The sequence below is a fragment of the Chlamydotis macqueenii genome, chromosome 4 (genome assembly GCF_036417535.1).
Source record: "Chlamydotis macqueenii isolate bChlMac1 chromosome 4, bChlMac1.mat, whole genome shotgun sequence".
Lineage (NCBI taxonomy): Eukaryota > Metazoa > Chordata > Aves > Otidiformes > Otididae > Chlamydotis > Chlamydotis macqueenii.
In genome coordinates, this window is record NC_141559.1 from 50,056,405 (window position 1) to 50,128,493 (window position 72,089).

The 72,089-nt window shown below is 39.6% G+C and overlaps 1 protein-coding gene across 2 annotated transcripts; it reads right to left on the reverse strand.

Moving 5' to 3' along the window:
* Positions 1-2,142: 2,142 nt before the first annotated feature.
* On the reverse strand, positions 2,143-60,695 carry MTNR1A (melatonin receptor 1A). Of its 2 annotated transcripts, none has more exons than XM_086746822.1 (2): positions 60,461-60,695; positions 2,143-3,011 (listed from the first exon to the last, which is right to left on the reverse strand). In XM_086746822.1, exons 1-2 carry the CDS (start codon positions 60,651-60,653, stop codon positions 2,143-2,145), a joined length of 1,062 nt encoding a protein of 353 aa, XP_086602948.1. In that variant the 5' UTR covers positions 60,654-60,695. The 2 variants fall into 2 exon arrangements, with proteins under 2 accessions (XP_086602948.1, XP_086602949.1); XM_086746823.1 differs by lacking the exon at positions 60,461-60,695 and adding an exon at positions 9,734-9,853.
* Between the last annotated feature and the right edge of the window lie 11,394 nt (positions 60,696-72,089).

Here is a 72,089-nt window from a genome sequence, read left to right on the forward strand (position 1 = left end):
ATAAAATTACAGAGTTAAGCATCCTCCAAGGATGAAATCACAGTGAAGAAAGCTGTGATATGCTTTATGCTGTTAGTCATGTTGTATCATATCGCATCATATGATGATACCACAATAGAAGAGAGCTGGTTATTTACACAGTGGTTCTGACTGGCAAATGTAAACAAAGATGAGCCAAGCACCTCGGCAATGCATTGACTTGTTAGTTCGTCTCCAGGGTTTTACAACATTGTTCATTAGTTCTGTTGTCAACTTGACATGAGGCACCTATTTTTAAGGTAAGAAACTGGCCAGTTGATGAAGTGTCAGTAGGATTTTCAAGTAAATATGAATCTGTTCCCTTTTAGTTAATTATTAAGTCAAGAGTACATTAAACTATCATCCAAGAAAGGTGAAATGCTGTTAGATTTGTATGCAGTTTAAGGAATTATGTAACATAGAGTGACAGTTTGTTTTTAAGACATATAAGCTCAAGAAAATCTCCAGTACAGCAAGTAATAACTTAAATGAACTGTTTAGGTAAAGTCCAGGTTTTAATATAGATTAACAGAAGTCTGATGGCTATTCAGAAGCTCTTAGTCCAGTTGAAATGATTGGAATTGGCTTGGAAAAGCTCAAGCGTACTTGAACGGCAGTGTAGGTATTAATACTTGTGCATTAAAAGGTATGATAGCTGGAGTATTGTTCCAGAACTAAATGCTCCTTCTTTTTAAGGTCAATTTGAAGGTGAATCCTATTGTTTGGAATAGCTTTTCTCCATGAGAGGACTTAATTATAAACAGAGATTCATTGTTGGAAGAGACAGCCTGTCTAGCTATTCTTCCTCACTTCACAGCGTGCTTCGCCTCACTGGAGAGGTGCCTGCTATCTGTGGAAAGCCCACGTAGCAGGTCCTGTCCTGAGAGTCACAAGCTCTTCCTTGTACCAGTGTCATAAGTAGTATCTTCTCTTTTCTGTTATTTAAAAATGCCTAATTGTTCTAGGCTATTACACTATGTCCATCATTGTGGTAAACACCTAATTATTATTTTGAAAAGCTTATCTGTGGCAGATTACAAAATGACCTATAGTCACAGGATATTCTCAGGAGATCAAGTTGAGAAAGATGTTAAATTCTCATCCTGTAAATATTTCTCATTTCCCAGGGTTTCATGAGGTTAAGATTCCACTATTCAGACAAAACTGTTATCCTCACCCACTGTCCCTCTTAAATGCATTAATCTTCTCAGAGTGGTTTAGAACATCTGTGCTGTACACAAGTGAGAACAATCTTTCCTTGCTTATGTTTCTAGGAGGTGTTTCTCTAGAAACGCCTCTGGGGCACTTCCTGATTTCGTAAATTACTGTCTCTTCAGAAAGAATGATGGTTTATATTTCTCTTCCCACCCCTCCTACACTTTTTTCATGCCCAAACGGCTTGAGCTGATGAATCATGGGTCTTTTCTTTCTTTCTTTCCTTCTTTATCCTTCTGCCTTTACAGCTTTGAAGATAATCAGTCAGGTATATTTCTCATCCTAAAAGCTATTTTAAAATTGAGGAATCAACTGGGAATGCCATTCCTAGAAGGGCTAGTGAGGTTTTATCTCCAAAAAAATGAGTAATTGTGTCCATGTTAGGAGCAAAGCAATATAGGTAGAGGTACTTATCAAAAATCCTAATGAATTTTCAATTACCTTGATTTCTCACTTTACATTTCCTAATATATTTTGTAATGATTTGATTTCATCTTTTAAAATAAGTTCTCAGAGATTTTAGAATCAGGACCATAACCTGGCCAGAAGAAGCAGGCAGAAAGTGGTAGGAGTAGTTTTGTGATTTCTGTTAATGAGCCAGGCAATGCAGATATTTCTGTTTTAATCTCTTTCTAGTTGTTTATCTGCATTTAAGGAAAAGTATCCATGCATAAATTTGTAATTCCTTCAAGGATATAATTGTGTTTTTATACGAGAGATATATACCATTGTATAATAGGATCTGTATGTCAAGGCTCTGTAACTTGAGTTCCCAAATACCATGCAAGGAATTTGATCAAAGTGCTTTCAGTGTAGAAGATATATTTCACTACAATATTTAACAGTAGGTCTAATAAAACAGATACTTTATTTGGATGCTGTTGAGTGACAATAATAACATTCCCATTTTCAGACAGAGTCCACCTTCACTTGGTTGTTGTTTGTAATCAACGGAGAAGGTTTACTTTTCATCCTGTCCCCTGCATCATTAGAACTATCCTGGAAAAAAGCTTTTGCTGTACAAAGAGTGACAATAATTCTCTTGTATTCTCTTCTGAAGTTCTGGTTCAGGAGTCCATATATGATAGCATTAAGGCAGCTGTTGAAATATGCCATGTAATAACTAGATACAAACAACCACTCCGGAATCCTAGGGATTACAGTGCCTGGGTTGACAGCCACAGCAAGGCCTATGAAGTTCAGAGGAGCCCAGCAAACTGCAAACAGTACAAATACCACAAACATGGTTACAAAGTTTCTGAAGTCATGTGGTTTCAGTCTGGGGTTGTTATCTGGTTTAACCCTTCGCCTTACCTGAATAACAAGGATCCATATTCTCAAGTAACAGAAAGTAACTATGGCTATGGGAAGCAGGAAATGGAAAAACACAACTGCTATTGTATACGCTGAGCTCACAGACTGTGCAAATGTGCACGAGTAAATCCTGGGGTCATACTGTAGTGATCCCACAAACAGGTTGGGCACGATAGCAACAAACGTTAGGACCCAGATAAGAACAACGTAGCACAATGAGTTCTTGTCGCTGTACAGCTTGTCGTACTTGAGACTGTGACAGATATAGCAGTACCGATTGATAGCGATGCCGGTAATATTGAAGATTGATCCAATGACACTTAGGCCCATCAAGAAGCCACTAATCTGGCAGTGAAGGTATCCCAGATTCCATCCGTTGTGAAATACAGACGTGAGGACCAGTGGATATGGGTAGATTGCTACAACCAAGTCTGCAACTGCCAGACTTACAACAAACACATTTCCTGTAAAATAAATATAAAAAGGCAAGTATTAGTTTTCCTTTCACTGTTTTCTGTCACTTCTGCTCTCAATCTATTCATGAGCAGTCTTAGTGGAACACTTGAAATGTAATTTATTCCTGCTTTCTAGATGAAAATTCATTGCCACATATCAGAAATGAGACACTCATTTTTAATCTAAAAATGAAGTAGCTTAACTTAAAGATGCACCTTTTAAAAGAAAACTCCTTTAGAGTTTAATTACTATGACCTTATACTTTTATAATCTCATTAATTTGGAGTCTTCCAATCACACAGACTCAGAATTTATGTTAAATTAAAACATTGATAATTTAAGTCTTGCTTTGGTTTTAAATATAGTCTCTCTTGAAAAATCAGAAGAAATAATATGATTACTAATAAATTTCAAAACATTTACCTTCCATATTTAATTCCCTTTCCCTACATTACCTCTTAACTTTTCCAGTCCTGGAATGAAATGAAAATCTTTTTTTCCATTTCTATTTCAAGCTCACTAATGTGACGTTTAAAGTGCCTCTTTTTAAATCTGCTATCTAGCACTTAACTAAACGATTGCAATTCATATTTCAGAAGTAGCATCTTTGGAATTTTAAGTAAAAATTTCTAAGAGTCTAGCTAAACACAAACTTAGTTGTCTTTCCTAAATTGAGAGTCATTTTTCACTAAAAGCTATGGCACTGGACAGTGACCAAGACAGTTCTCAGAGACTAGTGATGCCACATTTTTCTCTGCCTCCCAACTGGAAAATTAAGCAATGATCCATTCTCTTGGTTCATTTTTTAATTTAAACAAAGGGAGATTCTTTTAGATTGTGCTAATTCTTCATAGAGCTGCTCTCTTTTCCTCAAAGACAATGGAACCTGTCACAACTAAATGTTTCTAATTAATCTTTTGAGCATAGATGATAATTCATTTTTAGTTGCTTAATTGATAACTCATCTGTATGAGTCCCAGTCATTCTAATTTCAAAGAAGAAGGTCACAAGATACATTGGTATAGCTTTTATTCATTTTTTAAAAATAACTACTACATATATTGGCCTAGTCCATATCTACAGAAAGCTGTAAATGTGTATCTATACATACATGTGTGTAGGTATATAAATGCATGTGTATGCATGTATGCATAGATATGCATGTGTCCGAGATTATATTTTGGAATTCTGAGATTATTCACAGAAGATGAAATATGAACTCCTATTGCAACATGTAAGAAAATAGATTTCTAGTTTTAAATGATGAAGAATTTAATTACTAATCCAAAGCAGGCTTGGTGAACTGTTTTACAGGTTTATTTTGAGTAGACAAAATACAAATATATAAAAATAGGTTAAAAGAAAAGGTAAAAGTATCTATGGACCAATAGGGTGTTTTAGCTGCTATAATTCTTGAAACAATACTTTTTTGATATATTAGCTCTGTCCTCGTTCAGCCCCGATCGGGACCAGACTACGCAGACCAGACTACACAGTCTCTCTCTCACTCCCCCCACCCTCCAAGAGAATAGGAGGAGATAACATAAGAAAAATGGCTCGAGGTTTGAGATAAGGACAGGGAGAAAATCCTTAAAGTTACCGTTACGGGCAAAACAGACTCGACTTGGGGAAAACTATTCATTTATTACTAAAACTAGCAGGAGAATGAGACAGGGAACAAGATAACCTCCCCCAATCCCTCCCTCTTCCGAAGCTTAACATTATCTCTACCACCTTCCCCTCCCGAGCGGCACAGGGGGGAAGAGGGAATGGGGGTTGCGGTCAGTTCATCATGCAATGTTTCATGCTGCTGCTTCATCGTCGGGGAAAGAACTCCTTGCATTCCTCCCCTGCTCCAGCATGGGGTCCCTCCCACGGGCTACAGTCCTTCGTGAAACTGATTTGTATGGGTCATCTCTTCCATGGGGTGCAGTCCTTCCAGAACAGCTGCCCCAGCAGGCCCTCCATGGGCCACAGCCACCTTCAGGCCTCCACCTGCCCCAGGGTGGGGTCCTCCACAGGCTGCAGGTGAATCTCTGCCTCTCCGTGGACTTCCATGGGCTGCAGGAGGACAACCTACTCCACCATGGTCATCACCACAGGCTGCAGAGGAATCTTGGCCAGGAGCCGTATTACTCTTCCCCCTCCTTCTTCACCGACCTTGGCATCTGCAGCCATTCCTCACAACAGGCTGGCAGACACCTCTCAGGATCCTTTTTACATCTTATTCACTTCTCATCTCCTCTCCACTTCTTGCAGCCAGGCCGGGCCAAGTAGGGCCCAGTCGGCTGCCCAGCAGGAGGCCAGAGGGTGAGGCCTGCAAGGCCCACAAGGTTTGTGCCTCCCCCTCTCTGCCCCTACTCAGCTGCTTCACATCTCCCTCTTTTTTTTTTTTTTTTTTCCTGTTTTCCCCTTCTTAAATATGTTATCGAAGAGGCATTATCACAGGACATCTGCTACCAGTTGGCTCCGCCTTGGCCAGCAGCAGGTCCGCCTTAGGCCCGGCCGAGTCCACTGAACAAAGGGGAAAAACTTCTAGCAGTTTCCTACGGAAGCTACCACTGTAGCCCCCCCTCACCAACAAAAACCAGAACAATCTCAAACATATTCTCTCACTAATCTTATGCTTTAAATGGCCAGGTAGAAGTACTACATTTGCAAACACGTACGGAGAAGAACAGAAATTATCTTGCTCAGGATGTTACTAATTCTCTTTTGTTTAAATTTTGACACATGTATGAAGTACCATATTTGATATTTGTACTGATGGCAACTGAGACAAATGGCCTCAGTTAAAAGTTTGCTACGCTAGTTTTCATAGATTTTGTATCTGGATTTATAAAATGATGGTGGCTTGTAGTTGTTTCTTCTTTTGCCTGAGAATTCACTGCCAGACTGAAATATGCTTATCCTGAAGGCTTTGGCAGAATTCCAGATCACTTCAGCACAAATAGAAGAGCTCCTTTAAGCAGAAGACAAGGGAAAAAAACATTGCTTTCAGAATTTACCCTTGACACAGTGCCAAATGATACCAGAATGGTTAAAGAGACTATATGTAACTCAGAGATCTGTGTTTTTCTTATGAAGCGAGAAGTGGAAAGTTACTCTTGGCAGGTTTTTTTCCCCACCTAGAATATTGCAGCTTTGATGAAATGGCCCCATCTCAACCTTCTCTCTCTGTCATCCACTGAAACCTCTACTGATGCTTTTCCATTGATATTGCTAATATTATCATTATTTACACAATTGAACCAAAGGGTTCAGTTTATAACAATAAAGTTAGAAGTGTGCAGGAGTTTTCCCTTTGTTGAAAGAAGACAGGTGGTATGATTTTCTCTGAATAGTTTTAGTAACCCTGTGCTTTGGAAACAACAGAATCTAGGAAGAGTAAGCGCTCTGTCTCTGAATTTCCAAATGTGGAGGCCAAATTTCAGGCTTCCACAAACTGATGTGCCATGGTTGTCCCAGATTATCTTCTCAGTGGGCTGCTGTAGAGTGACAAACTGGAAGTCTTGGAAATAAGAGCTGTTTCATATGGAAATTTGAGGCTATCCTGGGACCCTGTCTTTTAAAAAAATCATGAGCTTGGAAATCAAGTCCCAGGCTGGTAGCTCACGGTTAGCATGTCAGCTGGATGACCAAAGCATTGGGCTAGAAACTGTCTGGAAAACAGATACCTGCTTAGACAAAGGAATTTTAACCTGCCTTTTAGGAAGGGTTATCTTCAAACTTGAGTTCAGATACGTTTTCATTGTGAGCACAGAAACTTTGTCGTTAAAATAGAATAGAAAATTCAAGTAAAAATGTATTTGGGATTAGTATGTTTGTTCTATATTTTGAGGTTCATTGTTTCAGACTCAAGTATGATCTAAAATGATGTTGAGCTTTCATAGATGTCCCATCCCTGGAAACATTCAAGGCCAGGTTGGATGGGGCTCTGAGCAACCTGATCTGGTTGGAGATGTCTCTGCTCCTCGCAGGGTGGTTGGACTAGATGACTTTTAGTGGTCCCTTCCCACACAAACTATTCTATGATTCTAATAATATACAATTTAGAAATATGATGCTAGAATTAGGTACCCACCATTAGTGGAAAATATTGATATTTTACGAAATTCTCATCTACTGCATATGGCATATTATGAAATTAAACTCTTATGTTTGTGGAACACTTGGTATTGTAGAAGTGAATACCATAAAAAAAAGATATAGGAAAAATTAATTTTTATCTTCCTTACCTTTTATTTCTTGACTTATATCTAAGTCAAATAAATTTTAATAAATTTAAGCAGATGTTGTGCTATGGATGTATGTGGGAATAAAATCTGCTGGTAACCAACTTTAGCAGGCTATGCTTTAGATGCTGTCTAAAGCAATGTTGCATTAAATATTTTCACCACCCTTACTGAAAAAGACACCTTTCTGCTTAGCAAATACATAACAACATTAGACCTACCTGCTGAATAAAAATCTGCATTGAAGCAACAGAAAACAAACAAGTGTTCTCCGAGACAATTTGACTTTTCCAAGAGTAAAATACAACATAACTTGAGAGTAAAAACTGTGACCCTGACAAATTATTAAAAAAAATACTTATGGGATTAATTGTCATGATGCCAAAATGAATATAAGAGCATCAAATAACATCTACATGACGTAGTTGTATAAGTAGCAACTTGTATTGCATAACATATACAAAATACTATTTGGGTTGTTATTCACTAGACTTATTACTAAGTATGTCCTGAAGTTAATGGGAATTAGAAAGTTTCCAGAAATTTCTAGCAACTTAAATAAGTGCAGAGTATTAATGGACAAAAATTACTGTTAGTTTAAGTGGTGCTGAATGCCTCACATAGACTTAGACTGGACGGCTGAGCACTGCGAGCAGATCAGAAAGGACAAATTCTATCTGCAGTTTTAGAAGAACTGAGGGAGATGTAGTCTACAGAGCTCTTTCCTCAAGCGCTGAGACTGTTATTTTAACTCTTCCAAAATATTTACCCTGGGCAAAAAAAAAATGTATTGTAAAAAAAGGTAAACAGTGTTTTAAAGCATTAGAGACTCCAGCTAGAATTTCATGTACTAAGGAAATTTGAATTAATTTTAGAGATTATTTCATTTTGCTGACAACATTGGTAAGGCTACTATTTCTCCTCCTTTTTTTCCAAGATATTTCTGTACCTTTTAATATTGGTTGCTAGGTCACTATTTCTGTTCACCTATTTGAAATTATTTTCTGTATAAATAATGTATTGGCTTATTACAACAAACACTTAACAGACACCATCGTGTTTTCATAACGTTGCTATTTTTATGCATTAGTGCTTCAGGTTGTACCAAATTTAGCTAAGAGGGATTTAAAGTCTTTATGCTAACTGGAGATGCTTTTGCTTTTAAGGTAAGACTAAACAGTACATGCAGCTCTCAATGAAGTCATCTACGAAGCTTTCGTTTCAGTAGCCATCAACTCAAACCTCTAGCGTTTACTTGTTAAGTATATCTTTAAGGAAAGAGGATAGTGTAAACATTTGCAATGTTGAACCAGTTACAAGATCAAACTTAATTTCTAACTAGCAGGTCCATGCCATTCTTATCTACTGCCTTTTTATCCCCTCTTCGATATTGCCAGATATGCTAACAGTAGTTTCTGATTGTTTCATAACTAGGCTTAATTAACAGGATGCTTTTCTATAAATTTAGATTAGGTTTTCTAGAAGTTGTGATGTATTCAAGTATCATATCGCCAAGACTGTTATGTCCACAGTTTTTATATATTTAATGGTATCAGAGTTTTTATTTACTTTTTAAAGCACTGATTTCTGATCACTCTAATACTTCTATTGATTTTCTTCAGGGATAGCTTACTTTTTTTTTTTTTAGCATTTGGAAATGTCTCTCATTAATCAGCCCTTGCTCAGAAAGTTAATCTAGGGTTTTACACTGCTAGCTGAAAACAAGACTAAGATCAGGTGCATGCCAGTGCATGCCTGCAGCAGTAGAAAATTTAACTGTGATACCTCATCGTTATAACTGAGCACAGCATCATAATGACATATTTACATCTAGCAAAAGTGACAGCATTGATAGATAGCTGGCAAAACACCTGGCTGAGAAAAATAGTAACTCCCCTTCACAACCAAACAGTAGGAGTGAGTAAGTCTCTGATTCTAGAACATAAGACATCACATGAAATAAGGCAATGGGCTAGTCTATGAAAAAAGCAAAATTAGAACGCTAAACATAATATTCAATATGATATGCTTCATTTTGCCACTAAGAGTTGACCTTCTTCCTTAGAAAGGCATTTCGTTAGGCCTCTATTTCTTTCATAACTGTTTCCATGCACAAAATGGTGTCTCAATGACAAATATTAACAATAAATTTGTTTCATACTCCAAAAACATTTTTGCACTCTATGTTGCATTCGCACTGATATTTCACTTTTAAAGCATCACAAATGACTAGAAAATCAAGGAGTGAAAGCTGTTTTTGTGACTATCTAATACAAATTGAATAAAATATCCTTGTTCATGTATCTGGAGACAGAGCTTAGCTCTACAGTCTCTGTAACTCTTCTCACTGCAACCTTAACCAGTCATAATGGTTCAAGAAAAAGATTTTTCCATGATCTTTCTAGGATGAATTTAGTATCAGAAAGTTGCTGTACCTGACAGGTTCAAGGATTCCACAGAGGTCATGTGCAGTAAGAATTATGAAATGAAAATACCTGCAAGTGGGGTCAATGACCACTGTTTCTTAGGCAAAATCCCAAAGCCAAGTAAGGTTACCGAGACAAGCAAGCATGCAGACAGTCCCAGCTTCACTGAAGAAAGACTTGAAAGGTTTAAGAAACTAACAGTCCTTGCAGCTCAGCATCAAAATGGCACAAAACAGCTGAGCAAACATGTAGGAATAAATATTACATAAGCTCCAGTTACTCTTGGGAGCTTCATTCACTTTAGAGATCATAATATCAACTCCCTTAGATCTGAAAAGCCTATTTTTAAACTAAAGGCACTATTTATAAACCTGGCCTGAATCAAGAAGTCCACGTGCACATTAAATTTGAATAGCGTGATGGGCCTGTGGGTTTTGCTTCTCATTAGCAAATTAACCCTGATGCTGCAGGCGGTGAAGCAGGGATATTTGAATTTCTTAAAGCCCACAATTAACCTCTTAGCTTTAAGCACATGTAGGTAAACTTTCCTTTTCCTTTTCCTTTTAAGTAAAAAAAAAAAAGAAAAAAGACCTTGTATTATTTAGCAATTTTCTTAAAACCTTATTCAAATGTACACCTCTCTCACATAATAGAAGGGATTTTCAGACCCTCTGTCATCTAGTTGGGACACTAATGAAACCAGCTGTGTAATTACAGACATGGCAATTGCCTACAGCTGTAATGATGTCAGGCAGGTAGCTTGCTAGCGCTGAGGAGAGATTATTAAATATTTATGGTCTGAACTAATTTATAATCTTACTAAGGTAGAGATTCCGAGTGTCATAGATTAGTTCAAATACTGCAATGGCCTAATTAATCTCAACTTTTAACTGCAGTTGATAGAAATTCAGGGTGCTGAATTTTACAGGTCTGGACAGCTGGAGAGCTACGTAACAGTATACTTGAGAGATATGGAAGAATAGATTTGTTAAGCACCATGTTATCAGAATAATCCATATTGTAATACTTTGTTCCAGTATGCTGCAAGTTAAAGAAAATGTGACATAATCAGCACAACATAAATGAAAGATCATACTGATGCACTCTGAAAATAAAATATTATACTGTATTTAGAGTATAAGAATTATCATACCAAAACTTCCAGTGAAGCTGCAGCAATGATTTAATTTGAAATGCCTATGCCATCTTCTGGCCAAGAAAATTAAATGCATGAAAGAGTAATTGGCAGAAAATGGCAGTGAGGAGTTATATAATGCTCAGAATAAAGGAATGGAGGATTTTGGTGTCGGATCCAAGTTGACTGTAGCCAAACAGTATGTAGATGTGATTAAGTAGTTTTGCAGATATGCCAAATGGCATATGGTTTTCTGTGACCTTATCACCTACCATCTTTTTCTGCAGTCCCATGGCACACGTGTGAGCGAGACAGTTACTGCTCTCCTTCTTACAATCTAAAAATATTTGTCAGTGCTATTTTGGGTGGTTCAGTCATGAGAGGAAAGTGATGTGAGTTTTACTGTCAGGCAGAGAAAGGAATTGAATCCATATGCCAGACGAGTGCTACAGACTTGGGGATGTACCTTGCCCCTGGCAGTTTTGTATGACATGTCAGGGTTGCTTTGAAAATGTCTCTTGTATTGGACCTCTCACATGATAGGAGTGCTTAGTTTGTACTAGGCACTAGATTTAGTAGGTGCATGGGGTATTTAGTATCTCAGTACTGGCAAAACTGAGGTATTTCTGTGTATGCCAAGAAGCGTAATGCTATCCACTGGATGAATTTATGTGACATGAAATATAAAGCACCTGAGAAAAGCAGCAGTAAAGAGAAGGCCTAGACTACCATTGCATATCTAGGCACCTAATGTAGGACTACATAGGAGTTGACTGAAGATCTTCCATGGACCTAAACTTAAAAATCTAGAGGTGATCAGAGTTGGGGTCTTTTTAAAGAATTTTCAAGAACGGCAGTTTTAAAGAAGACTTTAAGTAATAGCAGTCGGAACTACCAGTGAACCTCAAGACACACTCATCTTTCTGTTACATTATGCAGTGCCATTAAATATTTTGCTTTGAAACTCAACACAGTAGGTTCATGTCCAAGACATTTCACTTCAGAAGCAGCAGGAAACTGAACAAGACTTCTGTTCTTTTATGAAAACCTCTAAAATTTTATCAGAGTAATATCTAGCTAACATGTATTTACTTTGGTAACAAGATTGTATTAAACTGGCACCGTCATACAGTTCTGCAGTTTTATAAATACAAAATAATACAGAAACAATAGATGAAAGTGATTCTTGTTAAACAAGTAATCCTGAAATCGAACTTTTCCATTTTTTTTAAACACTTCATTGACAAATTGCCAGTAAAAGCTGATAGAATAAACAGTTTAATTGCTGTTTGACAGAAGTTTGAAGTGCCATATGCATATTTCCTGATACTCAGAATGAATACTGCTGTAATTACGCACCCCTTTGAGTGTGTACATATATGTTTTTTTTCAGCTTTATTGGCGTTTTCCACCAAAATTCGAAGTCATGACAGCTAATCAAGTCAGATGTAATTCTGTTTAAATCATTCTTAACTCAGGCTCTGTTTGTCCATGCAAACAACAGTGAACCAAGATATAACATAAAATATCAAGAAGGCTTGTAATGACATCAAAGTGAATTAACAAATCCTGCTGTCTTGCAGGTGGACGTTAGAAACCAGTGTAGGCAGATGTAGTGGTGTATGTCTCGAGTTCTGTGACCCTGTTTTTGGCTCTGGTATCTGCCCAGACTGTTCTTTCTACAGTTCACTGGGCTGATGTGTTTTCAGGGTCAGCCCCTCTACCATGATGACAATATTTCAGGGATCAAAGAGATTTGCCTGAGTAACTTACCCACTTTTACAGAAGGGAATTATATTACCACTTCTGATTTGATCTTTTCTATCTCTAATTTCTATGATTCATTTGAGAGGGAAAAAATCCTGTGGAACAGCCTGTTTCCAACAAGGTATTGCCTAGAAGTTACAGAACACTAAAGCTGTCATCACAGTTCAGCAAGCTGTAGGAAACCGATTAGAATAACAATACTGCTGATGTCAGAGGATCACGCTACTGAACTGCATCGCAGCAGAATCAGAGTAAGAGTACTTTTTTCCCCCTTCAACTATATTTGCATTAGACACTGGAAATAAATGGAAGGACAAAAATGATACTATCACAGTAATATCACAACTCAGATAACTACAACTAATAATACAGTTCAGAGACTAAAACAAATGAAAGGGGAAAAGCAGGAAAAGGCAGAGGGATGCTTGTGAAATAAAATTATGTGTTGTATTTGAACAAAATCTCATATATCAGTTAGGATCGGTGCCAGAAAATGAGAAGATAAAGCCCATTCTCTTTTGAGTTCTAATATGCATTTTGAGAAAACAAGTAGAACAAAACATGAGAATGAAGGTGCAACCACATAACCAACAGCAGACTTGTGTACTGCATATAATATTGCAAACATGAAATCCCTTTCCTGAATCTCTTCGAAAGTCACAGTTTTATGTAACAGAATTTTGTATCTGAGTTTGTCCATAAAATTATTCATGGGAAGAAAAAGAAGTTAAAATATTTCAAGAGCATAAAATCATCAATTTTTTTTCTGTTATGACTAATAATAGTATAGATGGTCATTCAACCAATCCACATTTAACTACAGAGTTCACAGTAGACAGCAAAGCTAATGGAATTAGTTCTTAAAACAATCTTCCCAGTTCTTTCTCCTAAAATCATCAATGGTAGAATATCTGCCAAGAAACTAGAAAATAGCACTACTGAAAATATCACTCATACATAGTTAAACAGGTGTATTTACTCTCTCTTCTTCTATCCATTCTCTATTTCTCCATTCCTTTTCTTCCTTCCCGTATTTATTCCATCACCACGTGTTTTCTCTCCTTACCCTTTTATAACCCAAAATATTATACATTTCTGACAGAAGCCTTTTTCCTCCCTTCTTTCGCCTCCTTTCCTCTCTTTGTTTGTCCCAGGTTCCTTTAAAAAGGTGAAAAGACACAGAAGACTATAATATTACATTCCCATCTTAGCAGTTTACTCATTTTTAGGGGATATTCCATTGTGTCATTATCAAAAACCCAGCTGCCTCCAGTTCTTCCTTTCGTACTGTGAATTCACTAGAATGACTGCTATTTTAAATGCAATATCAGTGGGGTCTATTGATGAAAGCAACAGATAGTATGACTCTTCTGTAGCATCAGAAATCCATTTAACACTGGAAACGATAAGAAGGACAAAGAAGTGGAACTTGTATACGCATGACAGCAAGGCCAGGGATCTTAAAACCTGTGTTCTCTAATGTTTATCTGATCCTTCTTATGGAAAAAAAAATGGGAAAACAACAACTCTGGATTAAGAGAGTGAAGACCCCATGATGTGTAGTTCCTTTCCTCTATAAAAGGTTTTATAAACCCTGAGAAATTTACTCCAGCTATTGGACCAAAATAGACTGTTCTAGTCCAACACTGGAACACCTACACTATTCTCCAGTGCCTGTGTATATCCACAGCCTGCCAGGAGAATCCCTTTCCTAGCACGTGCCTTCGTAATTTGGTGAGCACCCACAATAACTGCGGGGTCCTGCACCTGCCACACTGAAGTGAAAGTATGGTAAGAAATACAAATTACACCTAAACTGGTTACACTGAGTGTCAATCAAATTCAAAATATGACAAAGCAACAATTTAGGTTTCAGATAACTTTCTTAGAGCATGTCAGTGTGAGAAATCTAGTCAGGATTGCTGCAGCAAGCAATTAAAATGATAGCCCTGACAATTTGAGTGTGTCAAAAGCTTAGAAGCATTAGTATATTTTCCACCTTTGCATTATTTAAAATAGCATGGATTTAGATAGATGATACAGGACAGATTTATAAGAAATTAAGAAAGTAGGTAGCTTATTAATTATTGCCTTGATTCATACAAGTAATTAATTATCACATTTTAACACCTGTACAGTATAGTTGACTCAGAAACAATGGGGTTTTGCATATATTACATGTGCATTTTAAAATAGCTTGCTGATAAAACTTCAGGCTACAGTTGAAATTTTATATTAGTGGAGAAGGAATGAAGACATTGTATTTCAATTTGTATCAAAAAGTTGGGAGAAATATATAATTTCTCTGCATGTAAACTTTTTTCTTTTGTTTTCCTAAGGATCTAATTTCTAGTGCTCTAACAGAACTAAAATGGATTTGGAGAAAATTTTCTCAGTTTTCTAAGGCTATCCCCATTGCTAGTAGCAACCTATAGAGATCTAAGATAAACTTTAACATTTATAACATTTGAATGAACACAAAAATATTTTCATTTATTTTAAGGCTTCTCAGGATTCTTATCTTTGTACAATTTAGTTTCTTCATTACAAAAGCAACTAGCAGTACAGATAAAATAACAGGGACAAATGAACTGTAAAGAATGTATAGAACTTAAAAAAATGTTCTTAAGTCATTATTTCTTTAATTCTTTAGACTAAAAGACATGAGAATTTTTTTTTTCAGAAAACATTCTCTTTTCTATTTAGAAGGCATTCTATTTTTCTACTGTTTAAGCATAAACTTTCTGTTTATCAACAAATGGAGTTGAAGGAAAATGAGGCTGTGGCACTAGCTAATAGGAAAGAAATATATAAATGCTGTTGACTTTTAGTACCTGCATATGTCTTCAGAACTTGTCACTCAGGGTTCTTACCTGTAGCACCAGAAAAATCTGTCCAGTACAAAGAAATAAATTACTGAAACCAATACTTGCTGGCAAAATTATTGGATTTTGTATTATGGTAATTTCAGTACAGTAGCATTTAAAAGTTGTGTTATGATATCTCATCTGAAGTATTTGTACCCATTGATTTTTGTTATGACTCAGAAATATCCTAACTGCTGCACTTGAGAATCCAAACACAATTTGTAAAATCAAGTTCAATACCTCTAGTGTAAAAAATGTGAACTCTTTCTTTGTGTGAAAATAAAATAGATTTGGAAAACTATACCATCAATATAATCTTAGTCTCATAATATTATGTATATAATATTTTGGCTGTTGGAACTCCTTTGCTTTTTTAATGAGTATTTTTTCTCTTATACTCCTTTCTATCTTTGTTTAAATGTTAGAGAGAATCCTACAAAAAAAGCTTTTAAGCAAGCTGAAAAGCTAAATATAGGCAGCTAAAGTTAGTATCCTTTTAAATATTTAGTAAAAACTTTGCCTGTTCTCCCTTTGAACCTTACTCCTGAGTTCTTAATCTTTTTTTAGGTACAGATTTTTAGTGTGCCAACATACTTCATTATGTAACAAAATTTGACAAACCAGAAGTCAACACTTCTGCTTAGGAAACTAAAAATAAAGAAGGCACCCAAAGAAAGGTGGGATAATTATCTCAATTAATATTATAATTTCCAGAATCTGTATGCTGAAAAGATGCCAGAAAGAAAAGGTTCTGTACAGTCAAAGATATGGTGTATTTATACTGTGTTGCAAAACCTGACATGAAGTTTATTATGAAAAGGATTTAGTGGTGAGCAAGTGGTGATGCAGCCTTAGCTTCAGACAGCACTGAACGGTCCCTTTGCTTTTCTTTACTTTGGTCTATTAGTGAATGATCGCCTCATTTTTTAAACATTATCCTTGTAAAATGTTCTACAGGTGCCTGAATGCTACAAGGAGGGGAAAAGTCTTTCACATGTCAGATAAAGCCTCCTAGATTTTCTTACTTTAGTTTCAGAAACACCTGTATTTAGCTTTGTAGGTGAAAAGATTCCTTCAACAGTTTTGAAAGACAGCTTGAGCTCCTCAGAGAGCCACTTCAGCCGTTTCCATGTATAAGCACAAAAATGTCTGCTTTAGCAGATAAGTGTATTTTGTAAAGTAACAGCAGAAGGGCTTCCCCAAAAGATCTGAAAATTCTTCACTCCTTCAAAACATATGTAATCCCAGACTAACAGCCTTCATTTCTGTGAAGTAAAACTGGTCAGTCCATGATACAGAAGGAACTATTTTGGTAATGTGTAAAAAACCTCCTTCAAATTCTTTCATTGAAATTGTGTGTCACTTGCAACCACTGATTGGTAACAGCAGTATTTCCTGTGATTATATTCATTTCCTGATAGACTTGAATTCATATTTTAGGGAAGTCCAAGAGGATTTTTTTAATATAAATTCCAGTATCTGGAATGGGACAGTGTCAGTTCTTTATGATATTTTTAGGTATATTTTATTAACATGGTCAAGCTTCCTGTAAATTTGATGTGGCAGAATGTTAAGCTGGTCAAAGCTTTAAAATAGATCAATTAACCTTCTCCTTACAGTGAGCTCGATGAAGAAAACCATTCAAGACAGAGAAGAACAAAAATAAACCAGTTTCTCCCTGCCTTTTTTGTACTTTCAAGGCAGATCCTTTCTTCCAGGATTTGTTTCAGTCAGTTCAAGGACTTTGATGGTCTCCTGTGGTCCTCTTCTCCTCATTTCTCAGGCCTGATCTGTTTTATATTCTCATCCATCTCAGTCCCTGCTGTAGCTCCAAGCTGTCGTCTTCTTCATGCCTTCCTGTGCCTGGTCTTCCTCTTGGACAGTGCTTACTTTTATTGACCTTGCTCAGCTGCTTCAGAGGGAGAAAGTCATCTCTCCTTTCTTCTGAGGGATCAACCTCACCCAGATATGCCTTTACTCACAGAATGTAGCACAAAGAGTAGGAAAAAAGGAAACGCACACGTTTAGTCAGACTTAAGGGAGAGAAGAATAGCAAACTTTTAATCTTCAAGACAATTCCTGAAAATGTCTCTTTTAAGTCTTAAAAACCTATGCCAAACTGCCAAGTCAAACAAATGAATAAACACATCCAACCTTTTTCTTCCAGGATAAGAAGAAACTTAGTTATATGAGATTTTCAGTAGATTTATAACGGTCAATAAATGTACAAAGCACAGGAGCACGTTCAGCAGTGCTGACTGAGTATCTACCTAAGCTTGGTCACCAAACCTTTCCTCTGATGATTAATTGTCTGAACATCAGGTCAAGACCATATCACTGAGAAGCAAGCATTGCTCAAAATAAGAACTTATTCCACATTGCTGAACATGTCTCTGGAGTGGGAAGAATAGGGGGTAAAATAGACAGTAAAAGTGAGAACACGGCAAAACTTCTTCATATCACTGGAAACTGACGCAAATGAAAAAAAAAACACTGGAAGAGAATGAGAGTCCTAGTGTAGGGAGAAAAGATTTTGCCACAAAGGAGTATTTTCTTCTGGAGCAAATATATTAAATTTAAATTACAGGTGCTAAAGGGGAAAATAATATGGCAGTTTTCCTTAGTGAGTGGTCCCTTTTAGTAAATCTCTACAGACAGACAGGAGCAGCCTCAATGTCACAAGCTCTGGTCCTCATGGGTGACTTCAACCACCTCGATATCTGTGGGAGGGACAACACAGCAGGGCATAAGCAATCCAGGAAGTTTCTTGAATGTGTGGATAATAATTTCCTTCTTCAAGTGGTAGAGAAGCCAACAAGAAGGGGTGTTATGCTGGACCTTGTTCTCACCAACATGGAGGGGCTGTTAGGGCAGAGAGGAGAGCACACAGCAAACTCACTACCTTGGATTTCAGGAGAACAGATTTTAGACTCTTTAGAGACCTGCTGTGCAGAGTACCATGGGATAAAGCCCTGGAGGGAAGAGAGGCTCAGGAAAACTGGTTAATATTCAAGTATCACCTCCTCCAAGCTCAAGAGCGATGCATCCCAACAAAGAGGAAGTCAGGCAAAAATTCCAGGAGGCCTGCATGGGTGAACAAGTATCTCCTGGACAAACTTAAACACAAAAAGGGAGCCTACAGAGGGTAGAAGCAAGGACAGGTACCCTGGGAGGAACACAGAGAAATTGAGCAGCCAAGGATCAGGTTAGGAAACCTAAAGCCCTGATAGAACTAAATCTGACCAGGGATGTCAAGGGCAACAACAAAAAAAAAAGCTTCTATAGGTACGTTGGAGATAAAAGGAAGACCGCGGAAAATGTGAGCCCTCTCCAGAAGGAAATGGGAGGCCTGGTTACCTAGAATATGGAGAAGACTGATGTATTCAACAACTTTCTGCTTCAGTCTTCTCTGGCAAGGGCTTTAGACACACCACTCAAGTCGCAGAAGGTAAAGGCAGGGACCAGAAGAATGAAGAACTGCCCACTGTAGCAGAAGAGCAGGTTTGAGACCATCAAAGGAACCTAAAGGTGCACAAGTCCATGACACCTGATAAGATGCACCTGCGGGTCCCAAGGAAACTGGCAGATGAAATTGCCAAGCCACTGTCCATCGTATTTAAGAAGCATGGCAGTCCAGTGAGGTTCCTACTGACTGGAAAAGGGGCAACATAACCCCCATTTTTAAAAAGGGGAACAAGGAAGACCCAGGGAACTACAGACCAGTCTGTCTCACCTCTGTGCCTGGCAAGATCATGGAGCAGATTCTCCTAGAAACTACACTAAGGCATACAGAATATAAGGAGATGACTGGTGACAGCCAACATGGCTTTACTAAGGGCAAATTGTGCCTGACCAATTTGGTGTCATTCCACAATGGGATGACAGCGTTGGTGGATAAGGGAAGAGCAACAGATGCCATCTACTTGGACTTGTGCAAAGCATTTGACATCCTTGTCTTTGAACTGGAGAGAAATCGATTTGACAGAGGGACCACTCAGTGGATAAGGAATTGGGTGGATGGCCACACTCAGAGAGTTGTGGTCAACGGCTCGATGACCAAGTGGAGACTAGTGACGAGTGGTGTTCCTCAAGGGTTGTTATTGGGACTGGCACTGTTTAACATCTTTGGTGGCTGGTGACAACCAACATGGCTTCACCAAGGGCAGATCCTGCCTGACCAATTTGGTGGCCTTCTATGATGGGGTGACAGCATCAGTGGACAAGGGACGAGCAACGGATATCATCTACCTGGACTTGTGCAAGGCATTTGACACTGTCCCGGACGACATCCTTCTCTCTAAACTAGAGAGGTATGGGTTTGATGGATGGACCACTCGGTGGATAAGGAGTTGGCTGGATGGCTGCACTCAGAGAGTGGTGGTCAATGGCTCAATGTCCAAGTGGAAACCGGTGACGAGAGGTGTTCCTCAGGGGTCCGTGTTGGGCCTAGCCCTGTTCAACATCTTTTTCGGCGACATGGACAGTGGGATAGAGTGCACCCTAAGCAAGTTCACCGATGACACCAAGCTGTGTGGTGCTGTCGACACGATGGAAGGGAGGGATGCCATCCAGAGGGACCTTGACAGGCTGGAGAGGTGGGCCTGTGCCAACCTCATGAAGTTCAACCAGGCCAAGTGCAAGGTCCTGCACCTGGGTCATGGTAATCCTAAGCACAAATATAGGCTGGGCGGAGAATGGATTGAGACCAGCCCTGAGGAGTGGGACTTGGGAGCGCTGGTGGATAAGAATCTCAACATGAGCTGGCAATGCAGCCCAGAAGGCCAACCGCATCCTGGGTTGCATCAAGAGAAGCGTGGCCAGCAGGTCGAGGGAGGTGATTCTCCCCTTCTGCTCTGCCCTGGTGAGACCCCACCTGGAGTACTGTGTCTAGTTCTGGAGCCCCCAACATAAGAAGGACATGGACCTGTTGGAGAGGGTCCAGAGGAGGGCCACAAAGATTATCAGAAGGCTGGAGCACCTCTCCTGTGAGGACAGGCTGAGAGAGTTGGGGCTGTTCAGCCTGGAGAAGAGAAGACTCTGGGGAGACCTTATAGTGACCTTCCAGTACCTAAAGGGGGCTTACAAGAAAACTGAGGAGGGACTTCTGACAAGAGCATGTAGTGATAGGACAAGAGGTAATGGGTTTAAACTGAGAGAGGGTACATTTAGATTAGATATAAGGAAGAAATTCTTCCTTATGAGGGCGATGGGGCACTGGAACAGGTTTCCTAGAGTAGTTGTGGATGCCTCATCCCTGGAAACATTCAAGGCCAGGTTGGACCTGGCTCTGAGCAACCTGATCTAGTTGGAGATGTCCCTGCTCCTTGCAGGGAGGTTGGGCTAGATGACTTTAAATGTCCCTTCCATCTCAAACTATTCTATGAATCTATAATTCTGTTCGGAAAACAAATAAGAAAGTTACTGGCATGCTCGTTGGTCAGTATCTTTACGCAGGCATAACTGAGGTTCAGCTCTTATTAATGAAGCAGCTAATGTGAAGACAGGAATCAGATGTTCACTTCTTACTATTTCCCTCTACCAAAGTTAGGATTTGATTGTATTGCATAGACAAAAGCCAAAACAGAGTCCAATATTTTCTGCCAAGTTGGAGTGGTTGGTTTGGTTTCTTTAATCTGTTCTAGTGCATAAATTTTTATGGAACTAATGCTATAACTCCATGTTCCATACCAAGCTCTTATTTTTCTTTGTATTAGACAAAAAGAAGGAAAAAAATATAGAAAAATGTGAGTACCTTCACATAAATCTCCCAAATTGCTCTAAATAAATTTTTCTTTCATAAAAGTCAGAGAATCTATCCTTTACCACATCTGTATAAGGAAATGTAGCTGATCAGTTATTTACAACCTCAAGTGTGACCAGCACTAAATGGCAGACAGGGGACTGGGTCTTGCCCCTGCTTGATTGTGCAACTTTATAATTCCTTTTTCTCCTATAAAACTATACTTGTGCCTAGCATTTGTTTTCCTTCTTTTCTCAACTTTTTTTTCCCATATTCCTCTTTTCCAATATCTGTGTATTATGTATTTACAATCACTCTGTTAACAAAATCTAAATTCTAAGTGTTACACATGCCATTGTGTCTAACAGGAGAAAGTTAAGAAAAACCACTTTAAAAATGTATTACCATATTTCCATTGCTGTCTTCATAGAGATAAGTAACATTTAACATACAGAAATTAACATTTTTTTGTGACAATGAAGCTGTCCTCCCTGTTCTACCTATATCTGAGTGAGCAAAAATAGGCTAAAATGAACAAGATGCTAATCACCCAAGAAAGATAATATTCTATTATCCTTAAAGGACATAGAAATTATACTTCTGCAGTTTATGATACCAGTCAGGATTGTAATACTAACTAATTGCATGAACATTTGTTCAACATCCAGACTGCTGTTGAGTAATGCTAGAATCCAAGCATTAGAGGCTGTCTTTTCACACTGAACCTGGCTGCTCTTGCTTTTCTTCTGTAGAGAGACTTTCTAAAATGCAGTTCCTTGGGGCAGGAGGGAAGTGGAGCTGGTGTTCCTCCATCTTCCTATCACAAATGCATCCAGGAGCTAAAGCTTAGCATGGTAGTTTAATGTGTTTAACATGCTCACATTGTTTTCTGTGAATATGTACAAGTTTGTAAGATTTTGATCTTACGTATTGCTTGTATCAATGTGCTTTCTAATGAGTTTACAAACAATAATTGATACAGCTGAACAGCTATATTCATATATAGACATGTAACTATGACTATTGAACAAATATGGGCCATACAGGGCTGGAAATCTTAGCTATATGTGGAAAAGAAGCATGGACTGCCATGCATTTCTGGTTACCCAAGTAGGGAAGATTACTAGAAATCACTGCTGCCTCTAGTTCATAACAAAAATTTTAATGTAAATTTGATTATAGTTAGTACAAGATTTAAGATTTAAAAATCATGCTATCAATGAGTTCATATTACAAGTCACCCTCAAAGCAACTTCAGTTACCTGTACAAATATAGAGTATTTGATTTATAGTACTAAATGAGTGCATTAGTATTTTTTAATGTGATAAGCCTATTGCTCATATATAAAATGATTCACTGAGAACACCAGTTACTCTATAGTCATCTTTTAGTGTTCCCTACAGTACCTTGCTCATTGAGGTTATTAATCTTCATAAAAATGAAGAGAGGGAATCCCAGTCCCCAAAAAAGCCAATGATGGAAGCCTAGAGAAATTATCAAGCTACCACGAATACATACTATATTTTATATTTCTTACAGTCACTATTATTGCGCACAATCAAGCCCTTCAAGGCAGACACCTGCAAATTTCCATTAGCACTAATTGCTGCATTTTACTATTTTAGTCACTTCATCCCAAGAAAAAATAAGTAGATTGCGGTGATTTCAAAGCAATGCTTTTCTAGAAGAAAATTCTGAGAAGTAATAGAATTAAAATATCAGCTGTTGATTATTTACAATGTTACTATAGCCAACTGCCTCAAAATTTTTAAAATCAAATTCAGAAAAAGTAGCATGATTATAAAAAACTTTAATGGGGCTTGAATGGTTCTGGTTTTCAAATTTCAACATAGTATCTTTTTAAGTTTCAACATACTAATTCATTGTAATGCACTCTCCAAAATTAACAAATCAGATATAACCTGTTTCCTTGTAAAGTTAACTAATCTGCAAATGGAACTAATTTATTTGCACTCAAGTGTGTTTAAGAACAAGTAAAAGCACCCCAATGGATTCACTCATATGAAGTTGCGAACAAATCTTTGAAGCAAATTCAAGGGTAAAAAAAGCAGATATCCCAACTATTTGGTTTTCCTCACAAAGGTTAAAGAAAATAAAATAGTGATTTTTACAAAAAGCAGAAATATTTGCCTTTCTAAGCTGAACTTTGTATACAGAAGTAAAGTGAAATCCTATGTGGGAAAAACTCACACAGAATACCAGAGAAATAGATGATGGAGATCTGTTCCTCAGTCTGGAAGAGATGTTTCAGAAAAATTGCTGAATAAGTGCTTATTTTAGACTGTCTTTTAGACACTATATACTGTTTGCTGATGGATGATGCTTTGGTTTGCTATACTTGTCAGTGCTTCTGTAGAACTTCAACTTGTTTTCACAGATCATTTTCTGAGCAAAGGGATAATTAAAAAAAAAACTCTTATGATTACTAAGCTGGTTTGAGAGGTTAATTTAAAAAAAAAGTACTATTTAGTACAACCAACTTTGTTTCTTGTAGATTTTGCTAAAAAGTAAGAAAAGCAAAACTATTTTCAAAACAATGGTGACATTCATGAGGACAGAGTTGTAACAAATTCTGGGCTTCCAGTAATCTTAAGAGAGATGAAGCATGGTCATGTCCAGCCTGACTTAAACCATCAGAAGATATTGAAGATATATCACTTCTACAGACAATAAATTAATGGACTGTTTCCAAAATGATGCTGGCTGTTTTTCATTCTCTTGCTTCCTTCTCTGTTCTTTGATTTCTTCTACCCTTCTTCTTCCCTCAGTTTAAGGAATATGTAGTAGAAAACATGTGAGCTCTAGAAGATGAGCTCTGCTTCCACAGCACAAGTGTTATAAGAAATACAAGGAGAAACTTTTTAGCAGGGCCTCTTGTGATAGGACAGGGGGTAATGGTTTTAAAATAGAGGGAGGCAGATTCAGACTGGATATAAGAAAAAAAAGTTTTCACAGTAAGTGTAGTGAAACACTGGAACAGGTTGCCCAGAGAGGTGGTGGATACCCCATCCCTGGAAACCTTCAAGGCCAGGTTGCATGGGACTCTGAGCTACCTGAACTAGATTACATCGCCATCTAGTTGGCGATGTCCTTGCTCCTTGCAGGGGAGTTGGACTAGATGACCTTTAAAGGTCCCTTCCAACCCAAACTATTCTGTGATTCTATGATTCTATGTTCCAAAAACAAAAGGGATGAGGCTTTTGGAGATACCTTAATCACACTAGGACCAACTCTTTTGCTTCCTTTCTTTCTCTTACTGATAAATTGCTGGTGAATGGTATATGGGGAAAGACAGCCTCTGAAGAAAAATGTTTCGTATTCCCTAGTCCAGTAGATATGTGAAAGGAGATCACAATGTCCATCACTGAGTGATTGACAGCTTCTTGTCCTGAAGTTTTTATGTCATGCAGTTAAGAAAACAAATAGGTGCCTTTGCCAATGGCACGTGTCAAGCTAAAGTGAATTTGATTCTATTTCTTATAGAACTGCTGGAAATCTTCAGAAACTATAATGTAAATACTCTGTGCTGGTGACCTTGACATTGTAAACACATGGCAATGTCTTATAGAGGTTATACTAGAATCACTATAAAAATTATTATAATTGTTAAATATTTGAAAGAGTAAAAAAAAAAACCCATATGTTCTCTAGTAGAAGTTTGCCATTAAACCTACTTCCAATGTTTCACATAATTTTTTATACTAACTAGCCATTAATTTAATGTTGGTGCAGTCACAAAGCTGTCAAGCTTGACATCTTCTCTTGTAAAGTTAACTGTTCTGCAAATAGAATTGACTTATTTGCACTCAGTTATGTTTAAGAATGAATACAAGTAACACAGTAGATTCACTAGTCTGAGTCAATCTTCTAGTGATAGCCCTGTATTCTTACTGCACAGACCAGCCATAAAAGAAAATAAAAACTGAAAGAGCCAGTGTTTGTGCTAATACCATTCACGCTACCATCTCTAAAAAGGGCTCCATGTTAGTGAGGAATTGTAACTGCGATGATCATTGCAGGAAGAGTACTGCTATTGATATACATTTACCTTCTGGTACATTCAAGACAGATGATTCTGTTACATGCCATTTCTGTGTCTTTTCTTACAATTATATTGAAGGAAAACTTTCAGGTCCAATCGGGTTTGCTTGAGTTAACATAATCACAGTAACTTTGAGGAAACCATTTAAGTTTGTAGACATTGAGAATAAATCTATTTTGCAGTTTCCCAAACTTAAAGTCACATACATTTGACAATGTGTCCTTACCACGGCCTAAAATCAATCATTACCATTGTCCCATCAACTTTCCAAAAAATAGACAGATGTGTTGTAAATTTATTATATTATATAGTCTATATTATTTCAGCATAATGCCTGGGTGAAAATAGAAACTCTTACTAAAACTGATGTTCATATATTTGACAAGTTTAACTTTTAAATTTTATTTATAAAAAAAACCCCAGTCTAAATATCAAACAGCAGGAGCATTTTTAGATCCGTGCATGTTGCACTTTCAGAAAGTCAAGAGAATATAAACAATCAGTTTAAAACAAAGGTTTTACGGCCTGTTTCTCAGCTGTATTGTTCTTTGTATGTGCAGACACTGGCTGAGAGTGTTCTTTAAACCACCTCATTCACTATGATATAAGATATCCAGATTTCTTGGTCCTTGGCCATTTAGGAACAATATACATAAACAAAAAATAAGTCAAAAATTAAGGATGTGTAATTCTCAATTCATAATGACATATGCTACCTACTGTAGTAAGTATAATGTCAGAGGTTACAGTGTTTCACCACAGGAACAACTTTTTGCTCTATAACCTGAACAGATGTTCATTTTATGAAACACTGAGCTTTTAGAGGTCTGTTTATTTCTGATACTCACAAATCCCATGCTATTGGGAGCTGCAGCAGTTCAACATATATGACATTTCTGGGCAGTCGTTTGAGCTACAGGTCTGCGAAATAAGAAATTTTATTTATTTGCTATGCACATTAAAATACTGTAGTATTTCAGAGAATATTGTAATTCTGTTAAAAGTTGGAATCTTGTTCATTAGCAACATTTGATTTTGGCTCACATCTTACTCTGTATCTTTAAATTAAAATAATTTTTAGAAAGAGAGAGAGAGTTTATATTATAATTTAGGAAAAATCTTCATTTTCTTAGTCATTATTGCTAATCCATAATACTTTTCTTGGTAGATGACTGTGAACTGGAACAAAGAATTATATACTGAAAATAATAAACAGTCCTTATAGTTAGAATCAGAATGACTCAGTGTAACAAGATCTGTGTGGAGGGAAGAGATATACAGTAGAGGTAAGTTGTTCAAGGTCCTCAAAGCATGTCTATTAGCCACAATATGCCTAAATACTTGATACAGACAGGGATCAAGGTAGGAAGAACTTTACTTAAGCTTCTAAACCCTTTCCTTCTCTATTAAGCTAGAAATTGGAGAGATAAAGGCTTTGTTTCAGATCCAGATCCTATCTATATGCAAAACACATCTCTGGAATTAGTCACACCCAAGAGAGACTAACAGAATCTTCAGGATCCTCAGTTAGCTTTAAGTTTTTCTGAGACAAAATGATCAAATCAATCTGAATTTGCATATTTGACAGAAGAATTCTGGCCACTGATTTTTCGAGAGCTAGTAGCATATTGGGAAAAACTCTGCAAAGAGTCAGCTAGAGCCATCATTAGAAATGTATTTTGTTTAACTCATGGATGCCATTAATTCAGTTAATAATTTTGCCAAAAAAAAAAATCCTGTTGCTTCAGGAAGTTTAAATTTACATTTGTAATACGTTTTTTAAAAATCCTAGATAGCTCTCAAGTGTGGATTAAAATACATGGGAAGACCTTATTCTAGGCACTTATTTTCTCATGCAATAAATTACACATAGTATTTACATACCTGCCAAGCTCCACTCATTTCAAGTGAGACTAATAACCAGCATGCTCTCAAAATTCAATGTTCAAAGAAAAGTCAAATATAAAGTAGTGATGACATCTCTAAAAAAACCAACTTGTTGGAAAAACAGATGGGTGTCCAAGTTGAAGTAATGAATCTCTTCTGAGCCAATATTCTGTAAATTCAGCATTTTTAATGTGCATCCATGAATGGGTCCACAAAAATATTTTAATAAAGTAGTCACTTAATGATCGGAACACAGTGCAGATCTCTCTGTTCTCTCCTCATAATGCCTGTGTCTTTAGTTTAAATGCATTTCATCTTCAAAAGATCACAGTCAGGAGAGATGACTTGTGAATATGCAGAAGTAAATAACTGGATGGTTTTGATTTTTGATAAGAGAAATGATATACTGGATACCAGTTAATCAAGTAGTCACTAGTCTTCCCTCTCAAAAAAAAAAAAAAAAAAAAGAGCTTACCTACAAAGTACTATTTTTTTTAAAATAAATTACTATGGAAAACTCTTTAACAGTATTCCAAAACCAATCAAATAGGTGTACAAGCAGCAAATAGGTACACAAGCAGTGTATAGTAGCACTGAATCTTTCCCATTACTTTTAAAACTAGAATATTATGAAAGCTGTGTGTACTATTTAACAGTGGTCGGTGTGCTATTCTAAGGAGTAAGAGAACATGCTTCCTGCACTGTGAACTGCAGTGGAAAGATGGCTATACATCTTCTATAAAATAAATACTCTCCAACCAATAGGAGCTCCTTGCTAGCCAGGACAGAGACATCATTCTGATTCTTACTACTCTGCAGCAAAATGCCTGAAACAGAGTCTGCAGGAAATTTAGCTGCATTTGAAATGCCCCTAACATATGATACAGACCTCCAAAAGGAGTATCCAGCTGTGCTTGAACTATACATAATGTAGGCTTTAATTTTGTACATACAGAAACAACCGTGTGGGCTGGCTACACAACCAACATATATCATTTTTGGAGTGGGTTTAGTAATGATTTGATGGTAGAGGCAACAGTGATAAGAAGTTGCAGAAGATTAAATCATAGCCCCTTTTAACTTTAGTTCAGATTTTGAAAGCTGCAGTTAATGTTTCAATGCACGTTGTCCATCAATTTTAACTGGAATTGGCCACCTAGCAGCTTGAAGTGGCCTTACAAATATTACCCAATTACTATTTTACACCACCAGAAGCTCATGTAAAACTGTCCTAGCTGTTAGACACCATCCCAAGGCTGCTGGGTTAGAATCAAGATGACTGTACAGGAAAGACTAGAGGAAAAAAAATATTTTCCCATCTATATGAAGAAAGCAAAGTAGAAAATTTCTGGAAATTTTTCATGATTTATACATATTGATAGTCTTTGGCTGTATAGACTATGATGAAAAACAAGATGAAGTAAAATTTACTGACAAATATATTTGCTAGCTGAAGGATCAAACTTAGGTTCTAAACATTATGAAATCCTTTTTTTAGATAAGATCTTTAGATACCATAAAGCCTCACGAAGAACACTTTAAAGACAGTCCTGTCTGGATGTCTCCCTTTTCCAATATCTGAAACTTTTCAATCAAATTTGAAAAAGGTTCTCTAGGATACTGTTGCAAAGTTTCTGCATGTTTTGTGAAAAACTGTAGCTGGCTAAAGGAATAGGTAGGCAAGCCAAGGGGCTAAGGTGATGGGAACAGAAGGGACACAGCAATCAACAAAGCAAGAGTTGAAGGGGAATGCCTGTGAGCATAGACTTGTAAAGAAGGAAGTGCCTGCAGAACAGCCTTGTGGGGAAAACTCTGAAGACTGTCCTGGGGAATCGGCACACTTGAGTGCCTCTCTGAAATACCTCTATGCTGATGCACATAGTATGGAGAACAAATGGGAGGAGCTGTAAGTCTGTAGGCAGCTATAGGGCTTATGACCTCACTGGGATAATAGAGACCTGGTGGGATTCCTTACACGGCTGGAGTGCTGCAGTGGAGATATACAGGCTTTGTAGGAAGGGCAGGCTGGGAAAGCAAGGAGAGGGAGTTGCCCTTTACATGACAAAGAGCAGCTGGAATGCATGGAGCCCTGCCTTGGGATGGGTCAGGAGTCAGTTGAGAGCTTATGGGTGAAAATTAGTGGGCAGAGCAACATAGTTTGCTGTTGTAGTCAGTGTCTGCTACAAACCTGATCAGGAAGAAGAAGTAGATGAGGGTTTTTTTCAAACTAGATAAGGCCTTCAAACAACTGAAAGAAACCTCAGGCCTTGGTCCTCACGGAAACCTTCAACCACCCTGATATCTGCCAGAAGGACAATAAAGCAGGGCTCAAGCAATCTGGGTTCCTTGAACGCACTGAAGATAACTTCCTGGCACAGGCAATTGAAGATCCAACAAAGAAAGATGCTATACTGGACCTGATACTTATGAACAAGGAAGAACTTGTCAGGAACTTGAAAGTCAGAGACAGCTTTGGCTGTGGTGACCATGAGATGGTGGAGTTCAGGATCCTAAGAGAGAGAACTGGACAAAAAGGAGAATTACAGTCCTAGATTTCAACCTTTTGAGAGGATATGGCCCTGGAGAGAAGAGTGGTCCAGGAGAGGTGGCTGATATTCAAGGATCACCTCCTCCAAGCTCAAGTAAGGTCTCTCCTGACCAGTAGGAAATCAAGCAATGGTGGCAGCGACCTGCATGGATAAGCAAGGAGCAACTAACTGAACTCAGACATAAAAAAAAAAGTGTACAAGAAGTGGAAGCAGGGACAAGTCACCTAGGAAGAGTACAAATTTCCAGTTCGGTAATGCAGGGATAGGGATAGAAAAGCCAACTGGAGCTAAATCTGTTAAGGAATGTGAAGGGGAACAAGAAATGACTCTTCAAGTACATAAACAGCAAAAGGAAGACTAGGGAAAACATGAGCCTGCTGCTGAATAGGGCAGGGGAACTGGTGGCAAATTAAATGCCAAAGGCCAAAGAGCTCAGTGCCTTCTTTGCCTCCGTCTTTACCAGTAAAACAGGCCTTCAGGAACCAGAGGAACTGTTCAGCCTGGAGAAGAGAAGGCTTAAGGAGGGACTTATCAATGTGTATAAATACCTGATGGGAGAGAATGACAACAAAGGAGCAGGACTCTTCTCAGTGGTGCTCCATGATAGGACAAGAAGCAGTAGGCACATATTTAAATACAAGAAATTCACTCTGAACTTAAGGAAACACTTTCTTACTGTAGAGGTGGCCAACCACTGGCAGAGAGGTTGTGGAGATATTAAAAACTCAAGTAGACACTGTCCTAGGCAACCTACTTTAGATGACCCTGCTTGAGCAGGGTGTCAGACTAGATGATCTCAAGAGGTCCCCTCCAACTTAAACAATTCTGTGATTCTGTTAATTTTTGTTACGTTGTTGCATCAGAAAAGAAAAGAACACTGTAGTAGCAACATGAATAAACTAAGACTATGCCAGATCTTTCATTTATACTTCAGTACTGATTGTCAGCTACTGTACTACTAATTCTCTCAGTAACATTTTGTGCCATTAAGGATTATCTGCAGTACTATGAAACAGGAGGCCTAACCCTGAGTACAGCAGAGTTCAATTTTGTGGAATGCAGGTTAATCTAGATGGAATTGCACTTAATCTTTGTTAGCAGATTAACAAAATATATTTTCCTGTTTCTTCTAGATTACATAGAAATGTCTGTAGAGATTAAGAATTGACAGAGCATAGAGCTCAATAACAAAAGTTTTATTGGTTATCATTTCAACACTGAAAAAAACCCCTATATTTGCAATTGACAAGCTCTTCAGCAAATAGGACACAAAAAATTGGAAGTAACAGAACAAAATGAAGGTTTTCCTGGATATATACAATCTTCCATAGGAAGCTCTCTTTGTTCCCTTACGGGTTAGTGATTTTACAACTTCTATATATAAGGATGCAACTGCAGGAGAAAAATCTAAGTCTTTAATAACACACATATACATAATAATGCTTATGTACATACATATGTAATATTATACAGGTACATAATGCCAAATTGTCTCTGGTATAAATATAGCACAGGAAGTAAAATGTAGGTAGCATGATAGATACCTCTATGAACAGTAGAGAAGTTCAAGTCCATATCAAGTTTATAGCAGAAGCCTGACTTTAATACAAACCAAGTTGAACTCTGTTAATTTTTTTAGGTGCATTTATTTGATCACAACTCATGGTATAGCCAGAATTGTTGAATAATAATGTTAGAAAACAATGTGATAGAATAGCACAAAATTAAACTATTTAACATATTCAGAAATGTCAGTGACAAGTCTCATTCATTACGGGTACATTTTCCTCTTGTTGAGTACACAATAGTCTCATTTATATTAACTAGAGTGATTTATGCCTGTTTAAAACTGAAGATGACATTTAATAACTGCATCAGTAATTGCATGGATTGTGTTCAGATAATCTGACTACTGAATTCTGGAAATCATTGTCTGGAACATTTCAGCCTTGCTAAGTCATCATATTTGCTACAGATTATTTATTAAGCTGTCTAAAACATAACTTCTCCCTTTTATATATCATGCCATTGTAGATATATTACTTTTACATATGTGATGCCTTGATTTATCTAATTAGTTACAAATTTTGATTAATAATCAAGCCCTTACTTTGTGAAAGACACTAGAATTTTATTACTAAGAGAATTGTCAGAAAAATCTCTACAAAGTCATGCTTGTAAAAGGATAAATAAAATTAATAAATCTTCCCAATAATTTAAAGTAGGTGTATAGAATCCTGTCTAAATGCTATATTTGGCTGTCTCTATATAAAATGATCTGCTTCCAGATGACTAAACTAACCGATCTGTTTGTAGTAGCTCTTTTCCTTCATGTTCAGGTAAATTTACACTTTAGAATATAACCTCATCAAGAATCTGGGGACTTCTGAAAATCTTGCCATTCTTTCCTTTTTATATTTATTTATTAAAAAAAAAATGGAGAAGGGTGTCAGTCTTTTGCTTGTTATGACCATTTTTTTCTCCCCTTGCCACCCCCGAATATAGTTGCATACTTGTCTTCTCAGCTACCAAATGAGTATCAATGAAAGTTCATATTATTCTTCACTTGTGAATTCATCTTTTTTTTTTCATCTAGCACAATTGGCACAGCATTATCTCTCACTGTACTGCAGCACTCACACTGGGGTAACCAATTACATCGAGTAATTCTCCTGGACAACACTTCTACTTATCTTTCCTCTCTTTTACTTTGTTGCTTGCATCTATCAATATGAAAAACAGATGAATATGTATCTCTGCCCTACATAGAGTATTCCTACTTCTTTTCCTGAAACTAAGCCACTGAGATTCAGTCAATCTAAGAAAAGACATCAAAGTAAAAAGGTAGCAGATGTCTTCATAGGAGAACTTTGGACTGAGGTTCTAAAATGGGCCTCAGGGATGTGGATGCCCTGATCTCACTCAAGTTCAGCGGGAACCAGAAATCTAGTTTCCTTGGGCTTTGAGAATCTCAATCACATTTTTCAGCAGTAGAAAGAATAGGTTGTATTAAGCAGTCGTAACAGAAACAACAATAAGGACAGTTTATAAAACTGTAGCAATTGTGAGTGAGCAAAGAAATGACTAGCAGCTATGATTAAAACGTTAAGGTTCTGAAAACTCTGGAAATAACTGAACTTTAACTTACAGTACATAGAGGAAGAGAGCAGATAACAGCCCACTCCTTTTAACACTGTCCCATAATGCCATATGCCTTGTAGTATTGGAGACATTCCAACATCTGGGTTAGGATGTTTTTTGGCTTAGTTTGAAGAGTACCCTTGCACACATCTGTTATGCTTCCTGTTACCCATGACTGTTACACACTTCTGCTTTGTGTGCCTGTCTGGGAGAAAACACAATTGAATTTTTGAAAATGTCCAGATTATTTCAAATAAAATTTATTTGGATGTATATTTGGAGATATATATATATATACACACACAAAATACTTAGATTCTGCAAAGGTCTAAGTATGCCAAATTTCCCTTTTTTCTTTTTGTGGAAAAGTAGAACATACAGATTATGGAGTTCAAGAAAAAAGCTGGGAGACTTGCTTGGAGAAAGATGATCACAAACATAAAATAATTATTTGTGCTCATTAAAATTAAGATATATTTCCTAGCAAAGATGAACCACAGTTTCTGTGAATGAACATGCACCTATAAAATGTTCAAGAGAATTCCATCTGTAGACAGAAATGAAATGAACCAGCTATAATTACCTGGACAAAATTGTTACTGTATTTTAATGGATTTTCAGCTTCTGTAAGGATTAAAAAAATCAGATTGTATCACATCTCAATGCCAGCTGACTCCTTAGTAAGGAATACTATTATGAATCCCATGTTCTCTCAGATCTGAGTGCTAATTCAATGACTTAATAAAAAACATTACTACAGTATAATTAATCACTTTCTGCTACAACTAGAAAATCTTTAACAAATGTTATTATAAGCGACTGCATTCTTATTCTGAGAAGTGATGCATAAAATGGAATACATTACAGTTTTGTTTGCATCTTAATAGTCTAAAAACACGGAACATTTTTCCCCTCTAGTGTCTGGTAGTGGAAATTACAACTAGTTGAATGCTTTTTTGAACAATTACAATATTCTAGCTAATTTATAAAGTTTTTTTTTTCAATATTATGAGCATGTTAACATCTTAGTTAGACCTAATGTGTTATTTTGAAATTATTTCCTAGTGAAGAATTAATATTAGACCCAATTCTCATACTGAAATCAAGAATTGTTTTATTGTTGATGTCAATGGACTTTAAACTCTGCTTTAAAATAAGAAACCAGAGAAAATACATATGTTCAGAAATCTCAGATGAGTTAAAGTAACATCATACTGTTGAGTCAGAAGCAGTTATAGCAAATATAGATTTGAACTCATATTGAAAATGTGGATATTCAACTTTTGGAAAAGTTCTGCACCTTCAGATGTATCAACATCATCTGCATTACAAAGCAATGGTGTCTGGGAACAGCCAACATCTGTTGACTTGCAGTGAGACTGAGCTTGCCTGTATAGGATCTGTAATACAGTGGAGCTGTAGATTGATACTGGCACTTACTAGATTAACTAGATTCAAGAAATCAAGAAAAGCAATTCAAAGTGACTGCTATCTTTCATATCCTAGTTCTGTAGAGTCAATAGAAAAAAGCAGGCCTGTAATCAAAGAACTTATAATAGATGTTTTGCATATGGCATTTTCTTGTCTGTGTAGGGTGCTTTGGTCAGAACCATTAATTGCTACTTTGAATGTCACTGTAGTGACCAGATTTTCTCTGAGAGTCTGTTCTCTGAATACCACCAGTAAGTGGTAAATATTATTTAAAATAAATTAAATTAAACAATGGAATGTTTCTAATCTTCTGCACGGAACATACATTCCCACAGAATTTACAATCTATTGTATAATTATATTAAACTAAAAGCCTTTGTGTGTAAATAAGACTTAGCCTTGATTTTGCTTCTTCTTGTCAGAGCTCATGAGAAGACTACGTTGGAAGCCTTTCTGTTGTCACCAGGCATTATTTTAGTGAAATTTGTTATCCCTTTGCACAAATCTTACCTCTGATAACTAAATTTCTGTAACTTTTCTGAATTGGTGTTAATGGCAAATTTTGAATATTGTTTCTCACGTTGGGTTTTTTGGAGTTTGGGGTTTTTTTGGTGGTTTTTTTTTTTTTTTTACTTTTCCTTTTTGGTTAAAGATGCACTTACTATCAAAGACAGCAAGCTCATTCTTGCATACCCAGCCTACTCTCGAGCTGACCTTTCTCAGGAAAGGCAAAAGGAAAAATACACATGTTCATTTGTTCATAGAACATGAGTACACATACACAATTTCTTCCCTCCTCCCATTCTCAGGCTAATGAAGGGCATAAGGTAATAGAGGGGTCTTTTCTGGCTATGCAGTAGTGACCTAAAATCAAGTGCAGGACTTTACACTTCTCCTTGATGGACTTCATGAAGCCCCTGTCAGCCTGCTTCTCTAGCTAAGTTATCAATAAACTTTTTTTTTCTCTTATTACTTCTCTTCTTTCCTGCTTTTAAGCAGAAGAAAAGATCAGAATGAAATATAAGAGATAATCAGCAAAGAAGAAAAAAAAAGTGTTCATACTATTTAAGAAGTAGTAATATTTATTTCATATTACTTGAGAGGAACATTGTCAAAACCAATGATTTATTTTAAAATAGATATTCTGCCATTGGAAATGTTTCTTTATAAAGGAAAATGCTCTGACAAGTCTTTATCCTGGACTCTGAAGTTTGCACACAAGATTCTAGAGGTGAAAATAAGAGTGCCAGCTTCAATTGTTTTCTAGTGAATATTACAAATAAAAAAAAAAAGTAGAGAGAAGCAAATTTTATGGCTTTCCTCACTTTCTGTCACATCTTCATTCTGCTTTATGAAGCAGTATCTTTCCTTTGTCCCTCTGTACCTCTGCTCCAACTTGTATGTCTAACATTCATTGTTCTGGCTTCTGATATCTTCGTAAGAGTGTCCCATATTGCCATATATTTAGTGGGAAAATTGAAACTTCATACCTTTTCAATGAAACCTCTCACCTTGTTCCTTCTATGTTACAGTTAATAGGCCTTCTTCTTACTTTCAGTGATTCAGGCATGCTATATGTTTATAAGAATGAGTAGTTATCCCAGTAACAAAACTGAAAACCAGAAATAGTTACTAGTGGAATGGAGCAAATAGCAGCCAGATGTTTGTTTAATGAAAAAAAAAAAAAAGATGGCTCTCAGAAAAGTGGTAAAAGTGTTCATTATTACCAACCATGTGCATGGCACTCATGAACCTCTGAGACATTATGAAAAACATGATGGAGAATTCTTTTACAGCTGACCAGCTTTCTTGAGGTATTTCCATTGATTTTATAGGGGTCTCTGATACCATACCGCTAACTGAGGTACTTTGGTTGGTACTCTATGGTAGAAGACTTGAGTGACACTCCAAAAAAATGAGCAGCCATATATAAATTGTAGACACAAGAAAATAAGAATACCAAATACTACCCATTCTTGTTTAAGAAGCAGCGATATAACAGTTTGAAATTAACAATAAATGAACGAACGAACAAACAAAACCAGTGAACAGAGTTTGAGGTAAGATTTGTAGACTGTTGTTTAATCTTCCAAACATATTACTCAAATTTCCTAAGTTTGTAGCTGTCACGGATCTGTAGACTTTAAAGTTCCTAGTCCTTTGATGCAACACTGTATTTTCCCTGTTCAGGCAATTGACTAAGTATTTTTGGCCCAAAAAAAAATTTGTGGAGGAGGATATATTCAAGAGAAAGAACTCCTGCATATGACAGATTGTTTTATATGATTGTCCTGTGAAGGCAACAAGAAAAGGTGTACAATTTTTAGAGGCATTTTATAAATAACTTAAATACAATACTGAAGTCCATTATTGTTTAAAATGTTTAGCATTCCGGGATAAGAATGAAATCAAATAACTAGTGTTCAGTTTAAGAGGATGTTGATCATCCTAATGGAGACATTCTTATAAAAATATACCAGGCTTAACAAAAATGAATAAATTGTATTCCAAGAGAAGAAAGTTTCAATGCCCTTTATCAATCTCAGAAAAATATGCTTCATGTACATCAAGTAATTAATGTTTCTTACAGAACTTGCAAAGTGAAAGATGCTGCAACTTATTATTTTTAGTGTCCTTTAATGAAGATTAATGCCCTACAGAGAAATAAGTTCTAAACAGTTTGATGCAACAACATGTAAGATTTTTACTGTGGTATTTACCCACTACCAAAATCACTGCTAACGGATTACTTTCAAAATCTCAAGAAGCAAAAAATCGTACCAACCTTGGGTGAGCTGTTAAAATCTGACATTTGTTGAACCTTTAGCTAAATAGTGCCAAAGGAAGTATAAATCAAATATTTTGCCTAAAATGGCTCTTTAACAAAATCCCTCAGAGTTTGATGTAGATGAATTAACAAGCAATTGGTTGCAGAGGGAGTTCTCTGTAGATGGCAAGCTAATGAATTCTGACAGGTTGAATGGTGCAAAGATAATGGGCTGAGCTCTCCACTGACTGTAAAGCAGAAGTTGATTAAGGTTAAGACTTTAGGAAAACATCCCAACAAAAAACAAAACTGGATCAAAAGGAACGATTTCATTTAGGGGTTGAATTGCAGTTCAGTTCTTTACTAAAGACTGATGTGTTAGTCCAGTTCAAGCATTTGAATTTTTACATGGGTATCATGACTTGCTACGTAATTCATGATTGTTCTAATATTGCCATTCACTTCTCCTTTCTAAATATGAAGAGTCACACAAAATGGACTTCAGCATCTTAATACTGTATTTGAAATAATTTCAGATGCAATTAGATATAAAGAGTAGTTATTGCATAATGTGTTGGAAAACTTTTTCAAAACAGAATACCTTGAAATCAAATTTCAGGAGTTGAAGTAAAACTAAATAATAGTGAGAGTTATTCACCAAAGACCTGTTATATAGTTTTTCTTCCAGAAGTGTAATTTTATGTCTTTAAAATCATGGCTAATGAAACTAAGACTTTATGTAAGAATGGTGACAAGACATATGTGAAAAGGCTGGATGACTTTTGTCAGGCCTAGAATCAGTAAAAAATATTTAGGGCTTCTTAGGTGGAAAAGAAAGTTTTGCTTCTAGGGATATTAATTTGTTCAGCTTATGCACAAAACAGAGTAATTAAATCTCTCAGAAACCAGCAACAGAAGAAACAACATTTACCCTTTCTATCATCAGTAGATTGAAAAGCAATTTAAAAGATACTTCTTTTCATTTTTCTGTTATTTTTTTTAGATGTGATCTGCAAAAAGCAGACTGAACTGTTCTAGACAGTGACTTGTGTAATCAGCCCAGGCTGGATCCTATTATCACTACTCAATGTATCAACAGACCAAGATGCTTTTCTTGGTCATCACTACAAAGACTAAAAAAAAAAATAATCCAGAAACATAAACAGAAATAAAAAAAAACAGAATCTGAATCTGAAGGTGAATTTGGCAAGATATCAAACTTACTAAGCTTTCATAATAAAGTTCTGAAAATTCTGATAGAGTAATGGATCATTAACAACTTTCAGGGAAAAAAAAGATCTCAAAACTTCAACAAGAAGACAAAGACAGTTTTCAGTGGACAAGTATGGAACCTTTACTGTTAACACTCAAGGTTAAGACATATCTTATCACTCTCAAACTATAGACAAAAAAAAAGCCGTATTCTTCTCAAAAAAAAGATGTAATAATATTAAAGTAATTTTTTCCTTTTACAAAATGCTAATCTACCTTGAAGCATAAACATACAATATAGTTTGAAATTAAGGCTTTTGCCTTCCAAAACTGTAAACACTCCAACATATGCAGACATTTTTTGTCATAAACCTCAATAAGATGATTCACATGATCCAAAGTAGTTTTCTAATTGGTCAAACCCTTTTGAGAATTCTCTTTGTAAAGTCTTAGGTCAAGGACAAGGAGCAAGGGAATATTTATCATATTATTTTATTGGAAAAATGATTATGTGTATGATAATACTTTTAAGCTCTCTTCATCAGTTTCACATGCCATGAGAAGTAGGAAGAGAAACACCACTTCCTGAAGAGAATGAGAAAGTCGTTACTGTACACATAGATGCAAAGTCAGTCTTTACTCCATAACCTTACTGCACAGAAATAAGCAAGCAGATTCTGAAACAAAGACAAAAATGAATTGACCTAGGAGACATTTTTTCAGGATCACTTTGGTATAGCTGATACTGTGTTAGGTAAGAGGCAGACTGGATGACCCCTTGAAATTCCTACAACAGCTATTTCCTCTCATCCCTCTAGAAGATGACATATCTACTATGTTGAGAGCTACTAATATTTCATTCCGAGGGCATGAAAGACTAAGAAGTTGAAGGGAGACAGAGCTGAAGAGAACAAAATTTCCAACTAGAAAAACATGTGAATATATATTCTAAGTTCCTAGGCACCTTATATTATTTGTTTTAAAATCATGCTTATATGTCCCATTCAGAATTCAAGTGTCATTATAATGTCATAGATAATTTTCAGTCCCTGCAATCTGCCAGGTAGAAATCAGACAGCAATCACTGTGGCTATACAGTTTCCAAACTGTTGAAAATACTGATGTGAGACATTTTTTCCATTCTGAATAACTGCAATATAGATGGAGTCTCAAAAGATTTTCTGCTTCATGCAGGTCTCAATGATACCATTGGCAAAGCATACATATCAGGTAGATTTCGCTTGACAGACCAACAGGTAGTAATCTCATCTTTTTCTTAAGAGAGATGATGTTCTCTTATGACAGTCATGCTCCTGGAAATTTTTGGGAGGAAAAAATCTGCAAAAAGTGCCATTTAGCTTAAAAGACATGATAATGAAAGGAATCACTGGCACAAAACAGTGATGTCATTTGCTTGCTGGAAATGGTCAGATTTGTCTTTTGTAAACCATCAATTTGCCTTTAGAAATCAGAAAACCCCTGGCTGCTTAATTACATCAATAAGAGCTCTAATATGAAAAACATTCAAAGACGGGGTAAAACAGATACTAAAACTGTGGAATAAAATCACCTGGAGATTAACTTTAAAACAACTAAGACAAATAAACCACAGAGAATTTAGTAGCGAAAGCTCCTTCTGGACTTCGGCTTGCCATTGATGTGCACAGATTTGGCCTGTCAGTACTCAAAGAACAGCATCACAAACTCTATTTTGATGAAAAGCATCTGCCCCTATTAATATGACTTTTGTGACAATTCAAGCAGCTGAGGATAAGCCAAAGGGGAATCCAGTGTGTTGGAACTGATTTTGATTTTAGATAAATCCATGGATTTGAGTGACTGGAACATGGACATACTAGGCATGTAGATATAGTGACATAGGAAATCTTCCAGTTACCATTGCTAAAAATGTCTCTTAGGAACTTCATTTTGAATACTTTGTTTACTCGAAGAAGAGTCGAGTCATTTGAGCAGAAAGTGCCTTGAGCATCTGGATAGAAAATAAAATACATTTGTCTCTTCTCCTCAAGTGTAACTGGCACTGAAGCTAGTTTTTTTTCTTTCCCTAGATGTTTAATACATCAATCATGCTCCGCTTTTGTGGAGGTGTTGCAATAAGGTGAAGACAGAACTTTCTGAAGTAACTGAAGTATTCTTGGGACTTGTTGCAAATTCAGTGGCAGCACTTTGTGTGCCCTGAATATTTTCTGCTCTCAAAAACATTGAATCCAGCTCCGTTGAGACAAGAAAAGAAAAGGAAGATCAGAAAAATCTTTATAATGGCTTTTAGTTCCAAGCATTCCAATGGTGACATACACAGCTGAGCCCCAGAGCTGCAAAGCATTTAAACGTAAGTCAGCTTCAGGGATACGCATTGTCTGACTGGGGCATTCACATCCTTAAAGTTTGTGTTGAAATGGAACTGCACAGAAAAAGAACACTGTCTGAAGAAACAACAGAAAAAAAAAAAAACAAAACTAAAAAAAAAACCAGCAGTGACTACCTTCCCAATTCTTCACTTGCACAAAAAAAAAAGGTAATGTGAAAAAAAGAAAAAGAAACTTCACCTGAGTCCCCTGTGAGGTGACTATATTTGAAAGACAGCAAGAATCAAGTTTCTAAAAAGGTCCTTAGCAAACTGTAAAGCCTTGCTAACCTACCCAGGTTTTTCTGAAGTGGACAGAATGGACTGTTCCCCAGTCAGTAGTTCCCACAACACAAAAAAAATCCCTCCATCTGAGGGAAAGAAAAAGATGACACTCACTAATAATTACAGATCTTCAGAATTCTGTGCATGCCTGTAACAGTACAGGAGGTACATGCACCGTATCCCCTTCAGCTGGAAAGTTTCTCTCAAGAATATTCCTGTAGAGCTCAACTGTCCTGCTGTTCTCTCTACTCCACAGTGCGGGTAGAGAAGCTGGTACTTGCTTTCCACCTCTCAGTTCTTTGGAACTGCAGAGTCCTGGTGTGTCAGGGACTTTCATAAGGAGATGGGGAGAGTAAAAGGGGAGGCAGAGCATGCACACGGATAACATACACTGCAAAGTTCCAGTTCCTGGTACACAACTTTGCCCTCTACCTCTAGCACTTTGTCATGTGCGTATTGTACTATGGATGATTCCCATCCCACCTACACAGCCTGCAGCTCTAAACAAAGACGTCTAGAGTGCTGCCTGGCCAATCCCAGTGTCCTCTCTGAAGCCTTTACAATGATGTAAAGCACACTGAAAGCATGTAAGGAGTTTTAAATGGCATTATATGGAAATGTTGGAAATAAAGACTTTTTGATGGGAGGCCACTAAATCTACCCGATAGTATCCAGCAAGTTCTGTTTTGGCTGGAGTGCGCAGATGTCGTATTGAATAATACCATAGCTTCGTATGGCTTGAAATTCAATTTCAATAGGCAGAGATCATTACAGGGGGATGTGCAACATCAGCTGCAGCTGACTGTCACAGCTCTAGGAGCTGTAAACACTTACAGCAGTTAAGGATTTGTTTGTTTGATTTACAGCAGATTAAAGAGGAAACTACCAAACTCTGTGATAGTACAGACACCCCACCTTCCCGCAACAAAATGTGGGCAATGCCACTGTTTTTACAATCTACTGTGGAACTCTCAATTCAATGTTAAAATCAGTATAGCTGGATTCGATGGGGCGGATGGCCCTGGATTTTCATCCAAGAGATGAAACATGACACTGAAGTGAAAAGAACAGTTTGAGACACTCAGTTCATTTGAAATTAAGTTTGAAGACAAATAAATCACATGTATTCCCACATACTGAGAGGGCAGAAAATCTAAACATCTGCAGCCAAAAGTATGCAGGTGTTAATTAAAAATGAAATTATTACTGTAAGGGGTGCTGCTCCAGGCAATATAAAAGATGTCGTGTAACAAGGATATATTTTTCCCATAGTATACGATGCGCACAGTACGTATACGTACATATACACACTGAACAGGCTTTCGGTCTGCCACATCTCTTACCCAACTCTAATACAAGTTATAGCTGTGACACATCTGGAATAAATAATCAGCAGAGAATTCCAGAATACTGCTGTGATCAGACCTCAAATAAGAAATAATTGCACAAACTCAATTCCTAATTACTTGATTGAAATCCTTTTAATAGGGATCTCTTTTTTGGTGCTTTTGCAATGTTTACTACATAGAAGCTCAATCCATGACAGGGGCAGTATAAATAAGCATGAAATTGGTAAATATTATTCCTATTGCTATTTAATTTCACTTCTGTTGTCATAAACATAAGTCTCTTTCATCTTTTTCCTATGGTTTAGAGAACACTTTTTCATATTATTAGATAAGGCTTATGGAAATGAAAACAAGAAACTGTTTCCAAATTTGTGCTTTCCCCTTATACTGGTCATGATAGTTCCAATATTTAATCCAGTGCATATCAACAGAGGGATCACTCCAATGCTTTTTAGAAAATCACTGTTTACAGTTTACAGCTGTATTAACAAACCTCCGAGTCACGCTGGCAACTTGATTTGTGGTTTACTCCATGTGACTTCAGCTTTCCTATTTAATTTCTTCAAGGACAAGATTTTTTTCAGGACTCTGTCTGATTTGCTGATACTTTTATGTGAGAGAGTCTTTGGCTGTTAGTCCTAAACTAATATTATAATGTAAAAAGTATGTTAATTCTGGGATGATTACTTTTAAGTCAAAGTCACCTATTGCCTCTTAAAATTAACATCAATGTGATAAACAAAAGTGTCAATAGAACAGAAACTTTCTAGAAAGTTTTGATGTCTGCTGTTTATGTGGCAGAGACCACAACTGTAGTAGCAAGCATTACTAATTTTTCTTGCAGTGATTTTAAAGCCATGCCATCTCTATATTTTATGATGCCTCTCCAGCTGTCAGTAGAATTTTTACACACAAATAGTCACTGTCAACTGGTATTTCAATTTGTTTACAAGGACATAAAAAAAATTTTTAGAAGTTTAAAAATTCACAAGCTAAAGGAGATCTGAATTTCTTACTATAAATCTGTTCACGGATAACCTGCAGTCTTCTGAACACAGTCATCAGACGTGCTGGTCTTAGGAGAAAACAGACAAAGCTGCCTGTAAATAAGAAACACTGTAAGCTTTCCCAGCAAGTACTACTGTGCTTTTTAGCCAAACTGAGGGACTGATCACTAATTTCACATATGTACACTTTAAAACAATGTTAAATTAATTGATGTGAGCAATCTTAGCAAGGAAAAAAATGTGACTCAAGCCCTTCTCCTGCTTTCAGCAGAGTCCAGTATCTTCTGTGAAGTTTCTGATTTCAACACTAGGGAAAGCTATGGAAATGTGGTGGAAGAGATGGCAACACATATTTCACCTGGTAAAATGGAGATTTTAGGGCCAGTTCTGTGAGAAACATTACGAATTTTAGGCACTGATTCAGGAAATGAAAGAAGATGCATTCTGGGGCACATTAGACATTATTTGAGCTGTCATTTGAGACACAAAGAGCAGAAATATCCAAAAGCTGTATTTTCACTGAAGCTAGGAAATATGAGGTAGAAAAGTCAATTAAATGGCATGGCTAAAGAGGCTGGCAGAAAGCTAAAAGAATTCACATAAGCTTTTGAACTTTACATCACTAGTCACCAACAGACATGTTTAATTCAATGATATTCATGATGTACCTAGATCAAAAGAGAGGTAAGTGGAGGTAAGAGTTTTAAATGGCATTACATGGAAATGCTAGAAAAAAAAGACTTTTTGAAGGGAGGCCACTTAATCTACCTGATAGTATCCAATACCTGTAATCCAGTAACAAATGTTTAGTTAAAGTTATACTGAAAAGACTATGCTGTAGTGGAACCCAGCAGATCAGGTGAATCACAGTCTCATGAACTCCACTAGCTTTACCATCTAACAGACGCCTTTCAAAATGGTGGGTTTTGGAACAAGTCCAGAAAAAATAAACCAAACATCTTCTATTGTTTACCGTCATGGTATCATCTTATCCAAAAACAGCTGTGCAAACTTAAATAGGAAATTGCCTCAGTACATGTTCATGAAAGAACATCTAATTACACAGTTCATTTCAAGGTAATTTTTGAAGGTGTATTGGACATATACTCTCTGAATAAAACACTTTTGTCAACAAAAGGCATTTATAAGGGAAGATATTTACAGAAAAACTGAAACATTTTATTTTAAAGTTACCATTCTTGCAATATGCAAGGTACATTTTCAGAATTTTACAAGTTGCACAAAAATGGTCTTAAAAATGTATGGGGAAATCTAAAATGAATTGTATACTAAGAGATTCATAGACCACTCACAAAAGAGAAGGGACAATACCAAACTTGAAAGTCAGAAATTAATATATATAATTATATATATGGAATATATACAACAGTCCACATAACTGAATCTATATATAGACACAAAATTTGAAGTAATAGGTCACGAACATGGAAAACAAAATCATAATCTGCCATATTCAGAGTAGATGTCTTACCCAAAAGATAAATTCACAAATTTCTGCCTCAGCTCTGAAGTGCTACAGAATAAATCCAAGTTTGGAATTCAGAGAAACTTAGTATCCTTCACTGTATTTAGAGAATGTATCTCTCAATCTTTTTAAAGCGACTGAAGCCAATGTATTAAATTATTATGGATACTCACTTTATAGAGATAATAGGTCTCCCTCAGATAAGGTAGTCTGACATTGTGCTTGTAACACGTGAAGAGATCCAAAGAGCCTGAGGTGGGATGACCTTAGTGGAAGCAACAGTTTAGATTAAGGAGAGTTCTTAAAACTTTTTACTGAAAAGTTCTACAGCGCCACTGAAGCTAAAAAGCTTCCTTCTTGCTAAGCCTAAAGATACTGAACTAGGCATGCTCTGAACAAATGCATCCATCACTGAAATTCTTTGAGGGGCTAGGGGCACTCCTGAGCATTGTACATTCCTAATGATTCATATGCTCCTTTAAAATACAAAAGTTTCAGAAAAATGGATTTTGGTCAATAGATGCAGAAATACACCTAGAAAGGGAAGAACCATAAGTAGTATGAATTTGTTGTGACAAAGGTTACACAGCACAGCTCTAAGGCACCCTCTCAACTACAATTTGTATTGAAGATCCTAACATAGCTCTTAAGAAATAAGAAGAGTCTATGCACTTAACGACAAACATTTAAGAGCAAATAATCAAATAGGTGCTGAAAACAAAGTAACTATTCTGGATAAGGAAAATGGATATTGACCAAAAAAAAAAAAAAAAAAAGATGAAGAATCAGCTAAACTGGGCATACTAGATAAACAGTATTGCACAGTTTGTCATATTCTTTTGGGAAAGAAGTCAACTGTGGAATAGTGGAATACTTTAACAAAAGAACTAAGAGACTAATTCAAGGACATCACAGGCATCCACACAATTGCTAAGAACATGATACGAACTCAGATAGAGTAAGAGGAAGCACTGAATAAAGTAGTGAGAGAAAATAGCAAGTTGGGTAAGATAATAACGAGGACATAGTGAAAGAAACCAAATGCATTAACGATATGGTCTCTCCATGGAAAACCAAGCCAATTGACAGAAATGTTGGACTCATAGTCTGGTACAAGGCTTCTATATGGCACAGAGATGCGGTGGAAGATTATACTCCCTGCAGTTATTTCAGATAAAGAATCTCTGACTGCCCTGCTGAGACAAAAGACTGTTCCAAAATGAAGCTTCAACTATATGATTAACTCTGCCTATGGCATTCCTATATGTTAACTGCCTATTTCATCTGTATCTTAAGTCAGCATATGATCTAATATCTTTCTTGTTAGGCACTAATTGGTTACACTGTTCAAGTCTCATTTACAAAGTATTACAGACTCTTACAGAACTTCACAAGGTCTGAAAACTGAGTATCTGTAACATCCTTTGGCATCCATGGCATCTTCAGTTCCAAAGTTAAAGGCTTCATGTCCAATTAGGCTTGGACAGAATCACCTCCAGGGAATACACAGGTCCTTAAAAGAGTAACTACTTTTAACTACTGCTAAGTCCAGATTTTTGTAATACTAGAATTTTAAAAAATCTCATATGGTTGGAATTTTTTGTTCCATTTAGAAAGGCCTTACTCTTCTTATTTAAGTACAAACTTCTGTTGCCTATTTTTTTTGGAGTCAATAGTTTGCATAATATATAGAGTATTACTGCTCAAAGGGTTTTACAGTCTATCAGAGAAAACAGTTTACACCCAAACAATAGTTAGCTGTATAAATCAAAGTCATTGGTGACAAAGGAAAATTGCAGTGATTTTTTTTTTTCTGGATTCATAAAACTAGCAAATGGGAATTTCAGGTGCCCACAAGTTTCAGGTTCAAAATCATTCTACTGTTTGCTCCACTTAACTGAAACTATTTTCAAGACTTATATTAATCCCTTTTTCCACAGCTCCTCCTCTCAGAAGAGCGCCAGCACACCATGAAATTCTGAAGGCAACGCTGAGTGATTAAAATAAGTAATCTGTCTGGACAATTAACAAAGCATCAAGTACTGGTTTAAACAGCTTAACTCCAAGCAGACATTTTTTTCCAGTGGCCACAGTCCAAACAAGAACTTGAAACAGTAAGAAGTGAAGAACACTTGTAGTAAATCTAAGAAACTTGCAGAACAATACTGTATTTCAGATGGTTTAAATTTATTTTTTTCTCTACCTACTATTGAAATTGTTTTGCCTGAAGTTGTTATTGCTGCACTTTCTTTCAGATACTATTAGTAGTAGTTATTAACTGGAATGCTATCAAGCCTATCTACTTATGTAGAAAAGACTTACCTTCATAGCTGAACATTCCTGGTATTTCACAATGATTTGTAAATTGAAGGGACTTGATGTAAAGGCAGAATAAATACGAAGTGCTAAAGTGTAAAATTTAAAGTCATTGTTTCCTAAGTGTAATCACAGTTTAAAATGACGTAAGGTTTGATGTAGAAAATAAGTGCAGAAAAAAAATGCCTAGGAACTGGAAAATGGATTTAGCTATTTTCTACACTGAGAGCTTGAAAATCATTCTATTCTAAACATGTAAGGAAAGACATGAAAGATGTAAGAAACAAAAAAAAGGAGAACAGTAGTAAGAGCAAAAGGCTCAGGGAGAACAAGAAATAGAGGTCACATGTACACAAGTGCTCAGAAATTTAGTATTCAATATATTGACACAAACTGAAACAAAAAGGTCACTTCTGAACTTTGAGTATGGATATAGAGTCAATGAAGTCTACAAAGGACTGGGAAGATGGTTATGGGAGACAACAAGGAAAAGGGCATCTGATGCCCTTTTGTTAGAACTTCAGTGGAAGATTTTTTAAGTCTGATCTTCTGAAAAGGCACAAATAACAACATTGGAGAGCTTGGTGCCACTTGTTGTTGAAGACCTGGAAAAACAATGTAAAGCTGCTTGAAAACTCCAGAGAAATAAAGGGCAAGATAAAAATGACAAAATGAACTATGCTCACTTGCATTTATTATTCAGTACTTTAGAGCATGCTGGATAACATGCAGTTTTGTTCTAGTTATGAGCAGCAAAATGTTTTATTATCCTTGCCAGATAATGAACAGCTAGGAGAACTGAATCAAATGGATTCCCTTAATATTTCAATCTAAAATGGTCAGAAGCCTGGTGGAATCAAGATGTCCTGAACAAAAGAGCAGGTCGTTCTGGAAAGCCTCCTAGTGACAAAGATTATGATGGGGTCTAGTACCATGCACGTCCATCTCTCACAGAGGGTGCAGAGGTATCCTGGAAGTAGCTGTACTGTTCTGCACAGCAGCTGAGGAGAATTCCAAGTTGGAGCTAAAAACTAAGTTGAATAAATAATTTCAGGGCAAATAGGTCAGGGTACTTATCAAAATCAGGATACTTCTCAAACAACACCAAGTGCAAAAAAGACTCAATCCAAAATGTTCTGGGCTCTGAAGGGTCTAATTTATTTTCCAGGAGCACTGGAAATAAACGAAAGCAAGAACGTGTAAGAGAGAACAGCACCATTTTGAGGTTGCTAGCTGAATGGCACCCAGTGGACTAAAGTCACCTTGAATGCCTGAAAGTTTGCAGTGAGGCCCTTTCTGTCCACCATGCGCACTGTAACTACCGCAGCTGTAATCACTGGGTGAGGCTTTTAATTCTGAGGACAGTCTGTGGTGGGACAGACAGACTCCAGCCCTAAGTAACCATGTAGGTAGACCTGCAAAGAGAGTAGTAGCTGACTTCTAACAACTAACTCCACACTTACACCTGTGAAAGGAAAGATGGTTTCAGGATTACTGCCTAATTAGTGCCCTACTTTAGCTAACATATTAATCTAACTTTTCCAATTATATTGCATTCGCAATTGTCAGCTCATCTGATTCTTTTCTCACCTCAGAAAAGGCTCAGAGTTTCTGAATATAAAAGGTATAATATTATTTTAATTTACAGATGATCATTAGACAGTCCTTTGCTTCCAGTAACATTTAAGTACTAAAATGTCAACCTTTTATTGTTTCTAGAAAAAGCAGTTGATCACATACTACATTTGTACTTATCACATGAACACATAGAAATGGTTCTACAAAATAAATTCTTAAAATAATGGTAATAAATATGTCTTCAGAATGGATCTTAGTTTAAACTAAACATATACTGGAACTACCACCCAGTGTTACTACTGGAAATTCCATTCACTTCATTAGAATATCTGTACAAGAGAGTAGACCAAAAATGACACAAACAAATTCATGATTTAGATATTTATTTTTAAGACAAGCAAGTTTCATGTTTTTGAGTAAAGTAAGCAAACATTCACTCCAGTCATCACAAGGAATGGTCAGCAATTCAAAAGACAGAAATGGGTGAAGTCTCTGTGAAATTTGAATCTGATCAAGAAAGTTTTCAGAGTAAATATAGGGACAGGAGATAATATGAATGTCTGAATATGAGCAAAAGATCTTAGAAATCAATTCACTGTTGTGGTGGTAGTCTATGAAGTTATCTCTGCACAAGAAAGATGTGCTCAGGCAGCTAGACTCGGTAAGTATTCAGGTAGCAAAGCCCTGTCACTGCAATAGCTTCAGAAAAGCAGAAGAGAAGACTCACTAGAAAAGCTTATAATGAAGGGAGGCATCACTGTTGTGACAGAAGGGATACCTCTGTATAGAACAAGCGCTGACAACAAGCAGATTGCAAATTCTACATCCACTGGGTTGCTTCAGCTTAGCTTATTTGCTTCTTTTCTTTTTTTTTCCATCCATACTTCTACGTTTACATGTTTGTCAGATTCAGCCATATCTTTAGGGCATGTTTTTGATAAAGATTGCTGCAAGCAGTGTTAACAAGGCACAAGTGCAAGCTTTGTACAACTGTATAATCTCCCCTAGATTGTCACTAAGTGTGCATTAGAAATTCTTACCAGGAATAATTGTAAAAGCAGCACTCAGCCTCCCTTTAAAACGCTAGTATTTGTAATGCCGCTAAGATTGGTGCAGCATCTCAGTATTCTATTATTACAGTGTGTATAAAAACCAGCTTTCACAGAATGTGTAATGGATCCCATAAGGGAGAGACCCAAGTCAATAACAACTCTAAAACAAGAGCATTTCAGACAAAACCTGACAGATCTACCCTCAATGGAAAAATGCAGGGAAAAAAAAATCTTCAGCAGCAAACAATTTAACAAAGATAGTGCAAAGTTACTCTTCAATACAGGAGTGGTCATCTTCATGCCATCTTCAGCATAATACCCAGTGGCTAAGGATCATCCAAAGACAAAGTGCAAATGTATGATGAACAAAAGCAGGACATATTCCTATGGACATCCAAAAACAACTGAACGAAAGTGGATATGTGAGGTAGACACAAAATATTGCTGGAGGAAAGTTTCCATAAAAACTATGAAAACCAAGGCAGGTTTCCAGCAACCAAAGTCCATAGTTGGCAATCTTAGCAGGCAGTGCAGAAATTCCCAGTAGTGGGATATACTGAATAGGCAAGAGAAAAAGGAATCAGAAAAGCTGCAAAGAACAGGAGTAGGATGTACACAAATTTGTAAGAGAAGCTGCAAAAGAAATGCCCAATTATTTGCTAAAAATAGCATTCAAAAACCTCTGCTGCAAGAAAGTGCAAGAAAATCTGACTGCATTTTGAGCTCTACATTAGGGACATTAATATATGCTAAGCCACAAACTTGGTTCTGTTGTCTTCTCTATACTTACCAGTATGCAGAGGAGATGAAAAGCTGTTTTACCCAGCCTGATGGAAATTACTATGTTAACTCTGTAGTCCCTTACATGCAAAATAGTTAGAATGAGCTTGGCCAGTGAAAACTATGTTTACATGACACTCACTGATAAAAAAATCCCTGTGGGACCTGTCTCAATAAGCATGAATTATGGAAGCACTGAAACTGCTCTGATTTATACCATGAACTAAACCTACCACCTGTGTCTAGGTGGAAGAAAGATAAGGAAACATTAGTGTCCGTCCGTCCTTCCTTCCTGTCAGACATGCTGAATACTGTTCTCTTTTTGAGAAAGAGTGTGTATATTCACAAGCAATATACACAAATATGAGTTACAATGTGCCAGTGGATACTGCATTAGGGAAAAAAAAAAAAAAAAAAAGAAACATGAAAAGGTACTTTCTGCAAAAAAAAAAACCCCCTCAAATAATTAAAGGAAATGTTTCAGAAGCATCTATATCTGTAAATTCATAAAACCAAAGTATACCACAAAATGAAACAATCTTTGGTATGACTACCTTCTACAGCATGGTAAAACCCAGTAGGATTTATGTAGGCTTTAATATAAATGTGTTTCAGTATATCCCCAAAATAAGACACAGCCAGTACTAAGAAAATCCTTAGCAACAGGTGCTGAAATGTGTCACATCATCAGGAAGGGAGAATAAGATGGGTTTATGAGGCACTGCAGAGATGCTCAATGGTATGGTTCTTTAAACAAGAGAAAAATCAAAAGGAAAGCTGAAAAAATAGCAGTCAGAGATGGGCAGATTGATAAGAGAAATTTCCAAAGGAATATCGTACATATATATGATGATGTCATATTTCACATCAGAACCACCAGACAATCTGTACAATGAGGCTATAGCAGCAAAACCCCAATTCTGAAATTTATTCTGCTTAATAAATGTATTAAAGAACTATAAGTTTCTAAAAAGCAGAAGAGGACAAAGATAATATCAAGGATAAACTGATGTGATCTGACCAGACAACTCTAGTACAAGCAAACTGTCCTTGACCTAAGTAACGTAATTAAACATAAAAAAAAACCAACCTAGAAAGGACAGCATTGCAGTACTAGATGGTCTCTTGCATTTTCTTTATTCCCAGGGGTGTTCTTGAAGCACCAATTCTCAAACTTGATAGTTTGCATACTTACTGTACATGAAATTGTAAGTGGCTTCCCATGATGCACCCTCCTCAGGCTATACAGATCAGGCACTTATGGCTCTGATCTGTATTCAGCTTTATTGCAAGGATATCAGCAATCCAACAAAAATCCTGTTCTGACTCCAAGCTGTGGTAAAGTCTTCTCTCCTTACCGCACTTTGGGTTTAAGGCTGTTAGCAGCAGAGCAGCCTTCTTACTCATGGTCAAACATTGCAGCCAAAAAAGTGGAAGGAGACAAGCATTGACCTCAGTAAGAGGTTTGCTATTGATTTCAGTAAAACCAGGATTTCACTTTTAGGGAAAATATTTCCAGAGACAAGGCACACTCCTGGGGGCAGTGCTCTTTCGCAGAAGGGGAAAGGTTATTTTGTAAATAGACTAATAGAACTTGATATCCACCTTCTTTTGGTCTAGCAAAATGATAGCCAAGAGATGGTGGCTTTATTCTCACTCATTACTGAACATCTCTCTATTCTTGTAAAGTTAAGTAACATTGGTACAATAGCAAAAGCATATACACTAACAGAAAATACATTTAGGCAGTGAGAATACCCTTCTTGAGTTGGAATAAGGAGAAAAAGCTATAATTTAAGGTGAAGCGTGATTCTGAAAGGATTTGTGTGAACACCTACTACATCTGGAAATTGGATCTGAGGATCAAGAAGGTCCCTTTCAATCCTTTGTTCTAAGTAAGAACTAATTCAGTAACAGAGATTCAGAGAAGGTTTGGAGATGTAGCATGGCATAATGGAAATGTGGGGAAGAACCTAGGTTCTTTAAATTACATTACAATTATGTGAACCCGCATGTTAGGTGCAGGCATTACAGTATATTAGAATACTTGAATTACAGAAGGCAGAACACAGAATTACACAGCCAGCAACAATCTGGAGACATACCCACAATGTAAATAATTACTATAATTAATATAGAACCTATTAATGCAAAATACACATAAACTGTTAATAAAAACAAGTGTGTTTTTTATTTATGGGCCATTAATTCTTCATCCAAAAATGAAAAAAAAAAAAAAAAAGCAACTGACGTAACTGATTCGTTCGCATTTATGCAAACTTTGATTCTTCATAATACGCAAATCCTCTATTTTCAACAATATCCAGTCTCAAAATACATCTGTGGATGCTGTTACATAAGGAAAAAAAAAAAAAAACGCATTGCAATTCTTCATTTTATGAGTGACTTTGTGATGTTTGACTGAAGGGGCAAGTAGTGGCTGTTAATGCGGAAAATTCACATAAAGAGGTACCTTCCTTTCAATATCTTTAACAAAAAAATGTCTGTACCCTAACTGCATTGGGCTAAGAGTACTCTTTCGCCTCTGAAAATGAAATAACTTTATTGCCTCCCCAAACACAGACAGGGAGATGAATGTGTCATTAAAAAATCAAGTAAGACTTAAGAGTAGAAAAATGTTCATCACTCAGTCTGGAACACAGGAACACAAATGAAATCCATGGCTACTACCAGGGCGGGAAGAACATTCATGATTCTTTCCCAAAACACATACAAAGATTGGTATCTGCTGAAACGTCTCTGGGGTGTGACTGGAAACCAGTTTTCAAGGCTGATCCCTGTACTCGTGCCCATTCATCACTTACTGACTGTTGCACCAGAACCACACTAGGCTAACACTCAGGTGCAGCTGAAGTGGCCAACTATCAGAAGCAACATTACCGACGGACCTCACCAATACCAAGCACTAAGGGAAAGCTGACCTCTGTCAGCACAGGAGCAGAGTATCTCTGCTCGGTAACCTCTACCTGAAGACCAGTTAGTTTGGGTAACCTTGCATCTGCTCCCCAAAAGCAAAGTCAAGGTGATACAATATAAATAGACCTTCTATTTCAGCATCACATACAGAATCACACGTACACATCATGTAGAATGAGGCTGCTGTAGGCCTAAATGGGAAAATTACATATACTGCCCAACTTACACAACAAAGGCAGCTAAATAGTCTGTTTAAGGGTGTTGTCAGAAAAATAAAATATACTTAAGCTGAAACCATCCATAAGCCTTTCCAGTTGTTTAGTATGTATTTGAATGGAGAATTCCAGTGCTTGATCATGCACAGCATGGTTTGAAGTCAGCTGCTTCTATTCTCTCTTTTATTTTAGAGAGCAGAGGACCTTAGGAGTTAGGGGAGGTCAGATAGTCTGAGTGAAGTGCAGGAGGACTTTCTCAGAACTCTGGCAATGCAAAAGATGAGGAGTCCTCCACAATAAAAAAAAGACAACAAACAAAAACCCAAAACCCATTCCCCAACACCCCCCAAAAACCCAGACAGCCTAATTCAAGCCCCTAACTCAAGTATAGTACTGTGTGAGATAATCAAGAGCTGTACTTTTATAATTATCAATAAGGTAATAACTACTCTTAAAAAAGCATATCAAATGACATGACCTGGTACGATCTTAGATCATTTATAAAATGAAAAGAATGAGCTGAAAATCTTTTACTTCTGGTGACAGGTGTTTCTTTAAGGAAGGGGTATAAGTTTGCTTTCTCATCACAGATAACAAACTTTGTTAAAAAAAAGAACTATAGGACACACAATTTTGTACACTTGCTGGTCGTTTATTACCACAAAACTATTTAGAAGCTACAGAAGTCACTATTTAAAAGTTATAAACAGACTTACTGATTATACCTTAGGTTCTGCTCTACTTGAAGAAAAGACTAAAAAGTTTGCAGCATACTTACCATCTGAATGTAAGGGTATCGGTAAAGTTTTTTTGTATATTTTATCCATCCTAGAAACTAGAAGATAATCAGACCTTTATTCTGTCACGTAAGGTAGGAATCTGGATTATTTTACTCAACAGTAGTACTGCCCATCTCTGTGACTTCAGGAGGGCTTGATTTTGAAAGAACGCTTCTTCAGCATGTGTACTATAGTCCCAAGCACTATTTAACTACACACATTAAATATACGTTTATTTGTTCATTAAATAAGCAAACATTAAAACATCAGCAAATTGTGTTCTTTTATCCTGAAGAATTCTTGGTAAAACTTGTCCTCTTGAAACAGAGGTTGACAATTGTTTCTCAGAAGTGGAAAATGTTTAATTTGAGGCACTCACAAATGTGAGTAGGAGAAAAACTGCCAACAGCAAGGGTGACAAGGTTCTTATTGAGGTTGCAAAATTAAACTGTGATGCATAGCATTGAATTGACACTGCAACATTTTTCTTGCCCTAGGAAAGCAAGCCTCATTGTACAAACACAACGGACACTGTCATAACAGCACTGGATGCCTGTTGTTAGTAGCATTTTCTGTCACTAAACTAGAACCTGCTGATGATGTCTTATGCTAGAAAGACATGAAGTATCTCTGTTACAAGAAGACAGGAAAGTGGCTAGTGCAAAAAGAAATAGAAAAGGGATAAGAGTAGAAGCAGATCAGAAATTGCTAACAGAAATATTAAAGATGAAAAAAACCTTAATGAGAAAAGGGAGAACCCCTCCAAAAAATAACCTAGAAGAGACAGCAAGTAGTATAGCACATCAGTACCGTTGCCTGTTGGCAGCAGCCAAATAGAAAAAGTAGTGCCTCTAAAAACTTCAGAATGCAGAATCTTGTAGAAAGAATAAATAGCTGAGTTTGACAGACATATTAGTAAGAATAGTGTATTAATTATTTGAAATACTCATCTCTATCTTTGGTCACTGACAGCACAGTGCCATTTAAACAGATGTCAAAAAGTAAACCTTTGATTCAGTAAATTATTCCATCAAAAGCAGTCTGAAGAACAGCTTTATTCAAACTACTTTTATGCTCAGTTCTGTTCAACAATTGGCAAAGTTCAACATCTCCACTAAACATTTTCCCTTCTCCCAAATGGCTTACCATTTTTAATACTGGAAGTTATTCAAGTCTGAAATAATGTTCATTGCCATCAACATCTCAGTTTTCATCATAACCCTGAATTTGTGCTACAACTTGATCTTCTACAAGTTATCCCCCTTGAGTCAAATATTTGTCGGGCTATTTCTCTCGGGGCACAAAAAGAAGTCCAAGGATCACCTGTGAAAAAAAGCAAAGACTCCATTACTCTGAATTCACAACAGGCATTTCATTTATTAGATAAAACAATCTTTAACACAGAATTTAACATTATCATTTTAAAACTAAAAAAAAACCAAAACATCATCAAGAACAATCATATTCTGAAAAGGCTGATGAGATCTCCAATTTGATTATCAAAAAGTGGTTCCACTCTTACATTTAAAATTAATATTCTAGAAAATGCACTAAGAGAAGAACACTCTTCAACTAGATTCTTACACTGCTCAAACCAAAATCCAGGGTCTGTTTGAAAAGCCTCCAAAATACAATTCTTATTGATAGATCCCATCCCCCAATTCCACAATGGCTGTACTACTTAACAGATACTGGATTAAAAAATAATAATAATAATAACAATCGTAAGTAGCTGTGTTCCTTAGTTCTTCCATAAATGACTTCACTGGTCTTATGGATTTTGGTCAGAGTTTACTCTCGAGTTCATTATTCTTTGGGCACCCACAGAGCTGTCTTTACCAAACTGTTTGGACCTAAGGCAGCTGAGGCAGATGTAGCATATGAACATTTTTTTTTTTCCTTTTTCATTGCTATCTCGTTCAGAAAAGCAGTTAACATGCATACTTAATTTTAAGCATGTGTGCAGTCCTAGTTAACTGTATCTTGCTGCTCTGGCCCTGGGGCCTCAGCAATATCAGACTTCCTCTCTGCCTTATTCACTAGTAATAAAAACGAGTTTTAGGAACAAAACATTGAGGCCAAGAACAGGGGAAACTGGGAAAAAGTACAAAAACCCAAATGCATCTAACACAGAACAGAGATGGGAGAGAAGGGAGTGAATGCAGCTTTCTGCCCGCCAGCTTGGCACCAGTCTCTCTGTTATCCCAACTTGTGTCAGATCTTAGCAGACAGGACAGGCAGAGAAGAGTGAGGGTGAGACCACTGTGGCTCTCTTCTTGCCTGTTGGAGGCTCCCTTCTGACACAGGACTTTGCTGGAGAGGTAGTCTGGGCACCTTTGGACTGCAGTACATAAAGTGCCCAGGAAAAAGTAACCCATAGGGCCGAGAGAATAGTTTCAAAAGGAAGAGAAAGAAGAGCAAGAGGAATGGATAACAGGACTCAAGAGAGCTTTCTTTGCTGACTTTAAGAATGGTCCAGTCCTGCAATCATTGAGTACCTAAATCCCTCTGGCACCAAAATGATAGGTGCGTGATAACTGACATGTGCACATAACAAGCAGTAAACTAATCTCTACAGGCAAAGACTCCCTAACCTTGTTCTTGATGCATTGTTTTTCTTGGTAGGGGTAACAACAAAGGCATAAGGATACTAGCAATCATTGAATTTGTGTGTAATTAGTACATAAATCACTTTAAATGATCTCTTCAATTTTCTGAGATGCTCTAATCCAGTATTGATGGTTTCAAGTAAAACTCCACTTGTTGCAAAAAAGTACTAGTATTTCTTTAATCCACCTTCCCTAAGGCTAGTTATTTCATCTGTTCAGGGTGGAACTTTTGTTGAATGACCTTATTTCTGATCTATGAATATTAGCAACGGAAAATGAGACACATTAGGAAGATGTACACCAAATATCTTTTTAAAATGAGCTGTTCTCATTCTTTTTAAAATTAATTATTAAAGAAAGCTCACCAATTTAAAGTTCAAGCTACATGAACATCCATCAAGATATGGACATCAAAATCCTTATGCCTTGAGTGTTTCCCTTAAACTTTGTTTCAAAGTTAAAAGATCACAGACATCATAAACCAAATTCAGACTTTGTGTAGGCCAGCATTAAATTGTAACTGCTCCCATCACAACTGAATTGGTGTCAGGCGTCTGTTAAATTACAAAGTCACCATAAAAAAAATAAACAGACCAGAACTATGAAAGTTATTACAAGTCAAGTACATTAAATAAAAGAGGATCCTACCAGTTGCATCATCAGCTTCTGTGTCTAGAAGAGCATCTACTGAAGCCATGCTTGTGACTATGAAGGAGTCTGTAGTATCAGACACTCCTGGCTTGCTGAGACAAACTTCTTTGAGATACTGACTCCTCTGCTTTGACCAGTGTCTTTTACTAACCTTCTGACTGTCAGGAAGGTTACACCACTTGTTGTGAAGGTTTTTCTAGGCCTTCCTACTATTCCCCAATGCACTTTTTTAATCGTAAGTCCAGGTTCAATTTGTAGTTATCTTCCAAAAATATTTCTATATTAGAGAGTGGGACAGAGATACAAGATGTTTTCCCCCACCAAATCCACCTTTTTGGTAAAGTGTTAAATACTCCTTATTTCTGTTAGTCCTCTCTTGCAAAGAAGGAAGAAAGTCTTCAGTGAGATACATTTTCTTCAGGAGGTATCTTCTGTTCCTCCCTGACCTTTTTCCAGAGGAATTTGCATCCTGTGTCTTTTTTCCTCAATAAATGTCCCAGGAAATACTTATTAATATAGGTTGTAGAATCAGAAATTTCTTGTTTATTACAGCTCTGTAAAATGTTGCAACTGTCTTTATAATTAGCGAGTTACAAATTAATGGTATGCACAAATCAGATTATGTTCAATGTAATCTCTTCCTGAATAATCTGAATTAGTGTAAATGAGACAGGAAACTTTTTCTTCTTCATATTCACAAATATTAGGCCAGAGTTTTCTAAATACTTACGCTTCAACATAAATTTACTTGCCTGAGTAACCCCTTCTCAATTCAATGCCAAGTTTAATACTGGTGCTCACATAAGTGAAGTTATGCCGAGGCATAGGTTTTTGCAGGATAAGTCAAAAGCACTTCTTGAAGCTTATTAATTTCTTTCCAAAGTTTCCTGTTATCCATTTACTAAAAAAATCTTTACTTTGATGAAGAAAAAGAGACTTAAAAACTTTAAAAACTTATTGTTACTCTTTATTTTTTTCCTAAAACAGACTAGAAACTATTCCCTGTCTTGTACCAAGTATCTACTTGTTTTAATCAATCCATAATTTCAGAAAGTAAAACAGTGTCTAGTCCATGTTCCAGCCTAAAATAAGTTATGTTCAGAAGAATGCTCTATTCTCCTAGCCGTAGGGGATAACTGTTGCCAGTTTGCTGCAATTCTTATCAGCCACTATGACAGAAAAGGCAAGAATGAGAAATGCAGTAAGAGTGAGCACGTCAGGATTCAAGAGGGATTACATGAGATCTACAGTAGAGAATATGTGCACGCATAGAGCCCAGTGATTCAGCTACGTTTCCAGAAAACAGGCACCACGTTTATTTCAGACTTATTACCAGACATCTCTGTATTGCAGACTCCCCACAGATGTGCTGAAAGCTATATTTAGTAATTAAGGGGGAGGAGAATATCACCCTTTCCCCCAGAGTAACCTCAGTAATATGCCTATCTCAGCCCTTTCACCCTCCATCTGAAAATCTCCCTGGGAACAAGAGTAGCCAACTTGGACTTCTGGAGTCTGATTCTCCTCTCAAATACACAGTATTACAGTGTGTAACCCTGCCAGCTCCAGTGAATGAAATTTCTGTCAATGAAAGCAAAAAGAACAGATCTTTTAGAATTTACATCAGTGGCAATCACATGGGGAAAAAAAAAAAAAAAAAAGAAGTTAGTCTTCATTTTGATCCTGTGTGTCGGCATTCCACTATGGCTGAATAAAACAGAAACGTACAATTCACGTGAATTACCTGACTTAACCTTAGAAAGTTAAGCATGCCACCGTTTGCTGGAGTTCAACATTAGCAATCTTTATTATGCTAGCTTACAGCAAAGCCAGGGCTCAAGCTCCCCCTCAGATGAATTTTAACCTACTTGAACTTAGTGAAGTTATAATAAAGAACCTGGCAGCTAGTTGTGAAAAAAAAAATAAAAGCAGCCATCTCAGTCATCATGGAGTGAAATTTTGCTTTCATTAACAATGGAGCTCTCTTTGCACACTCCCATATTTTTTTCAATGAAAGATGCACAGGGTTTTCAGTGCACAGATTTGGTACACGTGCGCAGCAGCTGGTGTGACATGATAAAGCAGAATGAATCTGAAGAAGTTCCTGCCTGTCTGACCAATAATCCAGGAACTAAGAGGGATTTACTCAATAGACCATCACGGCATCTACCCTGTCAAAATTAGAGATTTATTTTTTTAAGAACGTGCCTAAATCTGTTTTCTGTCAGATGTTTTCCATTCCCTAAAGAGCTAGATAGCAAGTAGGAGGTGGACAAAGAAAAGGAAACAACTGTCTTGGGGATTTTCTTTTTTTCTTTTTTTTGTGAATCTTGCAATGTCTATAACTTAGTATTTGCTTGACTTGAAGCTCCAACCATAGTATTTGTTACTGGAGACATTTCTGTAACTCAAAGAAAATCGATCAGAAGAATAGCATCCCGCATGCACACACACTGTATGTCACAGCTGCAGCCCCAGTATCATGTCTACATTTCATTCTTAAATACGGCTTACTTGCCTTTTTTTTTTTTCTTTTTCGCTAGGTGGGAACTGTCGAGAGCTAAAAATAGCACCACGATTCCTGGTGCGGGCGCTAAAAATACCCTTACCCGCTCCATCACCGGCTCGGTACGGCAGAGGAAGTCCTCGGCATCTGTCACAGCCTGTAACCGCTCGCCGGGGATGGATGGAAAGAGCGCCCAGCCCTGGAGTTGCGCGCCCGGGCAAAGTTTCACCGGCAGACGAAGAGGGCACGGAGGTGCGCGCCCCCGCTCCCACCCTGGGCAGCCCCCTCCGCCCTCCCCCCTCCTCCCCCCCCGCCCCTTACCAGCGTTCCGCAGCTTCTTGTTGCGGTAGACGGAGAGGATGACCAGGAGGTTGCCCAACAGGTCCACCACGATGGTGAAGATGAGGATAGCGGCCAAGGTGGAGGTCACCCAGGGCGGACGGCGCGGCGCGCCCTCGGCCGGCGGGTCCCGCGGGAGGACGGAGCTGTTCAGCTCGCTCCCGTTCACTCGCATCCTGCCACCGCCCAGGGCAGAGCCGGGTGCCGGAGCAGGGGTCGCGCCCGCCAGCGCTGCCTCCCGCGGTGACAAGGTCGGAGCGGGGGTCCCGGCCGTAGCCGCCCCCTCCTCTCCCTGCCGCGGGGCTGCCCGCCCTAGGGCGGAACGGGGCTGGCGGGAGCGGGCGCTCCTCCCATGGCCGCCGCTCCGGTTGGGAAGTTTCCCCGAAGTGTGCATGTGCCGCGGCGGGACACTTTTATAGCCTCCCTGGCGCCTCCCGCCCCGCCCGCCGCCGCCGCCGCCGCCACCGCTGCCGCCAGGTGACACCGAGCCGCCCCCGCGCCGGCACGCGCGCGGCCGGGGGTTCTCCAGCTGCCGCGCGGCACGGGGTGGCGGCGGCGCCACAGCGCCCCCCCGCGGCGCGGCCCCAGTCACGCCGCCCGGCGTCCCCCATTCACGGCGCCGCGGCGGCTTCATTCAGCCCCAGCCGCTCCATTCAGCGGCACGGGAGCGGGGGGGGGGGGATTCGCTGCCCGCCGTTATGTGGTTTGCGGCGCTCGCCGCTATTTTTAGTTCCCCGGGTTAACGCCGTCGCTTAATTAGGCGCGCGCTGGACTCCCCACTCTCCCCCCGCCCCCGGTCTTTATTGAAACCCGCACTCGCGCAGGAACGTGAGCGCGGCGAGAGAGGCCCCCCTCGAACAGGGTGGGGGGGGGGGGGGGGGGGCGGCGCTGCTATAAAAAGCTCCTCGCCCAGCCCCGCACGCTGCGGGGGGCTGGGGAACCGCGCCCTGGCAGCAACACGTGCCGCCGCTACTGCGCGGGGGCGGGAGGGGACACACACCGCCCCAAAAGCCCACCCTCCTCCCCGCAGCCCTGAGCCCGGTGGGGTCTGGCTCCGCCGTTCCGCAGAAGCAGCGCGGAGGGAACTGGGAGCCATTTCCCTGCGGAGAGGAGGGGGCGGTTGAGTGAATGGGGTACCCCCTCCCGCCCTCGTAAGGTGAGTGTTCGGTTAAAAAAAAATAAAATAAAAAACCAGCACTTTTTTTTTTTCTGAGTGTAATAACGGCACTGAATCTTGTCACTTGCGCGGTATGAAGCTGTTTAAAGCACCTGAGCAAAGCGAGCGTAGCGACTGCTCCCCCGCTCCGGCTCCCAGCGCGGGGGGCGGAACTGGCGCCGCGGTCCGCCAAGCGCGGGGCTGCGAGGAGCAGCCAGCGACCTCCGCGCCCCCGGCTCCGTCCCGCCCGAAAGGCTTACTGGGGTGTGGCGGCTCGGGGGTACCCGAAACCGCGGGGGCGGGGGAGGGGGGATAGGAGTCCGCAGTGGGAGCGCGGAGCTCCTCCACGGGCCGCGCAGGCTCTGCGCGCCACTGCGCGGGGCGGGAGAGGCTCCTGCCGCTGCCGCTAAGTCACGCACCGCAGCCCGCGCTGGGGTTACAGTGCCATACGTGTAACGGCAGTGCTGGGTGAAGGATATCTAAAGCCGGCGTTATGAGCCGTTAAAACCGTTATGACCAAGAGTGGCTCCGCCGGCCACGTTATGTAGCGGTGGCCGCTGGCAGCGCGGCCGGGTCCTGCCCCAGCCGCGGGGACCTCGGCCAAGGCGGCAGCTGCTGCTCGTACCCCGCGGCGGGACCGACGGCCGCGCCTTCCCCGCGGCACCGGATCCCCGTCGGCTCGCCGCCGCCTACAGCGCGCTGCCGCGGAGAGAGCGGCGGTGGCGACCCCAGACCCGGCCAGCCCCGCAGGCCCCGCCCGCACGGCTGGGCTGGATCGGAAAGGGCTGGGCTGGGCCGAGCCGAGCTGGGCAGGGCTGAGCTAGGCTGGGCCAAGCTGGACTGAGCCGGGATAACCTGGGCTAGGCTGGGCTGGGCCGGGCCGGGCTGGGCTGGGTTGGGCCAAGCGGGGCAGAGCCGGGCTGGGCTGGGATGGGCCGAGCCGGGCCAGGCTGGGCCCAGATGGGCAAGGCTGTGCTGGGTTGGGCTGGGCCAGGCTGAGCCGAGCCATGCTGGGCTGAATCGGGCTGAGCTGAGCTGTTTCTGGGCTGTGTTGAGGTGGGCTGTTCCAGGCTGAACTGTGTTGCGCTGGACCAAGCAGGGCTGAATTGTGCTGGGCTGGGCCAAGCTGACTGGGCCGAACTGAGCAAAGCTGGGCTCTGGTGGGTGGGCTGGGCTGAGCTGAGCTGGGCCAGGATGTGCTGAGTGGAGCTGGGCTGGGGCTGAGCTGAGCTGGGCTGGGCTAAGCTACATCAAGCAGAGCTGGGACGGGCTGGGCTAAGCTGAGCTGGACTAGGCCAAGCTGAGCCAGTCCATGGTGGGCTGAACTGGTCCAAAGCAGGCTAGGCTGGGCTGAACTGGGCCAGGCTGGCCTTAACTGGGTCAAACTAGGGCCAGCTAGGCCAAACTGGTCAAAACTGGGCCAGGATGTGCCAGATAGGCTGTTCTGGGCTGTGGTGGTGGGTCTGGGCTGGCCCAAGCTGGGCTGAGCTGAGCCAGGCTGTGCCGGTGTTACATGACATAAACGTTGAAAATTAAATATCAGTATGAGGTGATTCTTGCTAACTGTAGAACTGTAGTCACATAGGTTAAATCTTCATAAAATTTGTTTGTTCCTAAAGGGAGTGGGACCCTAGAGATATTATAATACGCATTTGTTAGAAGCTAGCCTAGCATATCTTTAATACAATGGTAAGTCCCAAACACCCCCAAACACCACCTGCAGAAATAGGCCCTGAGCCATCACTTTGGAGCCAGGAAAATCAAGGAGCATCGCGACCTGTTCTCAAGACCGTATATGGAGATTTCAAGGAGGAGTTTGACCAGCGAATTCGAGGAGGGGGCGTTTTGACGACCACCAAGACCACCAAAAGACCCTCGACTCAAAAGACTGGGCATGCGCGAGTGGGTGGGGAAATGATGTAATGGTTTTTCAGAAAATTCATGTTTATGCATATTATTTCTTGGAATTTAATGAATATGTATAAATAATGTGTATTTAACCCGTGCTGTTGATCAAATGGGTGCGCACGCTAGGTGGAGCGATCCCCCGTGCACCCAGCGCTGCAATAAAGAAGTGCCTGCTTCTTAACTTCTCATTGCTGTTAAGGAGTTTTATTCCGGATTTCGGTAACACCGGGCTGAGCTGTGCTGGGCTGGGCTAAGCTACACCAAGCAGATCTGAAATGAGCTGGGCTAAGCTGAGCTGGGCTGGGACAATCTGGGCTGGGCTGGGCTGAGCTGCATTGGAATGTGCAGGGCCGGGCTGGGCCGAACTGGGCCATGCTGAGCTGAACTGGGCTGAACTAGGCCAAGGTGGACTAAAGTGGGCCAAGCTGTGACAAAGTGATCCAGGATGGGCCAGGCTGGTCTGTGCTGGGCAGGCTGGGCTGAGCTGAGTCAATCTGTGCTGGGCTGGGCAAAGCAGCACTGGGCAGAGCTGGGTTGGGTTTAGCTGGGCCCAGGTCAAGCTGAGCCAAGCTAGGCTGGGCTAAGAAGGACTGTGCTGAGTTGGACTGAGCTGTGCTGGGCCAGGCCAGGCTGAGCTGGACCATGCTGAGCTGGGCCAGACTGATCTGGACTGAGCCGCGCTGGGTCTGACCAGGCTGAGCTGGACTGGGCGAAGCTAAGCCAGGCTGTCTGGGCTGGACTGGGCCAAGCTGTGCTGAACAGGGCTGAGATGGGTTGTGCTGGGCTGAGGTGGGCTGACCTGTGCTTAGTTGGGCTAAGCTACGCCAAGCACAGCTGGGATGGGCCAAGCTGAGCCAGCCCATGCTGGGCCGAACTACTCAAAACTGGGCCAGGATGTGCTGGATAGGCTGTGATGCGCTGTGGTGGTTGGTCTGGACCGGGCTGGGATGGGCTAAGGCAAGACAGGCTGAGCTGAGCTCAGCTGTGCAGGGCCTGCCTAGGCCTAACTGGGCCAGGCGAGGCTGAACTAGTCCAAAGTGTGCCAGGCTGGGCTGAGTTAAACTGGTCCAAACTGGACCAGGCTGGCCCGGATAGGGCCGAAGTAGGCTCAGTTGGCTCCAGACTGGTGAAAACTGGGGCAAGATGTGCTTGATAGGCTATGCTGGGCTGTGGTGGTCAGTCTGGACTGGGCCAGGCCAGGCTGAGGCAAGATCAACTCAGCTCTGTTGAGCTGGGCTGTGATGGGCTGAGGTGTGGTGGGCTGGGCTAAGATACACCAAGTAGATCTGAAATGGGCTGGGCTAAGCTGATGCTGTGCTGCACCAAGCTGAGCCATTCAATGCAGTGCCAGACTGGGCTGCGCTGAGGTACGCTGGACATAACTGAGGGGCATTGGCTGAACAGAGCCAGCTTAGGCCAAACTGGGCCAAGGTGTGCCAGGCTGGGCCAGGCTGAATTAACCTGGTCCAAACTGTGCCAGAATAGCGTGGACAGGGCTGAACTAGCCCCAGCTGTGTCCAGCTAGGCAAAACTGGGCCAGGATGTGCTGGATAGGCAGTGCTGGGCTGTGGTGTTTGGTCTGGGCTGGGCCAAGCAGAGCTGGGCTGGGCTGGGCTGGGCTGGGCTGATCCAAGCCTGGCTGAGCAGTACTTAGCTGCTCTGCTGGGCTGGGCCGGACCAAGCTAAGCAGGGCTGGGCTAGGCTGAGATGAGCTGGGCTGGACTGGGCTTGGACAAGCAAGGCAAGACAGGGCTGGGTTGGGCTGAGCTGAGTGTGCTGAGCCAGGCTGGGCTGGCCTGTGCTGAGCTGAGCTAAGCTGGGCTGGACTGAGCTGGACCGGGCTTGGCCTAGCTGACCTGGCATGATCTATGCTGGCCAAGGCTGGGCTGAGCTGAGCTGGGCTGGATTGGTCCAGGCTGGGCAGAGCTGCGCTCAGCTGCATTGTGCTGGGCTGAGCTGGACTGGGCAGGGCTGAGTTGGACCGAGATGAACTGGGCTGAGCTGGGCAGGATGGGGCCTTGCTGAGCTGTGCTTGGCTAAGCCGTATTGGACTGAGGTTGGCTGAGCAGGGCTGAGCTTGGCAGGGCTGGGCCTGGCTGATCCAGGCTGAGCTGGTGTGAGCTTGGCTTTGCAGAGACGGGCTAGGCTGGGCCAAGCTCGGCAGGGCTGAGCTGGGCTGGGCTGGGCTAGCCCCCGCCAGACCAGACCAAGCTGGGCTGGACTGAACTGTGCTGGACTGAGCTGGGCTGACCTGAGTTGGGCTGCCCTGTGCCAGGCCAGGCCAGACTTGGCATGGCTCAACTGAGTTGGGCTGGGCCAAGCCGAGCTGGACAGGGCTGGATGAGGCCAGTCTGGGCTGAGCTGAGCTAGGCTGGGCTGGGCCAGACTGAGCTGAGCTGAGCTGAGCTGGGCTGGGCTGGGCTGGGCCGGGCCGGCCTGGGCTCAGGCTGGTCCAAGCTGGACAGGGCTGGGCTTGGTGGGCTGAGCTGTTCTGACTTCGACTGGGCTGAGCTGGGCTTAGCTGAGGTTAGCTGGGCTGGGCTGGGCTGGACCAGGCTGGGTTCAGCTAAGTTGGTCTGAGCTGAAGTGGTCTGGACTGGGATGAGCTGACCTGGACTGAGCTGAGCCTTGCTGGGCTGGGCTTTAAAGGTGGTGGGTGTCAGGGCAACCCCAAGATCTCGATGCAGCCAGTGTTTTCTTGCACTGCAGCAGCTCAGCCTCCCACTAGTGCATGAAAGTATTTTATTCATGGGGGAGCGCTGATTTATTTCATCACTTACTGGCTTAGAAAATATGCCAGCAGCATGTTTTAACCTCTGCCCTGATAAACAGCAGACTTGGAGAGATACATTGGCACTACAGAGCCGTCTCTACAACTGCTACCCTGAGAAGAGCAAAGCCCATCTCTGGAGATGATGTGCAGCCCGCACCAGAGGGTGGGTTTCATTAGGTCTCCCCTTCACCACAGCACAGCAGCCCTTGGGTGGAGCAGGGTGGTGGTGAGCACATCCTGTCCCATCCCAGCACACACCCCCCGCTTCCCCCTCCCAGAGTGATCTTGCAGAGAGAGAAAAATGAGTGTGTGTGCGCCCTTGTTGGTGCAAATGGCTTATCAAGCTGTGGAAGAAGATTAGAATTAGGGGGAGCTGATATCAATGAGGCATCAGATCAAGGCCAGGCACACGTGGAGACAGGCAGAACTGCCCGGTTCTCAGTAGGCCTCATCAGGTGTTTCACTGGACGGGGGGGGGGCGGCCTGCCCAGAGAGTGCTGTGAACTTTCACAAGGTCAGGTATTTTTAACTAGAAGGTAGAGTGGCAATGAGGCCCAGGATTTTGCTTCAACGAAAGGGAATCTGGTCTATGAGAGGACTGCTGTCATTGGTCTTGTTGCTGGGGTGTTCAGCCATACGTTTGCAATTTGGACCCACAGGAGAATGGAGACATCACTCAGTCCCACTTGTCCATTTGTCTTGTGACAAGAGTGCATACTGGGCACAAAGGCAGCTTGTGCTGGTGAGAGTGGTGCTTAGGGGAAGGAATGCTTCCTGAAAAAGGAAGTGGAGAGGTCCTGTCAGAAAGCCCTAGAAGAGGGAAGGCTGACCCAAGCACCAAAAAGGGCTAAGATACATTGAGAAGCCTCGTGCTATTGCTCCATGTGCCGACTTTGCCTCCTGGAGAGTGGGAACTGGGCATCGGTACATGGGTCAGGCTCCAGCCAGGACTACCTTCCCATTCTCCCCGGGCTCTTCTTCTCTCACCTTCATAAAGACACTTCGTCCTAGAAAAGATGCTGCTTTTTAAGGTTTTACAGGTTTTTACTCACATTTTGGAGAATTAGAGACTTTAAGATACCACCCAAATAAGCAGGCTGTGAAAACTGCAGTGGCACAGCTCTGACAAGATCAGGCTAGTTCACACCCATCAGCATTCAAAGCCAGGCGGACAGTCTTAGAGGCAGTTTTTCTGGTACAGTCTGTTACATCTTCTGTGACTGGTCTCTCTCCTCATATTTTCTAGTTTTTTTTTCTACATATGCATTTTTAAAGAGCAAGATAAATTATGCTTTACATGAAAGCAGCATAGAAGTGATCAAGGTATGAGAGCAAGGAAATCACTAGGGCCAGTCATGCCCTATTATAATAATCTAAATCAGGATTGACATCACTGTAATCAGCAAAATCAGCAGAGATACAAATCAGCTTTTGGTGAATTTACTTTATTATGTGAAGAAACACAGAACTTGTCCAGTCTGTCTTGGAAGAGCCCAGTTTTGTCTTTACTTGAGTGATGTCATGAGTGTGCCTATTGCCAGTCTTGTCTGTGGCCTTATTTTCTGGCTGACCTTGGACTGATATTGTAGCCTTGATTTTGGTCCTGTCTCCTGTTGATCCTACCATAGGCTCTCTGGAGCCTGACTCATCTCTTTGCCCTTCTAGGGCTGCCAATTGAATCTGTTGTCAGCATCTGTCTCTGCCTTCTGCTCTCATATCCTGTGGGACTGTGCTGTGGTTTCCATTGGCTCCTGGCTTGCCTTCCTGTGTGGGTAGCTCTTACTGCTACCCAGCAAGGCACACCAGCTGACTGGGGAAGGTAATGGATCCACACTGTCCATTTGAAAAGATAGGTAGAAATGTAGAAAGCATGAGAAGAAATTAGCAATTCAGCTGGTTATCTGAGTGAGAGAATGGAGGCCATCTGACAGGTGGAACTGGAATATGTGATGGTCAGTAACAGGACCAAGTACTGAGAGTGCGCTGGTACGGGTTCCTGACAGAGAATGGAGCAAGAAGGCAAAAGGCATAACACTTGTCTCCATCTGGAGAAGTCTTCATCAGGGTACTGCATGTTTTTCATCCATCAGAGGGAACAGGTGAGGAGGCTGAGGACACAAATAGCACACCTGGAAAGGGGCTGACTTGGACACAAATCTGGGAGAAAGTCCTTGGAGGGCTGTACTGGGACAAAAGAGTAGGTAAGCTGTGGAGCCTGTGGCAGTGAAGGAGCAGTTTCTTTAAATGCTGGTGCTTTTTGCTTCTGCAGAGAAGCCCAGGAGCTGCATGAAATAAATAAATGCAGACTCTGTTCTGCTGAATCCCAATAAGCATTTCAGTAGTGAAATGTAGAAACTATCTTAGAGTTGAGGGAGAAAGGGATGAGGTAAACGAAGTAGCAGCGTCTCTCTGTGGCAGGCAGTAGTGGGGACAGTAGGAGCAGCTGCTCATTTGAATGCTCAGCAGGAAATTACATGGGTGCAGATTCTGTCTGGTGCTGTTCTTTATAGTCAGGCTTATTATTTTGAGACCTTCAAAGTTCTCCCGTTATTCTGAAGAACAGTTATGATGCTGATGATTCTTGGGCATTCTAGGAAAAAAAAAAGAAACTCATAGCTCCTCTTCACTGTGATGCTCTGAGCCACTTTCACTGTTACGTATGCCAGCCTCTTGGGCTCCTCTCCGAGAGCACTGACACAGTCCTTTAGTTCTCCCGACAAACTTGTCTTGGTAGCTCATGTTCAGTACACAGCTCTTGCTGATATGCCTATGGGTAAACATGTGGGACAATTCTGCTTCTTCAAGAGTAAAACTGATGTGGCAGTATGTTGCATCTCATCCCATGATAGAAGATAATTGCTCTTCATTACATCAGACCATTAGTTGTAATGAACTACAAATGAACTTGGCTGTTGTTCCTTCTGTCCTTTAGAGGAATGATTTTGAGTGCTGAAATTTCTTCATGTTTTATGTTGTGATCTGCAGCTTTCTTTCCCTGCTGCTTCTGTGGGCGAAGTCTTTTATTTCAGTGTTTTTTTTCTCACTTGCAATCTGTGGCACCTTCTACCTACACGTTGTAAGTCTTAAAATAACTGTGTAAATTGCACTCTGTCTATGGCTACCATTTTGGGGCAGGTGGTGTCAGAGATTGATGGGAAACATGTCAACTCTTTAGTTCTTCATTCAGCACTACCTTAGCGCACACTTTTTGCTTTCAGAGAAAGCTGTTATAACAGTTCTTGTGCAGCATGGGATACTTCTGGCTTTGGGGTTTCTAAGGTGAGATGCCATTCACCACATGGCTAGGACAGGGAGAAATGCTCTGTAGAAATGGAACTGTGTCCTAGGACTCTTCTCTGTGTTCGTACTCTCTTCTCCTGCAACATGAAATGGCTTGAAAAGGAGGCAATGGTAGCTTCTCACTATAGAATAGTGTATTATCTAATTATTAAAGCATTCTCTAGAATAATTAGAAAATTATCTTTGAAATTTTGCAAGCAGAAAAGAGAATTAATCTTGGCTCATCTGTGTTTTAGGGTAGAAATGTGCAATGTTGCGTATTGTAGCCAACTGTTTTAAGCATGCTACCTGATAATTTTGGCTTTAAGGATTAACTGGGAGCTAACTTTGAACTTGGGGGGATGGGGGTGGGTAAGGTTCAGGGCTATCAATCCTGATTGGAAACCAATACTTTCTAAGTCTGTTATCTGACACCAAAGTTGCTGAGATAAGCGAGTTAATATTCAGCTTTGTCATTTGTGGCTCCAGTGCTGTATTAAATCGGTGCTTCTAGTGGTAGATCACACTTAGACATAACAAGTTATGTCTAAGTATGAAGTGAGGTCCCTTACCTCAAACTGTACCTCTTACTACATGACCTGTTTCCTTGCCCTGTCCATTTCTTTTTCCTGTGATTCTTCAGGATATTGGTCACTAACAACTGCTTTTGAGAGTTGATATATGTAGATTGTCCCAAAATGTAAGCAGTCCAGTGAGTAACAAGCAAAGCTGCTAGACAAGGCACTCTGTATTACTGCATACCTGTGCACTGGGGGAACAGAACTGGTCTATTATTTGTGACTGCCTTCTGCTTCCTCCAAGTCTGCATTTAAAATGTTAAGAATAGGGATTTCTGTGACGCTATTATTTTATAGTGTCGTGACAATGTGTCGCACTGCTGCCCTGCCTTCTGGGGACACTTCCAGACACTGCCTGGTACATACCATTTACTTGCATTAACTGTAGAAGTTGAAATACTCCTGCAATTAAATTACAGTTCTACCAAAAGCTAGAACATACCTGCACACTCAGATTGTCAACTGCTATTTTTTTTTTTGCAATGCTATTACCTGTTTATATTATATATGCTGTTACAGTGCTTTGTTATTTAGCAAACTCTGAAGTTCATACTACTTCCAGTCTGCCCGTTTCTCTGGCGTTCACACTGTGCTGACCAAATGCAGGCTGTCTACTTAATACTTAAATTTGTTTTTTCTATACAGGAGCCATACTTGCTGTGACAATGAGGGAAATAGCATATTCCTTGAACAAAGCATGCAAAATGGTTTAAACTAGAAAGAAAATTCTGTTTCTGATTGTGTATTTTTTTTCCTTTGAATTTCACCTTTGAATATTCTGCTGTTGTGTGTTTTTTTCCATCTTGGCTGCAATTTTAATACCTTTCAATATTCCCCTGTATTCTCTTCTATGACTGTTTTCTCAGTCTGAGTGAACGTTTTATTTGGCTTTCCTTTTTTTTTGTTTAAACATAGGGAAGAGAGGGGACATGTTTTGAATTGAAATCACTGAACTGGAAAGGGACTGAAAAAAAATTCATTGCAGTAAAGCTCCCTGCGTTAAAATCCAGCCAGTACGGTTCTTACCAAGTGTAGAAAGGCAGAAAAACACATACAGTTCAAAGAATGCTTAAGGAAAGTTAACATGGAAATCGTTGAAATGAATGGCAAGAATTGAGATTGGTAATCTTTGGCATTAAGCTGGATGAGAATGAACCAGGGATGGGATAGGGTAGGTATTGAGTGTGAGGGAATGGAAGAGGTTAAAATGCTTCCAATGGAAAAACACAAGATTGTTGTGTGTTTTAGGCTGTTAATACTCTACTGAAATCAGTGGAATATAACTTGACTGAAACAGTGATGACACAGTTCCATGATGTAAAGCTGTGGAGAACTTGGCAATGGGCCCTGTAGGAAATGTGGCACATGCAATCAGAATTGATGGAAAAACACTGACATTTAATCTACTTTGAAACAATCAGAAGCTGTATCAAATATTGAGTGTTTTTTTATAATATAGAACCTCACAAAAAGTAATCAGTTACATAATTGCTTTTAAAGTTTATGCAGCAAATATGGGCTGAGCCATTTTCTTCATTTAGAGTATTACTAGTAAAGCAAGGAAGAGATGTTTAAACAGTCTCCTCTGTCTGCAGTGTTACCAAAAATCTTTTTCAGTCTTGAGTCTACAAATAACTTATTGGATTGAGGTTGGTTGGTTTGTTTGTTTCTGTTTGCTCCCTGCCCACCAGCCCAAATAAACGCGGAGCAGACTCTGATATAGTTTTAGATGACAATAAGGCTCATGGCATTGATTTACCTTTCACCCTTTGTCTATGAAAATGACAAAACTTCCACTAAATCATCCAGGTGATATGCCACTGTGAGCAGTTTCTAAGGAAAGAATGTGTATGAAGAAATGGAGGCTAGAAAGGACAAATAAGTAATTTTGTTTGAGCGAGTAGTTTTGTACTGCTG

Excerpts from the sequence above, each read along its gene's own strand:
- MTNR1A (XM_086746822.1), bottom strand. The coding sequence starts at position 60,653 with ATGCGAGTGAACGGGAGCGAGCTGAACAGCTCCGTCCTCCCGCGGGAC. Across the intron at positions 3,012-60,460 it reads CAAGAAGCTGCGGAACGCTG|GAAATGTGTTTGTTGTAAGT; the intron begins GTAAGGGGCGGG and ends TTTATTTTACAG.